This window comes from Magnolia sinica, chromosome 18 (assembly GCF_029962835.1).
Source record: "Magnolia sinica isolate HGM2019 chromosome 18, MsV1, whole genome shotgun sequence".
Classification (NCBI taxonomy): Eukaryota; Viridiplantae; Streptophyta; class Magnoliopsida; order Magnoliales; family Magnoliaceae; genus Magnolia; species Magnolia sinica.
In genome coordinates this window covers 40,335,293-40,407,381 of record NC_080590.1, presented here as the reverse complement: position 1 = coordinate 40,407,381, position 72,089 = coordinate 40,335,293, and the positions used below count along the sequence as shown (strand labels likewise).

The window sequence follows — 72,089 nt, the reverse complement described above, 5'->3', positions numbered from 1 at the left end:
TTCTTTTAGTTCTTTTTGGCTGTATTTGATGCACAATTGTAGTTAGTTGCAAACATTGAGTTTAAACAAGAGAAACAATCAAATCATAATGATGTTTGCAAGTATACATAATGAAACAGAGCCCTTAAATTGCATTCACAGCACTTCCAAATCCAACTTGAAAGTAACGTAATCGTTCTTGGAATAATACCTTAGTGTTAATGCTAAGGAAGGGATTGCAATTTGGTCCACTTCTTGTAACTATTTCTTGCAATTCAGTTCAATAGTGCATCCAAACGCACCCTTTGCATATTTTTCTTTAATAGATGTAAAACATTTAGCCTATGAAGTATTTGGTTCTGGAAAATATTATTGGTTACCACCAAGCTTCTAAAAAGCTCTTGAGACCTGTGTACTTAGCATACCTACCTTAATTACATGTTCATCTGTGCATGTAATATGTATGCTGTAAATCATTACAGTATCCACATATGTGGGCAGTTAAGGGATTCCCCAATGTCTGATTTAGCTTAATTATTATAGGAGATTTTACACAAACAAATTATGTGATCTGCATCGCATGTTGAAGACCGTCTTTTTTTCTTTTTAATTTTATTTTTTCAAGACTTTGCTGGCCGAAATAAATTCACCCAGCAGTTGTCCTTGGTGTTGTTGCCATGTCCATCACCCTCACTCCTTTGCATGGATTGTATGGCACAATGGAACTTGTGCCTGAAGGTGATTGAAAGATGGATTTTGGCTGAAGGATTCTTTTCTAAGAAGAAATCCTTTGTTGAAGGATGATTGAAATGGCATATCTCCTTTGGTGCCTGGTTTGAGAGTGTTTGACTTGTGCCAAGCCTGTGACTATTCTTCTTCTCTAGCCATTTTGGAGCTTTTCGTCCCCAATGAAGGGGTCCAATAAAATTAATGTAGGGACATTTTCACACCTGGCTTGAGTGGGGTGTCCTGTGGGATGTAGGGGCACACTCGGGGTGGGCGGCCCGTATGAGGTGGGGTGGCTCATGTGAGGTGGGCCCCACCTGTGTGAGGCGGGTGGCTTGTTTGAGGCGGTACCCATGTGAAGTGGAGCCCACGAGGGGGGTTCGGCCAAGGTCCTAACCCATGGGATGTGGGGCCTGGGCTATAAGATAAATTGATTAATTCGCCATGCTTTATCAGTTCAAGCTTTAAGAGCAAGTGGTTAATTGTTCTGCATAATATATATATATATATATATATATATATATATATTGTAATGGTATCTGAGCCAGTGGAGACAAAGGGATGATGAAAAATTATCTCTCATGCTTCTATGCAACAGAGGAACAGAATACCCAAAAATCAAAACAAAATATCAGGCATCTTGTACCCCTTGAAACGTGGGTTCCCTAATGCCCAACAGATAATCCTTTCGAATCTTGAAATACTGACTCCACCAAAGCCATCTTGTTGTTGAAAATCCTAGTATTGCATTACATGAAGTCCTTACGAACTCTTCTTCTTCTGTGTTCCATAAACTCCTAACAAACTGGAGAATTCTTCTTCCAGCAATCCAGATTCCCTCCAATGTTTCAAATTTCCTTGATTCATATATCGCGTCGGGAGTTGGAGATTCAAAGAATACAGGAGCAATCCTGTTTCGGAATTGAAGATTTAAAGAATATGGGAGCAATCCAGTTTCCCTCTAATGTTATAATTTACTTCAACTCATATTTTCAATGCTGACTCATGGTGCAAAACTGGATTGACCGAGTCCAAGTCGACTCAAACGAGTTTCCTTATTTTAGATCAAATAGTCATGTCCTGAGCCATATGTGCCCTAGGTCTACATGCGGTGAACCAACAATAGAATGAGATGATTGTTGCCCCCATGGAGAATGAAGCTTAAGAACCTTCATCCATGCATGGATCCAATGCTTACCCACTGATACCACTTGTAAATTCTAGTATTGGTTGACTGATGTCAGCTACCTAATACCTTTCAAATAAAAATTGTCGGCTGCTTAATGGCTCTCTTTGAGAGCCAAAAATTCATAGCACTCCTTTTATGGATCTATCAGATACTTTTATGACGTTTTAAGTTATATCATCTTATCACCCAAGCCAATCACTACAGTTTGAAAAGCATTGAAATTCTGATGTAACCAACCACCAGGGTTTGAAAAAGATTCATGTTCTGATCCTATACTTCATGATCCTCATGTGAAGTGCTTTGAGCTGTTTTTTAATGGATTTGATCAGAAAGCAAATAAGCGTCGGCCTAATTTGAGGCCTCCTGATTTATAATGGGAGAATGTGATAGAGCCCTTACTAATGATTCTAATGATGACATGGCTCCGGTTGGAATTATACTCTCTCTGTGGCTCTGGCAGGGAGGCTGTGGTTAAAAGATTTTGGTATTAGCATCCAATCTTTTTAAATCGCATATGTGATATGCAATCACATATGCCTATGAACATATGCGTCCGCACAATCGCATATGCAACTGCATATTTTTTTTTCAATTTTTTAAATAAAAAATCAAAAAATATGAAAAAAATGTAAAAGGATATAAGAAATTAGGGAGAACTTTCTGAAGTTAATAGATAACTAATTTTACATATTTAAAATATATTTGAGAGAAATAAAATCAATTAAACAATGAATTAAACATCAATTTATCAACATTCAACAATATTGTTAACAAAAAGTAACAACGGAATCAACAAGCTATTTATTTATTATTGTAGAAAATACAAATATAATTTACAAGGTATACACTAATAAAATAATATAATAAATACTAATAGTCTAAATGTCGAATGATATATACATTAATCTATTTGCCATCGTGGCATTTGATCACCACCATCGTGTAACACCCTGATTCTCATTAACTCGAGGACGATCGCTCGAGTATGAGAACCCAAGGGTTACGTCATGAAATAGGATTATCATTCAGCTAATAACCAACACAATTCATAGCTACATGATATAACCATTGTATCAACTAACCAAAGGAGTTCAACATACGAGAATAAAAGTATGAAGTAAAGCAAGATCCCATAGCAGGGGATTTTTAATTACAATTCCCAAAGCAAGCAAAACTAAAATAATGTCTGAAAGCATGAAAGTAAACGGATCCTATGTCATCAGTGGAGCTCTATCGGCTCAACCAGGTCAGCATACTGTCCTTCCTCTCCATACTCCTCATCAACTACACCAGGGGGGTCGCCATAGGCGCCGTCTTACTCTGTCATACTTGTGTCTATTTGGTGCAACCGTACGATTGGGTGAGTGAAAACTCAGTGGGAATTTCCCTCATAGATTCAACCATAACACGTCATTCCAAAATATGTTAACAATTCATATTTGATTCATAGGACAATACAACTAGATGTGCATTTGCATGAATGTATGAATGTATGTTCAAGTCACAGATCTGATTATGCACATCCAGCTGTCAAAATAAAAGACCGCCCGAGGTAGATAAACTACCTGGAAAAGGCCATGAAGTTGAGTGCGCCCAAGGATGACCTGACTCCTGGAATAATACACAGGGTACGCCCGAGGAGTGTTTGATCCCGGAATAGCCTCATGTAAAATAAGAGCGCTCAAAGTGACTCAAATGCACAACTCTGGTCATTCAACTGATCTAACAGTAAATCGAGCAGAATGTGGCTTACATTAAGCACTTGGAAAAGCTCACATGTCATGCGTGAATGTCATGCATCATGATACTTACGTACATTCAATAGAATTTACAAGATTATTCTCACAAACATGATCAAGGTTCAACTGAGGCCCATTAATGGAGTATACCTTACCAAGTTCTCATAACATCCCACCAAAGGTGGCATTTCACACTTAGATCTCATTATACAATATTGATAATAGATGGATACATCATGTCATATGTCGTTACTTGGTAGAATAGAACTCGAAGTTGGACCACTACTACTAACATGACTTGGAGAGTACAATACCAAGTCCTAATCACATGTTTGTCACACATAGAAATTAAGTAACTAGACATTTGCATATTAACTCATTCTCAACATAACCAATTAAGAATGAAAGAAATAGCGTGCTAGTTCAAGACTTGATCATGCGCATTAGTTTCAAATCAAAAATGGTTCTAGCATATGAAATGGATTATGGAGTGAATTTACCATTTAGATAGGAGCCAACTTACTACTTCTTAACATGCTTAATGAAATATACATATAAATAAGCAAGTCTAGATACGGGACCAAGAGTATGATGTTAATTTCTACAAGAACAATAAGATATGAATATTTCCACATGGTTAGTGAAATTATTTCATAGGAAGGAAGACTAACACATGCACAATTAATATTTATACAATTTCAAGCTTTAACACTATCTTAGAATTCAATGCAATGAAGAAGCTATGGGGGATATCCCTCACCTAGAGTGGATGGAGTGGATGCTCTTCTTAACTTGTACTTCCTTGTGAGGTGAGTCTGATTTGTTTTGATCGAAGGAGATGTAAATCAAATTCCATCCTAATTTATGTATGGTTCATAAATAATTTGAGATTGTTTTTACTTACCTGATTTGAGATTGACTATTAGGGAGTATTTCCCAAGAATGTCAGTTTGCAAATGGCACCTGGATAATACATTTCAATGTACTAGTGAGTTAGAACTGAGTTGACCCGGTTGAGGGTTCTCGATCATCGACTAGTTAAGCTTACTTCAAGGGTTTAGTTAATAACCGGGTTAGATCAAATATTCATTGGACCGAATGTTCCCCAACACATTTATCATTGGTTGGAGTTAGATTGTTTTAGATGAAAGAAAACTGACCGAGTCGACTCGCAAATGAGGGTAGATTTGACTCGGTTAATCAAAATGGTTGAGTCAGCCCCGAAGTGGGTAGATCTCAGTTGCCATAAGTTAGGATTTAGGCTAACAGGGAAAATTTGTATTCTAGGTCCCACTGAGTCAGAACTGCTGATTCAGATTCGGTTCCGAGTCACTGACTCAGTGACAACTCGACCCACAACTCACATCCTCAAGACTTTATAGAACTCAGGTCGGATGAGTTCTACTTGAACCGAGTTGTCTCAGTCAGGGGGCTCCTTCATGGGTTCCGTTTGTGTCAATGCCCAATCCCTTGCACTGAACTTGGGTCACTGACTCGGTAGTGCCTCAATGCAAAGGCACAGCAACCCGCTGCATCTGGTGAACTAGAGCCTGACTAGGAGCATCAGTCCCAGTTCCAGGAAGAAAACCGACCACCTCAATGGAGGTAGATTGGTCATTCATATTGGAATAGAGCTGGAATGGGACCGAGTCACCAGTTTGCAACCGAATTGAGTCGACTGTGAAACCAGTCGGCCGGTTGGGTGAAGTTGCTAATGACAGGGAGTAGGTGTGGATGGTTACCTGACCAGGGGCGGCGTCTTGATGCTGATAGGAGGTCTGGATGCAGCGTGCTAAGCCCCGGGTTCGTCGGAACTCAGGAACTCATCTTTCAAGCCCGATTCCGGTCACCATTTTGAGGCGAAACGGCCTATTATAACAGAGAGTTGGGCTGAACATCAACTGGGGTGATAGGAATGTAGGACAGTGGTGAGTTTCGGTTGCCATTACCTGAGTTGGCTGTGGATCTGAGTTACGTGAAACGGGGTCTGTAGCGAAAACTGAGAGGTTTTAATCGGCTTGCTGGAAACTCGTTCCAGTAGCTGACCCGTCCAACCTTTCTTTCTCTCACTCTCTCTCTTTCTTCTTTCTTCTTTCCCTCTCACTATCACCTGCCTCCCTCCCAGTCTGCTTCACAGCAAACAGGCAACTCAACTGAGTCGAGTTGCAACAGTGTATGCAAGCTGCACCCTCTCAAACGATTTCTCCCTCTCTTACTATTTTTCTACCCCGTTTTTCTTGTGATTCGCCCTAATAAAACGGGTATTTATAGTTGTTTCCGCTTCTGGGTCTTTCTACGGTTAATCACAAGGATTAACAAGTTGTTAGTTTAAACAGTTGGGAAATGCATTATCAGGGTCCCACATAACCACTGATCGTATGCACATGCCCAGATAACATCTTTCGATAAGTTGTAGGTGAGATGGGCCACATGATAGACATCTTGGATTGGAGAAAAGATCATTCTATCAGGACCCGTTGTTGACCGTCAAATCGGGGAAGATGACCTGACGATCATGGCAGTTTTGTAATGGCTGGTCGATCTGTCGATTAGACGCGTCCACATGGTCTGGATGTTGCCCAGAAGGCATGTATGGCCCACCCAACAGCGAGAATGGACCGTTGGTTACTACACCAATATAGGAGAGGCGGTGACTCGTGTCCGAGCATCAACTCGTCAAAATCTCGGCGCTGCTATGAGATTTTCATACTGTCCTAACGCGGACGATCAGGATCTACTCCAAAGAAGCTTTTCGAAGTCAGAGGAGGGTGGAGATCGTTCTTACCCGAAACGGAAATTTTCTTCCGCTTTTCCGTCACTTAGGGTACCATTTCTGGAAATCTTAGGTCTGACTCAGCCTTCCTTCGCGGACATGGCCTCTGTCCGACTGTCTGCAATGGTCGGATTAGTCAGAGGTGCGTAGGACGTGGCTGTATCTTCCCTGTCAGCACTTAACTTGTGTGTTGCCTGTTGGTTTGCTGACAGTAGTGGTGTTGCTGATTTTCAATCATTAATCTCGCCATGGTCGAGGCCGGTGAGACCCAGGCTATCAGATGGACGGTGTGGATTTGGCTTATGTATTCGGGAATTGTTAGTTTACAACGTCGAATGGTCGGCTCAGATGAAACGACGCTGGGCGGGAGGAAATTTTTGAATTTCCTTCTTCAATTACGGAAATCATCGGGTCAAAGCTTCTTTGACCCGATGACTCGATCCTGTGCATAGCGTGTGAACGCTATTTGCGTACACACTCGGAACAGATGTGTGGTCCATGAGCTGATCCGACCCAATCCATGCCGATCATCGATCTTGGTGGTTCTCCTAGTATCTATGGCTTAAGGGTTGGTAGGTGCCAATGATGGTTTTCTTGTCTTTCAAAGGTTTGTAGTCGGTAAGTGATGATTTATTGGGGTTTTTGATTACTCGTGATTAATCTGAACCATCAGTTTTTCTTAGAGAGTTGTTCAAATAAATTTTGGCTGTTAGTTTTGCAACATTAGGTGCCTGACCTTAGTTGTAATGACGTACGGGAAGTTTAGTTATTTTAGATTTTTATTTAAGTACTTGGGTTCAGGTGTGAGTTGTTACAATCTTCCTCTAAATAAAAAATAAAAAATTCGTCCTCGAAATTGTACCTGAGTGGGGTTGTTGAAAAGGTGTGGATACTTTTCTTCTATCTCAGCTTGGCGTTCCCACGTTGCTTCCTCAACTCCACGACGAGACCAAAGAACTATCACTAATGGAATGGTTTTGGTGTGTAGAATTTGTTCCTTGTGATCCAAGATGCGAACTGGGACTTCGATGTAGCTAGCGTCATCATTTAACTCGACCTCCTCCCAATTGATAATATGAGATGCGTCTGGTTCATATTTCTTCAGCATGGATATGTGGAAGACATTATGGACGTTGGCAAATTTTGGTGGGAGAGCAAGACGATAGCCAACGACTCCCACCCTGTCCATGATTTCGAAAGGCCTAATGAATTGGGGAGAGAGCTTTCCTTTCTTCCCGAATTGCATGACGCCCCTCATAGGAGAGATTTTTAAGAATACGTGATCACCGACTGTAAATTCCAGATCTCGCCTACGGTGGTCCACGTAACTCTTCTGTCTGCTCTGAGCCATACGTAGGCGTCTTCGGATTATGTCTATCTTCTCTGTCATCTCTTGGACAAGCTCTGGTCCCAGTAAACTCTTTTCTCCGACTTCAGCCCAGCAATGTGGCGCTCGACAAGGTCGTCCGTATAAAGCTTCGAATGGTGCCATACCAACACACTGACGGGGAAGCTACAGCCACGTCCTACGCACCTCTGACGAATCCGACCATTGGAGACTGTTGGACGGAGGCCACGTTCGCGGAGGAAGGCCGAGTCAGACCTACGATTTCCAGAAATGGTACCCTATGTGACGAAAAGGCAGAAGAAAATTTTTGTTTCGAGTAAGAACGATTCCACCCTCCTCTGACTTCGAGAAGCTTCTTTGGAGCAGAGCTTGATCGTCCGCGTTAGGGTAGTATGAAAATCTCATAGTAGCGCCGAGATTTTGAGGAGTTGATGCTCGGACGCGAGTCACCGCCTTTCCTGGATTGGTGCAGTAACCAACGATCTATTCTCACCGTTAGGTAGGCCATACATGCTTCCTGGGCAACATCCAGACCGTGTGGACGCGTTTGATCGACAGATCGACCAGCCATTACAAAACTGCCATGATCGTCGGGTCATCTTCCCCGATCTGACGATCAGCAATGGGTCCTGATAGAATGATCTTTTCTCCAATCCAAGACGTCTATCATGTGGCCCATCTCACCTACAACTTATTAGAAGATGTTGTCTGGGCATATGCATACGATCAGTGGTTATGTGGGACCCTGATAATGCATTTCCCAACTGTTTAAACTAATAGCTTGCTAATCCTTACGATTAACCGTAGAAAGACCAAGAAGCGGAAACAACTATAAATACCCATTTTATTAGGGTGAATCCCAGGAGAAATGGGGTAGAAAAATAGTAAGAGGGAGAAATCGTTTGAGATGGTGCAGCCGAGCGAGTTGCATACACTATTGCAACTTAACTCAGTTGAGTTGCCTGTTTGGTGTGAAGCAGACTGGGAGGGAGGCAGGTGATAGTGAGAGGGAAAGAAGAAAGAAGAAAGAAAGAAAGAGAGAGTGAGAGAAAGAAAGGTTGGACGGGTCAGCTACTGGAACGAGTTTCCAGCCGGCCAATTAAAACCTCTCAGTTTTTGCTGCAGACTCCGTTTCACGTAGCTCAGATCCACAACCAACTCAGGTAATGGCAACCGAAACTCACTCGTCTTACATTCTTATCACCCCAGTTGATATTCAGCCCAACTATCTGTTATAATAGGCCGTTTCGCCTCAAAATGGTGACCGGAATCGGGCCTGGAAGATGAGTTCCTGAGTTCCGACAAACCCGGGGCTAAGCATGTTGCATCCAGACCTCCTATCAGCATCAAGACGTCGCCCGTGGTCAGGTAACCCTCCACACCTACTCTCTGTCATTAGCAACTTCACCCAACCGGCCGACTGGTTTCACAGTCAACTTAACTCGGTTGCAAGCTGGTGACTCGGTCCCATTCTAGCTCTATTCTAATATGAATGACCAATCTACCTCCATTGAGGTGGTCGGTTTTCTTCCTAGAACTGGGACTGATGCTCCTTATCAGGCTCTGGTTCACCAGATGCAGCGGGTTGTTGTGCCTTTGCATTGAGGCACTACCGAGTCAGTGACCCAAGTTCAGTGCAAGGGATTGGGCATGACACAAACCGAACCTATGAAGGAGCCCCTTGACTGAGACAACTCGGTTCAAGTAGAACTCATCCGACCTGAGTTCTATAAAGTCTTGAGGATGTGAGTTGTGGGTCGAGTCGTCATTGAGTCAGTGACTCAGAACCGAATCTGAATCAAAAGGTCTGACTCAGTGGGACCTGGAATACAAATTTTCCCTGTTAGCCTAAATCCCAACTCATGGCAACTGAGATCTGCCCACTTCGGGGCTGACTCAACCATTTTGATTAACCGAGTCAACTCTACCCTCATTTGCGAGTCGACTCAGTCAGTTTTCTTTCATCTAAAACAATCTAACTCCAACCAATGATAGATGTGTTGGGGAACATTCTGTCCAATGAATATTTGATCTAACCCGGTTATTAACTAAACCCTTGAAGTAAGCTTAACTAGTCGATGGTCGAGAGCCCTCAACCAGGTCAACTCGGTTCTAACTCACTAGTACATTGAAATGTATCATCCAGGTGCCATTTGCACACTGACGTTCTTGGGAAATACTCCCTAACAGTCAATCTCAAATCAGGTAAGTAAAAACAATCTCAAATTATTTATGAACCATACATAAATTAGGATGGAATTTGATTTACATCTCCTTGGATCAAAACAAATCAGACTCACCTCACAAGGAAGTACAAGTTAAGAAGAGCATCCACTCCATCCACTCTAGGTGAGGGATATCCCCCATAGCTTCTTCATTGCATTGAATTCTAAGATAGTGTTAAAGCTTGAAATTGTAGAAATATTAATTGTGCATGTGTTAGTCTTGCTTCCTTTGAAATAATTTCACTAACCATGTGAAAATATTCATATCTTATTGTTCTTGTAGAAATTCACATCATATAGAAATTCACATCATACTCTTGGTCCCATATCTAGACTTGCTTAGTTATATGTATATTTCATTAAGCATGTTAAGTAGTAAGCTGGCTCCTATCTAAATGGTAAATTCACTCCATAATCCATTTCATATGCTAGAACCATTTTTGATTTGAAACTAATGCGCATGATCAAGTCTTGAACTAGCACTCTATTTCATTCATTCTTAATTGGTTATGTTGAGAATGAGTAAATATGCAAATGTCTAATTACTTGATTTCTATGTGCGGGACTTGGTATTGTACTCTCCAAGTCATGTTAGTAGTAGTGGTCCAACTTGGAGTTCTATTCTACCAAGTAACGACATATGACATGATGTATCAATTTATTATCAATATTGTATAATGAGATCTAAGTGTGAACTGCCACCTTTGGTGGGATGTTATGAGAACTTGGTAAGGGATACTCCATTTATGGGCCTCAGTTGAACCTTGATCATGTTTGTGAGAATAATCTTGTAAATTCTATTGAATGTACGTGAGTATCATAATGCATGACATTCACGCATGACATGTGAGTTTTTCCGAGTGCTTAATGTAAGCCATATTTTGCTCGATTTACTATTAGATCAGTTGAATGACCAGAGTTGTGCATTTGAGTCACTTTGGGCACTCTTATTTTACATGAGGCTATTCCGGGATCAGACACTCCTCAGGCGTACCCCGTGTATTATTTCAGGAGTTAGGTCATCCTTGGGCGCACTCACCTTCATGGCCTTTTCCAGGTAGTTTATCTACCTCGGGCGGTCTTTTATTTTGACAGTTAGATGTGCATAACCAGATATGTGACTTGAACATACATTCATACATTCATGCAAATGCATATGTAGTTATATTGTCCTATGACTCAAATATGAATTGTTAACATATTTTGGAATGACGTGTTATGGTTGAATCTATGAGGGAAATTCCCACTGAGTTTTCACTCACCCACTTGTGCGGTTGCACCAAATAGACACAGGTATGACGGAGTAAGACGGTGCCTATGGCGACACCCCTGGTGTAGTTGATGAGGAGTATGGAGAGGAAGGATAGTATGCTGACCTGGTTGAGCCAATAGAGCTCCACTGATGACATAGCATCCGTTTACTTTCATGCTTTCAGACATTATTTTAGTTTTGCTTGCTTTGGGAATTGTAATTAAAAATCCCCTGCTGTGGGATCTTGCTGTACTTCATACTTTTATTCTCGTATGTTGAACTCCTTTGGTTAGTTGATACAATGGTTATATCATGTAGCTATGAATTGTGTTGGTTATTAGCTGAATGATAATCCTATTTCATGACGTAACCCTCAGGTTCTCGTACTCGAGTGATCGTCCTCGGGTTATGAGAATCAGGGTGTTACACATCATCATCATCGCTGTCATTTCCTTCCACATATACTTAATCTTCTTCTATTTCTTCGTCATCTGTATGTACTAATATTCCATCAACATCCAATGGTTGATCTTCAGCTTGATCATTTCCTCCTTTTATCTCCTCAATCTCTTCCATTAGCTAACTACTACTGCTCGCCCCCTTTCTTTGCTTTCGAGCGGTAGTACCTTCTCCAAGTGCCGATCCATATGCGGCATCTTCAACTTGGGCCCATGTTAGTTCCTCGCCAATAAAGACCAGGTCCTCTGTCTTTACGAGCCACTCATTATCTGCATCCAACTCTTCTAAGCAGATAGGGTCAAAGAAATTATGCTTTTCTCGTCTAGCCTAAAACCGTTCTTACAACTTCTGATTGTATTGGACGAAGACCAAGTCGTTGAGCTTCTTTTGTTCAAGACGATTTCTTTTCTTAGTGTGAATCTGCATGAAAGAGAATGCATTAGGTATTAACTTAGACTTGGACTTATTTATAAATTATCCCAAAATATAACGTTTTCATTTTTAAAACTTTCTGCCTCGAACGTGCTCGTAAGTCGTAACCACTGGTAGAACACGTGAGTTTAAGAATCCCCATGGCCAGCTTCTTTAGAGCCGAGTCCTTCCTGTTCGGGTCCACTTCATAGGCAACCCACCAGTCAGCTGTGAAAAATAATTTAAGTAGGTTAGACTTTGTAGATTAGAATCATTAGATATTTAGATTGTAAAAAACTATTTATAAGAAACCAAAAGTATAAGACATTCATATTTATTGGGCAATTTCATTGTCTTATGCCTAATAGCTATATCCCTTGAGAATATGCCTTCACTCTTTGTATAGAAGTCCAGTGGAGCTGAGATCTTGTCATGTTCTTTTTTATTTAGAACTATTCTTTTCAACAAGTAAATAAATCCAACCATATGAGTAGTCTGTGCTTCTACCGGACTGGGGGAAGCGAATAAATAAGCTGGGTTAAGGATATAGGCAACCAAATATAATGTAGATAACACTTGGCTGTCCTATCTTCTATCTATAATATCTAAAATGGGCCTGTAATCACCCACCCTATAGTTAAAGTGGTCCATTATTTTATTTATAGTGCTTTTCTCGCATCATAGATGTTAACGCATTGGTGCCTTCTCATCTCCGTCCACCAATCGCGACACAGTGACTAAGGGTTTAAGCGCTTTTAGTGCCATTACCTCTTGTGTCCAAATTTTTTGTGAAAGGGTGGCTAGCTGAACCAGGGTCGTTTTAGCCTTTTTTGACCAAGGCTCATTTTGTCCTATCGGCCAACACTTCAAATCTTCTAAGTTTGGATTTTTTTAAATGTAATATTTGTAGTGCTAAGAAAGCTATAATGAAACAGGTGGCTACAGAATGTAGCAAGTTACACCCAATGTATTTTCTCATTAGATGGAGAAGAAGGGCGTGTTTGTACATAAAGACGGTGATTCTTTTAGCCTGTACAATCACTTTTAAGAATAACGTACTTATATCTTCTAACATAAGATCAACACAATGGGCTGCACAAGGGGTCTAAAATAAACAACGCCTCTTCTCCATAAGAAGATGACCAACAATTACATATGAGGTTGCGCTGTTTGTAATTACTTGGACAACTTATTCCCCTCCTACTTCCTCAACTACAATATCTAGTAATTCAAACAAGTAACCTTCAGTATGAGGATGGCTCGATGCATCCACGGACTTCAATAACATTGTCCCAGCTAGACAATTCGACGGAAGTTTATAAGAATCAACCGGATCTATCGGTCCATCCAACGGCTATAAGTGAACAACAATAGATTTTATACGATTCCTTATATATGGCTATGAAAGATTGTGTATAATCGACCTCAACTTTGAGGCATGTCTCCCTCATTTCATGATATGAAGGAGGTTTAAGCCCAGGTCTAAATTGACCTAATGTTTCAATCATTACTTTGAAGCTCTTCATTTTAACAGTGTTGAAGGCAATACCGGCTTGGTAAAATCACTTGGCGATATATTGAATATTGGTTTTATTTATTTATTTATTAAATCTATTTGTTTATATCAGTTTTCTAATGCTGTTTGGCTGAGCCCTTTGCCTCGACCCCTTTCGTTGATAACATTCTCGGAGTATGTTCTACACCATCTATTCGAGGCTGGTAGTCTAGATTAGACTGTTGATGTAAGGGGTGCTAACTTCATATATATCAACTACATTTATATCCTTGTACGCTTCTTGTTATATAAATTCCTCTTGATGTAGGGCACTATCGCATTTCTTTCTCGATTGTTTATCCATATACTCCATGATTTTTCGTCGGAATTGTAAAGTAATTTTATCACATGCTCTTACATTTGACCCCGATATAAATGCAAGTGTTGCTTGTGCTACGCAATGCCACCAAAACTCACATAAGTCACATACAATGTGAGTCTTTTCCATAGCACTACGATAGTGCCTATACTTCCAACTTGGGACTAGAGAATAAATATGCGAGAGAGAGAGAGAGAGAGAGAGAGAGAGAGAGAGAGAGAGAGAGAGAGAGAGAGAACACTTAGAGAACAAAACAAAAGAAAGAAAAGAAGAGAGAAGGAGTTACACTTAGAAGAGAGAGAAAGAGAGATAGAGAATAGAGACTTTCTTCACTCTAGTCTTTATTCTTGTAGTTGAGAGCTGAGAGTCTCGAGAGTTAAGACTTTCTTCACTCTAGTCTTGGGTCTTGAGTCTTGTATTGGATGTAGTAAGTTGTATGTAACTTGTAGGCTTGTAGCCATGGTATTCAAAATCGATTACGTAACGGTAACGGTCATAATTGTTATTTGTTACGAGGTCAAAACGGCCGTTACAAAAAAAGGGCCGTAACGATCTCGTAACGGTCCAGTAACAACGTTTTTCAAAAAATAAAAAACAGCCATAACGGCCGATACAAGGGCTGTAATGGCCGTTACGGCCACCGTTACCGTTTTGGAACACCTTGCTTGTAGCTTAGCCCACACTTGAAATAAAATGTAAGAGAGAGGGAAACAAATGTAGAATGTTGTATTATGTAGAGAGAGAGAGAGAGAGAGAGAGAGAGAGAGAGAGAGAGAGAGAGAGAGAGATTAAGACCACTTCGAAGCAGTGTTCGAAATATCGGTATCGCGTTACGTATCGCATTCTTAGGATACGGATACGTATCAGTTATCGCATGGGATATCTTAGTCGTATCGTGTAATATATAACTATTGTTGGAAACCAGGGGAAACACTGAGAAATTGGTCAAATTTTTCAATGGAACTTTGGTGATTGTTAAAAAAGACTTCAATACACATTTATAAATTAAAACATTATAAAAAGCAAGTACACATAATAGGTTTTCTTTGTATTGGGGTCCTAATCTATTCGCTGTCTAACTGAATTGATGAAAGTATATTCAATGTCTATTCATATAATTTATAAATGTAATAAGACTTATGGAAACACAAACAATACACTCAAAAGCAAAAGAAGAATCACTAGATTAGGTTACATGCATGTTTGATTTGATGTTTGGATAGATTGCAAACGATTTGCAAGAAATTAGGAAATTTTTTTTTTTAATTTTCTGCAACTCGGCCCATCTCGTCTAAATCTTGAAATCGAAGCTCCCTATCCATGATTTTTCATGCAAAACATAAAAAATTATGGATTTGTAACAAGTTGACACTAATTTAACATGATTTACAGAAAATAAAATGACTGAAATTCAAAATGCTCACCAGATCGAACATGTGGGATATATTGTACTACATGTGCGTTTTGTATTGCACTAGTGGGATACAAGATATATCGTAGGATATATCGGCCGATATCGTCGATATTTAAAACACCACTTGGGAGTAAGAAATGTAAGAGAAGAAGAGAGTAAGAGAGTTCCGGAGTGAGAATATTGCAAATGGAGGAGGTTTTGATGCCTTTTTATAGGCAAAAAGTCTTTTTTTTTTTTTCCTTCTTTTTTGCGAAAAAAGAAGAAGAAGAAGAAGAAGAAGAAGTGCCAACAGTCAGATCTCTGACTGTTGGCCAATATGCGATCGCACATGCTGTATGTGATCGCATATGCGATTGCATATTGTCTCGCATATGCGCATATGCGATTTGCATATGAATATGCGCATATGTGGTCGCATTTAACAACATTGCTAGCATCAGCTAGGAGGGTGGGAGGGAGCTCTCTCCTCTAGAAAGAAACTGTGGTTAAAGCGTTTTGGTACTAGCATCAGTTGGGAGAGAGTCCCCACCCCATAAAGAAAGTGATTGTGGTTAAAGGGTTTTAGTGCTTTAGTGCTAGCATCAGTTACCTTTTGTGAAGCAAATGAAATGTGCTGAAACCTTCTTCTCTTTCATTCATGCAGAGCACTTTTGTTGACAACGTGATGCCCATAGAGCATGCAAGAGACTATGGTCATACCCATTTAGATGAGGTCACTCTCTGAAGCAGATAACCAAATATCCCTTTATGCTTTATAACTATATTGCTCTCAGACAATCAACTGACTATCTGCCCCTTTTACTCATGAGTCTCTGTGCAGATCGTTAATTATGCAGACAGGTTTGAAAATAAAGCGATTCTTCTAATTCACTTTTCAGCTCGCTACCAGTCCGATGTAAGTTTTGTTCAGTTTTTGAATTTCATATTTCTGTCCCTTTTTTTTTTTTTGGCACGGGGGCTTGATAATGTTTCTTTTACGCCATAATTTTGGTCTTACTTGTCTATATTTGTCTATTTGTCAGGAAATTCAGGCAGCTGTTTCTGCATTGCCTCCAATTTTGGTGGATCGTGTTTTCGCACTTACAGAGGGCTTCTGATCTAAATTAAGATTATCGTCCATGCCAAAAAATTTGCATCTTGTGTAGGATTTTCCATATTTTCACAAGCTTGTTTCTTATATCATACATGGTAACAATTTTGATATTCAGTTTTATTCATATGATAGACTGGCAGCTGATACAAAGTGGATCCAAACCCCTCTACATATGCTCCTACATGCTTCAACATAGCACATCTAAGATCCAATTAATCCGTTAGGCAGGTTGCACCGTGTGTGCCTCAGACCCAAGAAGCAGGGCCACTCATTAGGTGGACAAAATTAATGAAACGACTGGATGATTAGTGAGCATTTCTGCCCCTATGTTAGTTTCGTCCATTGGCCTCACCATCTCGTGGGAGTGCACTTAGCATTCGTCCTGATCAAACATTATATAATACCTCTTCAGTTAAATGCTAATACAGGGCTCATGCTTCATGTCTGGGATGTTGATTTTCTGTGTGACCACGAGGATGGGCCATAACCCAAAATTCAAGGTGTTTGCATTGTGTAGCCATCCCATCTGTGGCCTGATAAGGGGACAATTCGCTCAATTTAAAGCAATGGTTCACTTCCAACTGGTTATGGACAACAGCGAGATGGTCAGATTGTCCCCCCACCCTTTCTTCAACCTATCGCTGATCAGTTGCCCCTCCTCATAATGAACAGTTTTCATTCATTATACACGGGTGCCATTTTCATTGTATTGCATTGAACTTCTATGACACAACATGATAGCATCTGTAGATCTTCGAGAAGAAGCATCCTGTCTGCAGCCAAATTACGTCCAGTTCCACTAGTCCAGCCAAATTAGTGTTCATATGCTATTCCCTACCTTGGATCAACGATTCTGCAAAAGTCTCCATCAACGTACAGCCTGCAGATGGGCTGTTGAGCTGAAGTATTTCTTTTGTTGGTTCATGATTTTCCCCTTTGTGGGCCATATTATGGATTGTGCATGTTTCAAAGATTGCACCTATCAAACATTCCTGCTTTTTTTTTTTTTTTTTTTTGAAAGATAACAGAACCAGGGATTGAACCTTCTATCATTCACACGCACTATGTTTCTTCACTTGTCTATTGCTTCACTTTCCCGCCATTGCTTTAGAGGCTAATGATCTGATGGCTAGGATCATTCATTCTCTATATTTCGAATCATGTTCCATCCACGATAAGGGACAACGGATTCGCCAATCCTGAATTTCTAGTCACCATACCACGTGTATCATGGCGATGGCTTTGTCCTACTTTACATGACCGGCAATTCTAATAAAACCTCTTTGCTTTGATGTTTGACTGATTACACTAAAAAGCTTGAATGCACATACACACTGGCCAAGGGGCAGTGAGCCACACATGCATCACATGTGCCAACCTGATAGGTGCATGGGGAATTGAAAGCTAGGTGCGTTGGTGGTGACTTTAACGTTATCAGATTTGTTAACGAAAATCTTATGGGGGTAAGTTAACGAAAAGCTAGGTGCATGAAAGCTTTTTCTTCTTGGACAGGCATCAGCTGGTTGATTTGCCAATGGTTGGAGGATGCTTCACGTGGTCGAATGGTCAAAGTAATGCCATTCTTAGTATATTGGACAGGTTCCTTCTTTCTCCTGATTGAGTTGATAGGTGGCCACTGGTTTACCAGCATGCATTGCAGAAACTTGTCTGACCATTGCCCAATTTTGCTCAATGTGGAGGAGGAAAATTGGGGTCCCAAACCTTTCAGGTTCAAAATTTTCTAGCTTGAGGTGGAAGGCTTGCCTTCTTTGGCGTGATCATAGTGGGATTCTTTTGAAGTTCATGTTTATGCTGGTTTTATCCTGTGCCATGAATTGAAGTGTCTTAAAAGTAAGATTCTGTAATGGAAGAAAGAAGTGTTGGGGATGCAAAAGGCGGAAACTGACTCCATGCTTTGCAAGATTCAAGCTCTTGGTTTAAAGGTGGAAGGGGACGCTTTGACGGAAGAGGAGAAATCCTTATGTTCCAAGTTAGCCTCCGACTATGCTAGCAGGTTAAAAGAGGAGATTAGATGCAGGCAAAGATCTTGTGCTGCATGGCTTAAAGAGGAGGATAAAAATACTGTTTTTTTTCCCCCTTCTTCCATGAAATCAAGTGCGCAGGCAAGAAACAACAAGATTAGCACCATTGTGGTGGACGACATGAGAGTAAAAGAGAGATTTGGTTTGTTCAGAAGTGGTTAAATTCTACCAGCCCCTTCTAAAAAAAAGGAAGAACGGAAAAGGCCTACCTTGTACAACCTTCTCTTCAACTGCCTATCGAATGAGGACTTGTCTTTGCTCGAACATCCCTTCTCGGAGGAGGAAGCTAAATAAGCCGTCTTCTCCTTAGGGAAGGATAAAGCTCTGGGCCCCAATGGCTTCTTGTTCGCTTTCTTCTAAGTTTTCTGGGACACAGTTAAGGAAGACTTGATGAGATTTATGTGCGATTTTTTCTCTAGGGGTCACATCTCTTCGGATATGGGTGCATCCTTTATTACGATTATCCCTAAGATATTTAGCGCGGAAAGGTTAAGGGATTTTTGGCCAATTAGTCTTATCACAACCCCTACAAGATTCTTGCTAAAGTTCTGGCTACAAGATTCTATCGTGTTCTTGGTAGCGTCATCTCTATGCATCAAGGTGCTTTTGTTGAAGGTAAGCAAATATTGGACAATGCCCTCATCGTCCATCAATGCATTGATTCTAGATATAGGGAAGGCTTATAATGGATAGTTTGGAAGTTGGATATCGAGAAAGCCTATGGTCATGTGGATTGAGATTTCTTAATCTATATGCTTGGCAAGATTGGTTGCGGGATTGTTTGGAGGCGGTGGATTAAGGAATGCATTGGTTTAGTTGGGTTCTCAAATTTAGTGAGCGGATCCCTCAAAGGGCATTTCAAGATCTCGAGAGGCATTATACAAGATGACCTGCTATCCCTGTTGTTGTTCGTCATCATAGCAAAAGCATTGGGCAGAATGCTTTCCAAGGGGCAAGAGGTTGGCTTGTTCAAAGGCTTCCAAGTAAGTTAATCGCTCCCCCTAATCTTCCATATTCAATTTGCGGATGATATGATTCTTTTTTGCGAGGTGGACCATGTTAAGGTTGATAATTTGAGTAGAATTCTCCGTTGTTTTGACACGACATTGGGCCAAAATGTTAATTTGGCCAAATGCAAGATGCTTGGTATCCATTTGAATAGCGATGTAGTTGGTCATTTTGCCAGCTTTTTTAGTTGCAAGGCAAGATCCTTCTCCTCGTCTTGTTTCGGGCTTCCCCTTTGTATTGGGAAACTGGCAAAGCATCTTTGGAATAGTGGTAAAAAGGTTCAAGAAGAGATTAATAGTTTAGAAAGGGAGGTATTTCTCTCTTGGTGGGCGGATTACCTTGATTAAAGCACTTTTATCCAATCTTCCTATTTATTTTATGTCAATTTTCAAATGTCCAAAGGTAGTTCTTTCCCACCTTAACAAGCTTTGACGAGATTTACTCAAGGGTGACCCGGCCGAGAAGAAAAAATTTTCACCTATTGGATTGGGGAAAGTGTGTACACCATATGACGAAGGCTGTGCTAATATTCGCTCTTTAGGCTTGATGAGTGATGTCCTCTTAGGCAAATGGTGGCAGAGGTTTGGAACAGAAGTGGGAGCTCTTTGGAGAGAGGTTATTGCCAATAAATATGGTTGCATAGTAGGAGGTTGGTGGATAGAGGTCTCTTCCTTCTACAGAACCTCATCAGTATGGAAAGGCATTGTTAGCATCAAACACAAATTGTCCAACAATGTTGCTTTCTATCTAGGGAATGGGGAGATGATTCGCCTTTGGGAAGATGTTTGGAGGGGCTATATGCTTTTATCCGCCTGTTTCTTGGATATTGCTTCTCTTGCCTTGGATCGAAGCATCATGATTGATAAATGCTATGAGCTTTGTGGTCAAGTGGTTGTCTGGTCTTTGCCTTGTCATCGCCTCCTGTGCGACGAGGAGGTGGACAAGTATGTTGTCCTTTTGGATTGGCTTCATCCTTACATCTCAACGGTTGGTGAGAATGATAGCTTGTTTTGGACTAAAGACAAGTTTGGCCGCTTCACGATGAAATCTTTCTACTTTATGCTTCAGAATAAAGGGGAGAGTGTTGTGCACGCTTCTTTTCTTTGGCATTATGGAGCCCCTCCTAAGATTGGGGCTTTTGGTTGGCTAGCGGGTAGAAATAGAATCCTGATCACCATCGACAATCTTCAAAAACGATCCACGATCATCCCGAACATGTCTTCTTGGTATGGCCTATCGAGAATCAGTCAATCATCTCCTTATCCACTGCTCCTTTGCTAGCCGAGTGTGGATTTCTCTTCTTGCTAGGTTCGGTCTGGTGTAGTCTATGCCTTTTGACATTGGGGGATCTCCTCTTAGCTTAGCACAAGGTGGCCCTTTACAGGAATTCTCATGCGATTTGGAGATTGTCTTCTTGCTGGCTTATGGGCAATTTGGGCAGAGAGAATTGGTAAATGTTTCAATAATGTTTGTTGTAGTGTAGATTAGGTCACTAGTCATGTTTGGGATATTATAATGGAGTGGGATGCGGGAAAGGGTTAGCTATTGTAATTTTCTCTTTCCTTTCTTTCCCTTTCTCTTTTGTTTTTGTTGTTTTCCTTCTTAGCACTTCCTCCGCATTTTTTGCAATGAAAGTTTCAATTATCTTTTAATAAAAAAAAATTCATTTTCATGGTCATATTTTTCAAATTCATTACAAAAGTTATAGCATAAGTTTGATGCTGGTGGTCAGGACCACCAAACGTAACCCTATAGGTGCATTGTAAGCTATTACATAGGTTCAGTACAACCAAGCGTTATCTAATAGTCTAGTACATAGGTTGACTACAGCGAATGGATTCCAATCGATGAGTCTCAAGTGGATATATTGACATTGTTAAGGATATATATGAGGGAGCAGTAACAAATGTGAGGACCACTAGTGGAGGGACAAGTGAGTTCCCAATTATCGTAGGCTCATATTAGGGTCATCATTGAGCCCGTACCTTCTCACACTAGTTATGGATGGGTTAATGAGGCATTTGCAAGAAGAAATCCCTCTGTGTATTATTTTTTGCACATGACATAGTTTTGATAAACAAGATGAGGGAGTGTGTAAACACAAAGCTAGAATTATGGAGGAATGTTGTAAGAATATGAAGGATTTAAAATTAGTTGGACTAGAGTAGAGTATATAGAGTACTTTTTTTTTTTTTTTTTTTTGAGGTTGAAAGAGAACGGAATTTTATTAAGAGTAAGCCTGTAGAATGGCCATTATAGGCCTTTCTTTTTTTCCTCGTAACGGCCATTACAGCCTCGTAACAGTTAACAATTACCACCATTACAACTGTTACACAACCATTTTAGAATACCTTGGCAAAAAACATTTGCTTGGAAGTTTGAACCCCTAACATCTCGCTCTTTAGAATGTTCACTTTCAGTCTAAATACCACTTAGAATCACCTCACAATTTCCCTTAGATTATCCACCTTGCAAACCTCCGTATCATAGAACAAAATAGTGTCATCAACAAACTAGAAAAGGAAATCTAGAAATCTATGTTCTCTACCAATGAGACTTGCGACAAGCCTTTATTCAACATCTTACTAAGAGCCTCTGTGACCATTACAAATGAAAGCTGAGTAGATTCCCTTGCCCAAGCCCTCTTGATGCATTGAAGAAGCCTTTTAGAGCCCGTTGACTGGCACTAAAAATTTAGCCGATCAAACGCACACTTGAATCTACTTTCTTTATTTTCCAATGCAACCCAAACAACCCAACATACATAGTCAATTAAATCGCAATATATGTGGTTGTAAGCTTTCTCAATATCCAACTTGTAGACAACTCTCTTCTTACTCTTTCTATGCCTTGCTTTAATGCATTCATGAGTTATGAGAGTACTATCCAAAATTTGTTTTGAACTTCGGAGATGACCTTTGCAAGCACCATCTGGAACCTGGATGCTAAAACCTTGGCTAAGATCTTATAATGGCCCATAATAAGGTGCATAGGCCTTAATCGCCAAGGCAATCGACACATTCTTTTTTTAGGATGATGGCTATGAATGGAGCACCGTGAAGTAATAATAAGATTGAAAATGAGTAACCACTTTTGATACATTGAGTCAATGATTCATGAGAGTGGAGAGATTGAAATGGATATTCACTATATAATTCAAGTTGGGTGGAAGAAATGGAGATGTACCTCAAGAATTTTATGTGATCATAATGTACCGCTCAAAAATTAAATGGGAGATTTTATAGGATAGTGATAAGACCAGCCATGCTTCATGGAGCAAAATGTTGGACAATTAAAGAACAACGTGTTTGTAGAATGTGTAGGTGAAATGAGGTTCTTGGGCTAGATGAGTGGTAAGACGAGGAATGATAGAATTGTAAATAAATGCATTTGAGGGAACTTAGCAGTAACACCAATATAGTTAATAAGATGAGGGAAAGTAAACTTAGATGGTTTGGTTATGTGCAAAGAAGGCCAAGAGCCTTGTAGGAGTGAATTCATACAAGTTGAAGGCTCTAAAAGAGCAAGGGTATGGTCCAAAAGAACGTGGATGGAGGTAGTAAGAAAAATGCTTGATGACGGATGGTCTAACTAAAGGTTTGATCCTTGATAGATTGGAATGGTGGAATAGGTTTAATGTAGCCTGCCACAATTAATCGGGGATAAGGCTTATATGAAGATGAATTATTTTCATGGTGTGGTCACCTTATGCACTGGTGTGATTTCTCTCACACGTGGTTGTGTGCAGCGGATACAGCTGCAGGGAGACAAATCATCTGTCAATTATGGGTCAATCGGGACGGCCCATCTAATGCGCCTTTAATTGACAGTTGATCCCCTTCTAAATTCCCACTTGTCACACAATATTAGCACTCATTTTACTTCATTTTTCAGAACTTCTATTGAACATTAACTAGTTTTGTTTTCTACCCTTGATTTCAAGGCTGCTGATGAGATTCATGGATCCTTCAATCCATGTGCATTTTTTTATACGATGCCAAATAGATTGATGGTTCTGATTTTAACATTGATCATGTGTACTAAATAGGGATGGCATTGCCATGTTCCATTTTTCCATCTATACCGACCCTTCTCTGGCACTGTAAATGTGCTAGAGATGTGCCACTAATCAAGACCATTCATCAGTATTACTTAATCCTGGATGGGCTATGAATTGGGTTGCTCTGAAGATCCTATCTGTGGTCTTAAAGCTGATGTGTCACTTCAGCTGAACATCCGAACTGTGCAAAAAGTGGGCCGCATCATAAAGGTTACTTGGCATGAAAACCAGGTGGATGCATTCGTCAGGTGTCCGACATCATTTTAGTCAATGTGATACAGCTCAATCTCTGTGTGGTCCACCTGACGGGTGGTTTGTTCCAATACCCATGTCATCTTCATGGTATGGTCCATCCCTTTCATGGCTCGGATGTTCAACTGCAGTGATGCATAGAAGTAAAAACGATGCTGAATTGTATATGATCATTTCTCTTTTTTAAGATCCGAGTCTGTCCCTGAATTTCCATAGAAAATTGTTTTTGCTGATACAAGCTTGAAACCTCTCTTTTAGGAAAAACTCCCTTTTGAGGAAGTGTATTTAAACAGTCCCAAAGACCGATATTTGAGTTGTTACAGAGGTGTGGAAGGGAGCCGTGCCAGGGCGAGGCTGGAAAGGCCGGGTTGTGATCTGAATACTAGGCTCAATGCCTGGACTGGCCCACTGGTTAAGTATCTAGGACCAATCCTGGCCCTCTAAATAAGCCGGGCCTGGTCATGGTGCCATGTGGGCCTCTATGCATATCCAACCCATTACGATATTGCGCCCAAGTTCTGTCGATGAATTCCGGACGCAGCCAGTCCCATGCTAGGTGGCCCACTTTCATCCTAGATGCAGGGGATTATGGCCCTAACATCCTGCTAGATGGCCCACTTACGGCCCTAACAGGGCACTAGTCATTCTCGCATGAGCAGGTTATATGATTATAGATCAGGATTATCCATTCTAATGACCACGTCTTGATTGGGATATAGGCCCATGTTTACATACTCACCCTGCCTGTACTGATGTCGCTACTAGTCGCTGCTCTGTGGGCCCCACCACGATGTGTGTGTTTTATACACTCCATCCATCCATTTTGCCAGCTTATCTTAGGGCATGAGCCCAAAAAATGAGGCAGATCCAAACACACCACAGGAAACTGTGGTGATTAAAGGGTCACCATAAAAAAAAAAAAATCTTAGGGCCACAAAATTTTTGGATAAAGCTGATATTTGTGTTTTCACTTCATCTAGGTCGTGTGACCTAATCAATAGGTTGGATGGCAAGTAAATATTACAGTGGGCCCTGCGAAGATTTTAATGGTAGGCGTTCAATCAATGCTGTTTTCCTGTGGTGTGGTAAAATGGATGGATGCCTTGGATAAAATACATACATTCACGGTGGGGCCCACAGAGCACTGACTAGTACCAGCACTGGCAGGGTGAGTATAATCCTGGGACGATGGGATGGACCCACAAAGCTCCGACCAGTGGACTCAGAACTATGCTCATTTGATTATCTAACTATGAGATTAGTGGACATTTATTGGATATTAAATAATTAAAGTCATCCAATTGTCATATTTCATCAAAACGGGTATTAGGGTTGTTCAACCATCCTGAAGTTGAGACCCACGGACAAAAAAACACCCTAGCTGTGGGGCCCACCATGTTGCACATGTAAAATTCACTCCCATCCATCAAGTGAGTTGGTAGTAGTGTTTGGACCATGTGTAAAGAAAATAAACTCCTGATTAAAATGGGAACTTAAAATTGTCGCCAAAACTGCAAAGCGCGCAACACGAGCCCTGCCTGAGTTTTTATATCATGCTGATTTTCGCCTCTTTTATTCATCCCGGCGTAGAGATACTCCTGATCAACGGGCCTGATGTAAGATGCACGTCGTGGCCCCACATAAACCCCTCCCCCATTGTTCCATGTGGTTTGGTCACATGAGTTGGTGTATTTCGGCCTTGGTCAATATAGAACCTGATTTCTCCATAAGATGATACGGACTCAGATTAAGTACTAACCCCACCAGGACCTACCTAGAGATGGACAGTCCCATCAAGGACTCCATGGGGCCTACTTTGATATATATATGTTTGACAGATCATTTTAGTGCACCAGCCCAACAAGGAGGCAGAGCTAAAGCCTCGGGTGGACCACATCACAGGAAGCAGTGGGGATTGAAACCCTAATGTTGAAAACTTATTGGGGTCATAGAGGTTTTGGATCAAGCTGGTATATATGTTTTCCCTACGTCTAGGTCTATGGGATCTCAAGAACAAGTCAGATGGCAAAAATAGGCCTTACTGTGCGGTTTGGAAGTTTTTAACAATAGGGGTTTTCCCTGCTGGTTCCTATGGTGTGGTTCACTCAAGCCTTTGATCTGCCTCCTTTTTTAACTCATATGCTAAAAAGAATTGGTCAAAATGAATGGAGAAATTTCCATTTGTCAACCCTACCTTTACCCACCGTCTTTTCCAAACGCTCCCAAACTAAACCATTCTGTACGGGCACACTATTTTCAGACGAAAATACCTTGTTTTCGGCATAGATTCTGTAGACATGTGGCTACGGATTATAGATTATAACCGTAGCTATCTGTTGCGTACCGCTACACAGTACACTCTGCGAAGGTTGGGGATCCCAAGGGCTACGCTAGTAATAGCTACGGTTATAATTCGTAGCTATAGGTCCATGCTGAATGCAAAGCTATATTCATCTGAAAAGTGAAAATACTGTGTCCGTACAGAATGGTTTAGTTTAGGAGCGTTTGAAAAGGACGGTGGGTAAAAGGAGGGTTTTACAGTCGGAAATTTCTGGAATAAATGGATGACGTGGATAAAATATATACAGAACGGTGGCCCGTACAGAGACCCCAACAGGATGGTTCGTCTGTAGGTAGGTCCCGGTGGGGTAGTTTCCCATCCGCGTCCACAGATGACACATGCCACTTGTAAAATATATGAGGCACCTCAGTTGGCTGTAAAAGTAGGCAACAGGTGGCTCTGTGACCCTCAACTGGTCCAATAAAAATTTGCTTGCATCAGATGTGGCCCCAACAATGTGGCCATTTCATGCAGGGAATTCTTACTTTTCACAGTGGACCCACTTACGACGCACAAATGTGGCACTTGAATTCCCCAGTGACTTTACCATTTGGGAAATCATTGGTGGCAGGCGCTGTTGGGGTCCACTATCATGTATATGTTTTTATCTCCACGCTGTCCATTCATTGGTCAGCTCATTTTACTGCATCTGCATGAGCCAAAAATGAAGCAGATTCAAAGGTAAGTTGACCACAACACAAGGAAACAGGAGGGATGACGAGACATGCCATTTGATTACCCAGCCCCACCCAGCTTTACCACACCATCCATCCATCCATTTTTTTTCTAGCTCGTTTCAGGAGCCAAGGAAACAGTAAGAATTGAACGCCCGCATGTGAAAGCTTTGAGAGGCACACTGCAAATGTTTATTTGCCATCCAACCTATTCAATAAAGTTACATAACGCTGTTAAAGGTAAAACACAAATATCAGCTTGATCCAAAACTTAAATAGCCCCTAGTAAGTTTTGAAGGATAAGCATTAAATCTCCACTGTTTCGTGTGGTGTTGTCTACTTGGGGCTTAAATCTACCCCATTTTTGGACTTATATTCCTAAAATGAGCTGGCAGAATGGATGGTCCGTGTGGATAAAACACATATATCATGGTGGGTCCACAGAGCTTTGACACATATATCTGGTGTTGGATTTAGTGCCCAACCGCGTCCGATGACATCCACAGTTGAAACGTTATTAGGACCCACGGTACTACTTATTTGCTACCCACAGTTTATAAGAGCAAGCGTTCAGGACCACTTGAGCTTTGGATCTTTGTTTTTGGCGCGAACCGGATGGACGGCGTGGATAGCACGCATACATCCCGTTGGGGCCCATAGCGCCTGCCACCAGGGATATGCAATCCGCTTCCATTGGCGTTCATTCGGAAACGGATTGGCTACTCCCCCTGACACCAGCTCCGTGGCTGGTGGTCGGTGCTCGGTGGGGCCCACCATAATATATGTCTTTCATCCATTTTGTTCGTCAATTTTTAAAGATCATTTTATTTCTTGATCCCAAAAATGAGAGGGATATAAATCTCAGGTGGACCACACCACATGAAAACAATAGTGATTGGATATCAACCATTAAAATACTTCTAAGGCCTAATATACTGTTTATTAGATATCCAATATGTTGATTAGGTCATACAGGCCCAGATGAAGAGAAACAACAAATATCAGCTTGATCCAAAACTTTTATGGCCCCCAAAATGTTTTTAATGGTCAACCCTCATTCAACACTGTTTCCTGTAATGTGGTTCACCTGAGATTTGGATATACCTCATTTTTGGAATCACAACGTAAAATGATCCGTAAAAACAGATGGATGGCATGGATGAAACACATACATCATGGTGGGGCCCATATAGCACCGACCACCACCACCAGCCATTGGCTGGTGTCAGGGGGAGTAGCCAATCCGTTCCCCGTTCATGAGTGCCTGCGTGTCAAGCTTCACGATCTACTGGAGCATCGATCGCAGCTCCCGAACTTGGGCGGTCCGGTAATTCTCCGAACTTTAGTGGCAATTTTCGATTTCAGCAGTAGCTATTTTCAAACAGCATACACCCTTCTGAAAGCGCTCGAAGCAGGCAGCAGCAGGAGCGACGCATGTTGCGTATAAAACCCTCGCTTCTCTCTTCTTCTTCAGCTCGGCTCCATCGCTCTCTGCATGTCTCTTCCGATTCATCTCACTTTCTCCCTTTCAGGAAGGTAGATTCGATGCATTTGAATGGTCTTTTTCTCTTCCTGTTTCGATGACAAGACTTCTCCTCTGTTCCCTTTCTTTTGTGTGTGTGTGTGTTTTGGTGTTGAGGTGGATTTACAAGGTTGTAGAGTACTGTTTTGGTTTTCAGTTTGTGAAATTGGAGGCGATATTTCTATGATCAAGCCGTTGATATGATGGGCCTCATACCCGATTGCCTATTAATGCATTTAGATTCAAAGAACAGAAACTGGGTTTAGAGTACTGTTTGGTTCTTCAGTTTGCGCAATTTGGGCCCATGTTTTTGTGATCCAAACCGTTGATACGATGGGCCTCACTGCCGGTTGCCTATTAACACAATCAGATTCAAAGAACAGAAACTAAGTTGTAGTGTACTGTTTGGGTTTTTAGGTTGTGCAACTGGGGTCAATGTTTCTGGGATCCAAACTGTTGGTATGATGGGCTTCACTGCTGGTTGCTTATTAATGCATTCAGATTCAAAGAACAGAGACTAAGTGCAAAATGGATGTGATAGGGACAATCTATGCTGCAGATCATGATGACCAAATGTCCTTGGTGGACATGTTATATTGCCTTCGTTAATTAATGATGTCATCTTAAACACATGACCATTGGTTGAGCAGAAGATCGCTTCTTCGAGATGTCCTTGACAACTTGAGATTGGATACATGTTGGTTGATTGGGGAGAGTTGTGACCCATGGATCTCAGTACCCTGATGACCATGACTGTTACAAGTACTTGTGACACACCTATGGACATCATGTTATGAGATGTACGGTCATCTTGTTTGCTGGGACTGTCTTCAGTGAGGATGGATAGTCTCCACCATCGGGATGAACTTAGTGTTGATGTGCCTTCTTCCCTCACCCCACATACGAGTGTTTGTGTGCCATGGATATAGGCTGGACAGTCTCCACCATCGGGATCAACTTAGTGTTGGCATGCCTTAAAAGAAAAATAGTATTTTTTTTTTTGAAAGGTTACAAATATCATTAAACCAAAACAAAAACACTAAAAAGAAAAGGAAAAAAAACAACAACAAAAACAAGAACAACAAAGGGCAACACTAAGATAGCGTCAGCCCTTAAGCAAGGAACAAGAAATCCTCTTCCCTTAGGCAGTTAGCGTAAGTGGCCCACTCAACCACCAAGGTCGAAACTTTGAGAGAAACAGAATCGGCCAAGGAGGAACAATTTCTAAAACATCTATCATTTCTCTTGACCCAAACTGACCACCAGATAGCAGGAAGGACCATCCTCCAAATCTAGGTCCTCATCTTCCCAATTCTAAAGCCATGCCATGCTTGGATGAGGAGATCCACCGAGCTAGAGGTGCACCAATTGATTTGGAATCTTCTAGTGAAGACTGCCCATATTTGAGAGACGAAAGGGCAGTGGATTAATAAGTGATCTATGGACTCCGCGTTCTTCATGCAACAAAGACAAACATTGGGGAGGATCATCCCTCTTTTTTCCAAATTGTCAATGGTGAGGATCTTCTTATTGACAACCAGCCAAGCAAACGCTGCAATTTTGGGGGGCGCAGAGGAGGACCAAACCAGAGCTGAAGGGAGGGGAGCTTCAGGGAGCTGAGGGCGCATAATCCTCTTGTAAAAAGGCTAACAGAGAAGGAAGAGGACTTCTCCATATTCCAAATAGTTCTGTCATCCTTGTCAGGACTGGGGGAAGCTTTGTAAATGCGATCTAACAGATTGGCCAGAATTGGAATCTCCCAGTCTTCCAAATTTCTTCTGCACTAGACTACCCACTCCGTCTTCCCACCCATAACAGAGTAACTGTCGGCGATGCTGATATCTTTGTTTGAGGCTATCTGATAGATTGAAGGAAAGGCATCTTTAAGGGGCCTGTTACCAACCCATTGGTCCTTCCAGAATCTGATTCTGTCTTCCCTTTCTAACTCGAAACCGATGCCTTTGAAAACCTCATTTTGAATGCGAAGGATACCTTTCCAGATGTTGGAAGCTCTATATGCTGATGAAGGATTAGTCCACCACCTCCCTGGCGAGCAGCCATATTTGCTCTTGATCAGAGAATTTCATAAGTTGCTGTCTTCTGAGCACAGTCTCCATATCCACTTGCCAAGGAGAGCCTTGTTCATACACCTGAGATCTCTAATACCTGCTCCACCGTCACTCTGATGCCTGTAAACGTGCTTCCAGCCAATCAAGTGCATTCTTTTCTTGTCCTCTTTGCCATGTCATAAAAAATCACGACGCAGCTTGTCGATGGAGGCCAACACTGAATGAGGACTTTTGAATAAGGACATAAAATAAATGGGGAGATTGGAAAGGGCAGATTTGATGAGGGTTAGGCGACCTCTGAGGGAAAGAAAGCGACATTGCCATTTGGCCAGGAACTTATCGAACCTGTTGACGACCTTGTTCCAAGCCGCTTTAGGAGGAGCACCAATACAAAGCGGAAGGCCAACGTAGGAGGTCGGAAATGAACCTACACGACAACCAAAACGTTTCGCAAATGAGAGGGCTTCGCCATCTTCCAGATTGACCCCATATATCTTGGATTTTCCCATATTAACCCGCAGGCCAGATACTGCCTCGAAGCATCGAATGGTTGTGTGCAGGTTGTCCATCTTATCGGAGGAAGCCTCTGAAAAAATCAGGATGTCGTTTGCAAATTGCACGTGGGAAATCGGGCTGCCCAAACCTTCTATTTTGATACCACATAGAATACCTTTTGCCTCGCCTTTTAGAAGCATGCAGGATAGAGCTTCCACCCACTAGGAGAAAAAGGAAGAGCGACAAGGGGTCCCCCTGTCTAAGACCCTCCTGCCTTTGAAAAATCCCTTCGGCGAACCATTGAGCAACATAGAGAAAGACGGCGACCGAATACATTCGGCGATCCAACTACTCCATCTTGCCCCGAACCTCATCCGCTGCATCATATAAAGGAAGAAGTCCCAGACAATGTGATCGTAAGCCTTCTCTACGTCCAGGCTGTAGAAGATACTCTTTAAGCCAGATCTGGAGGCGGAGTGGAGACATTCATTGGCGATGAGGGCACAGTCCACTATTTGTCTGCTGGGAATGAACGCACATTGGTTAGGAGAAATAATCGAACCAATTACCTTCTTTAACCTGGTGGCCAACACCTTTGCCAGGATTTTGTAAGGACTGCCGATGTGGCTGATGGGGCGGAACTCATTGAAGGAAGCTGCTCCCGGGATCTTGGGTATGAGAGCGATGAAGGAGGAGCCGAGATCTTTGGACAATTTGCTTTTGACGTGGAATTCCTCCATAAAAGCCATCACGTCCGATTTAAGCATCTCCCAAAAGTGGCTGAAGAATTGGATCGGGAATCCGTCAGGGCCGGGAGCCTTGTCACCTTGGAGGGCATTGATATCCGCACTAACCTCTTCCGAAGAGAAGGGAGATTCCAAGGATCGAGCTTCCTCAGAGGAGAGGGAATTGACCTGAAGGTTGTCTAGGCGGGGTCTAATCCATTGGTCGTCTTTGAGAAGCCTGCTGAAATGGGAGACTGCCTCTGTTTCAATCGAATTTTGGTCTTCAATACAAGACTCGTTGATCAAAATGCTGCTAATCTTGTTAGCGCTGGAATGCATGTTAGCGAGGCTGTGGAAGAATTTGAGTTTCAGTCCCTTGCATTGGATGGTTGAGCTTCCATTGCAGCATCATTTGATCTTCTCTAATATACTAGAGTTCTCTTTTATCGAGATTAACGTTGGAACATTTTTTGGTTCCATAACTTTCTTACAGGTTTTACTATCATTAGCAAATTAGTTAGTATCAATTAATTGCATGGCTTGAAGACTAATATGAGTTTGACTTGTTTTCGGTGGTCATTAATGCTGGCTGTGCAGTGCTGACCATCCCAGAAGGTATTTACTTGTATTGGTTGAGTCATCCTTTATGGATCTATCACAGTCAATGCACACCGGTTCCACAATGGCCTTAGGTGCCGTTTGTTAAACTGAAAAGTAAGGTCTGAAAATTAATTTTATTACTGAAAACTTAGAGTGCTGAATTTTAATACTTTTAAGTACTGAAAAATCTGTTTGGTAATTTAGTTGAAAAAAGTCATGACATATGAAATTAAGTGCTTTTTCATAAAAATCTGTTTGGTGAGCACAAACCATAAATATCTGAAAATTTGCAATTTGTCATATTTGCCCATACTGTCTCAATTTCCATCTTTTGTAGAGTATGAGACAAAATATGTTATTGGCATGCCAACAAATTTGGCATACCTATTCCCAATTCACATACATCTTTCAAACATAACCTTTGAATTGATGGATCATGCATTGTCTTCTTCTTAATAGAACAATCATTACCCTTTGGTTAGGGTCCTTGAATTGGACCATTAAACATCTCATATTTAATTGAAAAATGCCAATTTGAAGGTTAGGATCATCTAATATTCATTTATTTATTATTATTTGCATGATCCATCTATAGTGGGCCCTGTGTTAATAGCATTGTTGATCATGAAACTGGTGGGCCCACCTATACGAATAAAATCTGAGATATGAACCATACTTAGGTGGAGCATCATATAACTCTCCTTGTCAAGAGATGACTCACAATGCGTGATGACATGGCACACTAGCAAATATTGAGTCATTCATCTCTAGGGTCCCGCCTACAACATGCTTTTGGTCCAATGACCTTGAACAAAAAAACATGCTTTGGTTTGAAAAAAATATTCTTGTCTTGTTGAATAAATTGGCCACACATGTATAGTTTTTTTTTTTTTTTATAGGTGCGCCACGCCACCAAATATTATAATCCGTCATTCAACAATTTCTAGGTTAAGCAATCAACCATCCGATTGATGGCTTTCAATCACCACTTTTCCCGTGTTGTCATCTACATAAGATTTGGATCGGCCCCTTTTTTGGTCTCATACCCTAAAATAAGCTGGCAAAATGGATGGACGACGTGGATAATACACACACATCATGGTGGGGCCCACATAACACTATCATGTACAATCCATATAACCTAAGTGTTCATGCCATCCCTTGGCCATCCAAAAAAATTTGAGATGGCCTACCTTGATGTCTATGTGAAATTTGCATCGTCCCACCATTTTACTAGCTTATTTTAGGGCATGAGCCCAAAAATGAAGCTGATCCAAATCTCAAGTGGACCACACCATAGGAAATAGTGGTAATTGAATACCCCACCTTGATTTTTATATGCCATCCAAACCATTTATAAGGTCATTAGCACTAGGATGAACTGAAAACACAAAAGACTTATTTTGATACAAAACATTTGTGGCTATATGAATGTTTCAACAGTGGTTGTTCAATCCCCACTGTTTCTTCTCATGTGGCCCACTTGAGTTTTGGATTTGCCTCTTTTTTTGTTGCATGTCCTAAAATGAGCTAGCAAAAAGTATAGATGGAGTGGATTTCTCACAAATATTACAGTGGACCCAACTTATCTTCCTAGCGTAGGAACTTCCAGAGAAATGCTTTTGGCAAGAAATCCACCTCCGCAATCGTTGCCCACAATCCATGTCAGTAGCAACCTTGGCACAGTATTGTCGGCACCACCATGATGTATGTGTTAGATTCACACCGTCTATCCATTTTTTAGATCATTTTAGGTCATGAGCCCAAAAATGAGACAAATTCAAAGCTCAAGTGTACCAAACCATAGAAAACAGTGGGGATTGAATGCCTGACATTGAAAACTTCTTGGGCCACAAAAGTTTTGGATCAAGCAAATATTTTTGTTTTCCTTTCATCTAGGTCTGTGTGACCTTATGAACAGATTTGATGGCAAATAAATATCATGGTGGCCCTAAGAAGGTTTCAATGGTCCTCACAGCTTTTTGTCGTGTGGTCCACTTGAGCTTTGGGGCTGCCTATTTTTTGGTTCATGCTGTAAAATGATTTAGCAAAATGGATGGATGGTGTGGATATAACACATGCATCATGATGGGGGCCAAAGAACTTTGCCACGTCAACACGCCTTCCACCCTACGCAGTCAGCCCCACGAAAGCCCAAGGGTAAAATTGCCATTTACAAAAACTTTTAACTCAAAATCACTTACTGCATTTCGCATTAAGCAGGAAGAGGGAAGCTTAAAAAAATCTGTATTTTTTCAGTGAAAATCGGAAGTAAGCACCTAGTTTTTTTTTTTTTGTTTGTTTACGAACAATCTGAATCAGGGAAATGACTGAAAATAGCCCATTTTAGTGATAGGGTCTGAAAATAAGTTTTACCAAACAGGCCCTTAGTTGTATGTATGACAACCATTTTGGATGGAGACAGAAACATTACATTAATAAGCTGTCAGAATTATTAATCTCCCAAAAACAAAAAAAAAGCCGTCAACATTATGGGTGAATTTATTGAAAGAATTGGTGCATGAATATTTCATAAATTTTCTCTTTTCTCTTTCATCCATGTTTCTTGAGATTTATTTCTGAAATTTTGTAAGTGGATTCCACATGGTTCAGCAGGGTCATATGAGCCAACTTGGTTTTGTTCACGGTCGAGTCAGCCACTGATTACAAAACTCAAAACTCAAAAGCTTGGTTGAGTGTGGTCCGTGGCATTAATCTTTCCACTTCCATTGCTCATAGTTACTAGAAATCTTAATAACCTAGGGTTGGGATTTCCACTTCCATTGCTCATAGTTACTAGAAATCTTAACAGCCTTGGGTTGGGATTTCTTTTTTGTCTCTTCCATTTAATGGAAGATTCTTCGTAGTTCCATAGTTTTTTTTTTTGAAAGATGAGATTATATTAACAAGGAAACAAAGGAACAACACAAAAGAGAGTAGAAAGAAAAACAAGAAAAGAAAACCCGGACCAATAGACAAGTTCCTAGAATTCAAACCCCACAACAGAGTTCCCAGAACTCAAAACCCAATTCCAAACAAATTCAAGGAGCCCACTCCTTAATCCACTGAACCGTTTGACAAAGGACCCCGCCAGGAGGAGTGGATATATCCTCAAAACATTGACTATTCCTTTCAAGCCAGAGGCCCTAACTAGCAGCCAGAAAACCAATCTTCCATCTCTCTTTTCCTAGCTTTCCTCCTCCCCCAACTTCCTAAGATCGAAGGTGATCATGAATGTGAGCCAACACAACCCAAGCCACATTAGCCTGCTGAAGAATGCCATTCAAGATGAGAGAGGAGAAAGGGTAGTGGATGAATGTATGGTCAACAGACTTTGCATTTGCCATACAAAGGGAGCAAACATTCGGAAGAATGAGGCCTCTCTTCTAGAGATTATCGATGGTCGGGACGCGGTTTCTTGCAGCCAACCAAAGAAAGCCAAGGTGGTGTAGAAGGTCTTGACAGAGAACACTGTAGGTCCAGACCTATAGTGTAGGAGGAGCTTCAGGGGAAGCCAAGGTGGTGTAGAAGGTCTAGACAGAGAACATCCCAGACATGGTAGGGGAACAGGCAATGGAACATTCAGCCTTTGGGTTAATAACAAATTCCTGCAACCAGGAAAGGAGGGATATCAACTTCTCTATTTCATTGTCTCCGAAATTCCTACGAAACTTAGGGGACCAAGATCCACCTGAGCCATTCAAGGAATAACATGCAGCCATAGAGGCATGAAGGGAGGAAGAGATACGGGCCAAGGCAGGGAAGGAAGATGCAATGGATGGGAGATCACACCAGGGGTCCAACCAGAATAAGACATTATTACCATTTCCCACGAAGAACGTGATGCATTGGAACACTAAAGCACCTACCCTATGGATCTCTTTCCATATATTAGACATTCTATAGGTGGATGAGTTTTTTTTTTTTTTTTTTAATATATTATTTATTATTTATTTATTTATTTTTAATCTCCAACCACCTTGATCAACCCCATACTTGGCTCTGATAACAACTTTCCACAAGGCCTCACCCGAAGCAAATCGCCAAGTCCACTTGCCAAGAAGGGAAGAATTAACTAAATCTTCGCTGTATACCTGCACCGCCTTCCCATGTAGGCTTACAGACCTCATCCCACCTAAGCAGAGGAAACTTTCTGGAGAGGGACCCTCCTTGCCACGGGAAATTCCTCCGCAGCTTGTCGATCTTGGTCAACACCGAATTAGGACAACAAAACAAATACAAAATAAGCAGAGAAATTGGATAGGCAGTCTTTAATGACAGAGAATCTCCCACCCAAAGAAAGAAGGTTGCATTTCCATGGGAAAGTTTCCTCTCCATCCTTTCAAGGACAATATCCCAAAGATGCAGGGCAGGGTTGCCAATACAAAGAGGAAGCTCCATATAGGTGGAGGGAAGAGTTCCCACTCAACAGCCAAAAGCAGAGGCGAGCAACGCCACTTTAGGCTTTTCGAGGTGAATTCCGAAAAATTCACTTTTGGCTATGTTAATCTTAAGCCCTGACACCACTTTAAATCAGCATATAGTCATGGCTAAGTAGTCCACAAAGGAATAAATTAAGTGGCACCAAGGCTCAAGAGCAGTCTGCCTCAAAGAGGGGGGTAAAAATACAAAATTCTTCCATGGAATAGCTAGCGCCCGAGCAATGTGTAACTCAATTTCTTCTACAGTGGTTGAGGGTGTGAGATTAACTCAAAAAAATCATATCTCAGATGTTGTGGACTTCTATTCTCGTTTACTGTCGGATGAAAATTTGGATAGACCTTTGGTGGACAACCTTTCCTTTGGCCAAATCTCTTCTAAGGACAGAGAGACTCTGGAAAGACCCTTCTTCCTGGAAGAGGGACATAGCCGGGGGTCCCGACTGTTAGACCAAGGAAATATAATGTTGCTCATAGGAAGGTTAACCAAATTGTGCTTACGAATCCATTTGGAAAACCTCCACATACTAGCCGAGACCCTGTCTTCGTTAAGTTTCTCATCAACAAAACGGGTGGCATTAAAGGCCCCCGCAATATACCAAGGGAGCTGCCATCTGTCCCAAATAGATGACAGCTCCGCCTAGAAGGAGGCACGGAGAGGGAGACGGTTGGGGCCATATATATTAGAGAAAATCAAACGGAAGCCCGAAGAGGATTCAGAAAATACTAAGTTAACAGAGAACTTACCTGACCAACTTTCTTCCTTTCTCTGGGTTGCAAGATCCCACATAACAAGAATGCACCTCGTAGAACTTGAAGCATTGAGAGTTTCCCACTCCACCCCCTTATGACTCCAGATAGATATAACTAACTTTCTGTCCACCGATCGAAGCTTAGATTCTTGTAAAATAATCAAACGGGCCTTCGATTTGTTACATGTTTACTTCACTATTGATAGCTTGAGAGGGCAACCCAATCCTCGAACATTCTATGAAAGGATCTTGATGGGGAAACGATCCTGCCCTTTCTCCCCCTTCTGTCAGTTCGAGGAATAGCATCTTCCCCAACGTCAAGTTATGCTCCCAAATTAGTTAGTTCTCTATTACTTTTAATCAAATTGGGAGTGCCCTTTGAGGAACTGAATAAAGAGATAACAATCCCTCTTTTTGGGGTCCTTACTCATGGCTTGGTGGTAGACTCACAAGAGTTTCAACACGAGGTCATGGGTTCTAGTACCCACCGTGGTGAAATCCCACTGTGGTATGAGTGCGTGGGTGTGTGTGGGGTGTGGGTGCATGTGTAAAAGAAAAAAAAACCCTATTTCTGCCATCAAACAAAAGAGAGCTATGTAATCTTCATCCCTTTCCCCAAAGACAATTCCAAGAAGCCTTCCAATATGACGAATGGCGTCCTTTACCCAACTTTTCTCTTTAATGAGGGCCAAAAGATTATCTATATGGTTTTGGGAGAGGCCTGGATGGTTGGGAGGACATGGAGGGAGAGAGCCACCATTAAATTTGAAAGAAGCCCTAATAGGGGAAACTACCAAGGCTTTTGACAATAAACCCTGATGATACTATCCCAACTCTAGAGTTCGAGAATCATTCCTACCTTCCGGTGAACCTAGAGAGTAAAAAACCAATGGACAAGAAACTATAGCCAGCGGACCGACCTTTTGCAAGCCAGATGAATCAGAGTTCTGAAGGCCTTTGTAGATTTCTGGAATCACCAAGGGAGGAGAGGAGGGGATATGAAACATCTTTGGAGTGTAAGGGGATGCATGAGATTGATGAGATTGTAGATGAGGAGAAGAGGAAGCATTACAGTCATCTACTTGAGGTGATTGTTGGAAAAAGCGGAATGAGTGCGGTGACGTGGCATCATCCAGATCGTTATTGGAAATATCTTCTGACACAGAGGAAGACATGTCAGATTGCGGAGCAGTGGATTGGGAGTTTTTGAGATCAGATTCAGATTGCCCCTGCCCTAACACGTGGAAGCCTGTAACGACAGTTAGCGGCTTCTTTGAATCCGTAACATCATGCAGGGGGTATTTGTCAGCCCTATTGGAGGAGCCCACCGTTTGAAGAGGTGGTTCCAGATTATCAACACCTGTCTCCTCGTGCCCCTCACCATTGCTTTTCTTAGAAGATGAAGGGAGGATAGTAGGAGACATGGCCTTCACATTTAAATCTGCCTGCGGACGGATCTGAAGAGATCTCTCAAGCGAGGAATTCGAGACAAGCCTCAGGAACGCGATGCTCTCCTCATCCCAATCCAAGACCAGAGAACGATCCTCAAGCGTCATTGGGGGTAAAATCTCGTGCGACGATAAATTCCCGTTCCGAAGGTTCGGTTCAAATGATTCAGCTGCGGGTAGGACTAGCATCGAATGGGGAATATCCATTGTCCAATAATCCGCGACCTCGGCCACCGGAGCGTCCGTGGGCTGAGGACAAAATTTAGGCTGGAAACAAGGGCGGGAAATCGTAGTTCTATAGTTAAATGCCTCAAATTTCAAGAGTTTCTGATGGATTTGATTTAGCAGCAGTTTTAATGAAAATGTCTCTGTTTCTTCATCTACATTCTTGTTAGACTACCTGGATTAAATAGTTGGTTTTCATTGTCGTTATCCACTCTGCTATTATGGGAAATTTCGGCTAGTTGTTTATTTCAATGATTTTAATTTTGTACTCGTTTAGCATAATTGTTGCATGATTAGCAGTAGTTTCTTGTCTAGTCTGCAACACACTCTTATTTTTCTTATCTTAGCAGCTTGGTTGTAGATTTTTCCGAATGGGTCACATAAAAGCCATGGCTTCACATGTTGTTGGATATCCTCGTATGGGGCCAAAGAGAGAGCTTAAATTTGCTCTCGAATCATTTTGGGATGGAAAGAGTACTGCTGAAGAGCTGCAGAAGGTTGCCAAGGATCTGAGGATCTCAATCTGGAAACAAATGGCTGATGCAGGAACCAAATTCATTCCTAGCAACACCTTTTCATACTATGATCAGGTCTTAGATACTACGGCCATGCTTGGGGCGGTTCCGCCAAGATATGGATGGGCTGGAGGAGAGATTGGCTTTGATGTCTACTTCTCCATGGCCAGAGGGAATGCAACTCTTCCTGCTATGGAAATGACCAAATGGTTTGATACCAACTAGTAAGTCCATCTCATTTTCTTTTACTAACAACCTCGTCACTCTTGTGCCATCTGATGACTGAAGTTTCCATTACCAGTGACTTATATGTGTCTTTGTGTCTTGTGACTGTTGATGTACACTGACCTTCTTTGAGATTCCAAATAGGTATATCGTGGAGTTTGGGAAATTTACTGTTGCACCGATCTCCTCTTCAATAAGATTCCTGTGATCCTACTGAGCTCATCTGGACTTACTGGGGCCTGCCTAGAGTCACTCACTGACTTTACTTTGTTAGTGGGCAAGGATAAAGTGCTTGTGATTGACAATCTTTGGAAAAAAGAACATGATGCTCACAAGTCACAAATATGTGCATCATGTGCCTTTACGATGCTGAATCGGCTGACCATTTATTATTAGATGGATCTATGTGACTGCTATATGGGGGTGATTTCTTGATCTTTTCAATTGCTGCTGGATGATGCCCTTTTCCAATGGCCAGAATGGCATGGGGATGGTGTTGGGCCTAAAGGGAGCTTTTGTGGAGACATTCACATCTAGTAGTATGTGGTTGATTTGGGCTGAGCATAATAATTGTTGCTTCAGCAGCTGTCTCCTTAGTTCTGATGAGTTGTTTAGGAAAGCCAAGCAGGACGTGGTGGCTTGGGCCTTGTCTCTTAAGCCATTTGTTGGATGCTCTTTTGAATATTTGATTCTTTGTGATCTGCTTAGATGAATTTTGCTGGGCGTTGATTTCTCATCTTCATCCTTTTTTTTCTTCTTCTTTTAGATAGCCCCTCTCTCTCTCTCTCTAAAAACTGTTGCATTGATGTGCTTTTATCATAAAGAACAGTTACCCTTCTGCACAAATGCTATCGTTAATGCATGACGAATGTGTATATCTGAACCAGCCATTACATAGTGCCTGAACTGGGACCTGACCTTAAATTCTCCTATGCTTCTCACAAGGTGGTGTCCGAATACAAGGAAGCTAAGGAGGTAGATTATGTGCAATTACTTCTTTTTTCTACCAGGCTACTAACATATGACAGCATTTTTCGGTCAAATTCTACACACTTCAGTGATATGTTCTATGGCCATTCTGCAGATTGGAGTTGAGACTGTCCCAGTTCTTGTTGGTCCTGTTTCATACCTGTTGCTGTCAAAGCCGGCAAAGGGTGTGGAGAAATCATTTTCTCCTCTGTCTTTGCTTGGGAAGATCATTCCAGTTTACAAGTTAGCTCTCTCCTCAAAGTAGCCGTGGTGTTTTGAGTGAAGGCAATAAATTTGTTAGATTTAGGCAATTGATTCTTTTTCTTGTTTTCTACTGATCAATGCAGAGAGGTTTTGGCTGACTTGAAAGCAGCTGGGGCTACTTGGGTGCAGTTTGATGAGCCAACGCTTGTGCTGGATTTGGACTTTCATCAACTGAAAGCATTTACAGATGCTTATTTACAGATGGAAGAGTCCTTATCTGGTCTGAAGGTTATTGTTGAGACCTACTTTGCTGATGTGCCGGCCGGAGCATATAAGTCTGTTGGCATTTTATATCCAATATTATTAGTTCATCATGATCTGCTTGATTTAGCCTTTCTTCACCATCTTGTTTGACCTGACCCAGTTCACTGACCTGGTTGTAGGACTATCACGTCATTGAAGGGCATCTCGGCTATTGGGTTTGATCTGGTTCGTGGAGAGAAGACCCTTGAATTGATCGAGAGTTTGGGTTTTCCTTCCAGCAAGTATCTGTTTGCTGGAGTTGTTGACGGTCGTAACATTTGGGCTAATGATCTCACAGCATCTCTTAAGACATTGAAAGCTCTTGAGAGCAAGGTTGGCAAAGGTATACACATTTCATGAGTTCTAGATTTGTTAGAGATAAGCTGTCTATGATTTTGAAATCACTGAATATGTTGTTAACAAAATCAGTAAAATCATCTGTCACAATCTATGTTTACTTATTTTAGCATGGAAATGGTTTCTTAAGTTTGTTCCATCAAGTTGATGCCGTTTTTTCAGAATATCAGTTTTTATTTCTAATTTCTTTGGCCGTAGCTGCCTAATTCCTACATATTTTGGGTTTTGTTTTTCATGTCTTTGTAACTGTGACTTTTCTAGTCTATCAAAATTGATACCTAAACTTTGCATGGTGCTTGTCAATTGCAGAAAAGCTTGTAGTTTCCACTTCCTGTTCCCTTCTGCACACTGCTGTTGATCTAGTCAATGAAATAAAACTGGATAGCGAAATCAAATCTTGGCTGGCCTTTGCTGCACAGAAAATACTTGAGGTGAATGCCTTGGCGAATGCATTGAATGGTCAGAAGGATGAGGTATGAATAATTCCTTAGACTGTCCTTTAGTGCTTGCAGTCATTGTTGATTCCACAACTGTTGTCATATACTACATTTTCAGGCCTTCTTTTCTGCCAATGTGGCTGCCCAAGCTTCCAGAAAATCATCTCCTCAGGTGAATGATGAGGCAGTTAAGAAGGCTGTAAGTATTGGCGATATCATCTACCCTTTCTTTCTTCTTTTATTTTATTTTCTTCCCATTCTGTCTTTGCTAATTTTTTATAAGTATTTTCTGCTCTCAATGTCATAAACTTCAGGCATCTGCTTTGAGGGGCTCTGACCATCGCCGTGCTACACCAGTGACCACTAGACTTGACGCACAGCAGAAAAAGCTGAACCTTCCCATTCTTCCAACCACGACGATTGGATCTTTCCCACAAACTATGGATCTCAGGAGAGTCCGCCGTGAATACAAAGCTAACAAGTGAGTTTTCGCTTAGAATGAAAATTTATCTTTAGTTATTTAAATATGGAATTCTTTCATACATTTATAGAATTCGAGCTGGGTAGAAGAAATGGAGATGCACCCCTAGAGTTTTATGTGATCGTCGTGTACCACTCCAACTGAAGGGGAAATTTTATAGAATGGCTATAAGACCAGCCATGCTTTATGAGACAGAATGTTGGACAGTTAAGGAACAACATGTTTATTTTTTAGAAACATGACAACTTTATTAAAAATGGCAAAGCCGAAAGAAAAAGAACAGCAAACAACAAAAAAATTACAAACAAAGAGAACAAAAAATTTTCAGAGGCTGCAGCCCAACCCAAAGAACTACATTAGCAAGGGCCGAAGAGAAAACACTCTTGGAGGAACCACATTGATCTCAGAAACATCTGTTATTCCTTTCGGCCCAAATAGCCCACAAACCAGCAAAAAGGAACAGTCTCTACCTCTTCTTTGAGGCTGCCACTAGGCCTCCATGCCATTGAACAAACAGGTCAGCTATCGACTCTGGGAGTACCCAACTGACTTCAAAGTGCTCCAGTACACTGTTCCAGAACTCCCTTGAGAAGGGGCAATGAATAAATAAATGATTCACTGTTTCTTCCTCTCTCCAACAGAGATAACATGCATTGACAATGACAAGACCCCTTCTCCGCAGGTTATCGATAGTTAGGGTTCTATTCCACCCCACAAGCCAAGCAAAGGCCGACACTTTAGATGGAGCACCATAGGACCAAATCGGAAAAGTACGAGCCTTTGCATAAACTTAGACATAACCTGATAATCGACAAAATAGAGATTGGACTGAAAATTTTCCAGATTTCGAGAATGTCCAATATATCGAATCATCCTCATCCGTTAGAATGACTCCCGAGATATGATGAAGCAACTCCAACAATTCGCCCACTTCCTCCTCCCAAAGATCTCTTTTGCAATGAGGCACCCAAATACCTGATTGAAAATCAAAGCAAGATGCTACTGAAGCATCTAGATCTGAGGCTACCTCTACTAACCTTGGGAATCGAGTAAAAATGGTTCGTTTCCTATCCAATTGTCTTTCCAGAATCTAACCTTGGACTCATTTCCCACTTGAAAACCCGCCCCACTAATGACCTGACCCAAGGGGTCATAATAGATCTCCACACTGACGGCCCTTTGTATAGAGGAATACTCTTCGACCACCACCCCAACCCCTCAACCCCATATTTTCGAACCAATACTTCTTTCCACAAACCCCCATACTTTGCCCCGAACCTCCAAATCCACTTTCCCAAAAGAGCCTGATTCATAAATTCCAGTTCCCGAATGCCCACTCCCCCTTCCTCCTTTGGGCGACATATATCAGCCCACTTTGTGAGATGAATTTCTGTTTAGACTCCCCACCCTGCCATAAAAAGGTCCTTTGAAGTTGATCCAAAATTGAGAGCACTCCTTTAGGACACTTGAATAAGGGCAAAAATTAAAGAGGGAGATTAGAGAACACCATTTTAATGAGAAGAATTCTTCCACCCAAGGATAAGGATTTGCTCTTCCACGAAGTTAAATCTTCTTTGAAATCTTTCAACAACTAGATGCTATTGTGGCTTATTTAATCTTCCAATGCACAATGGAAGGCCTAAATAAGATGAAGGGAAAGATCCCACCTTACAACCAAGCAAATGAGCAAAAGATTCCACTTTCTCCCTCGATAGGTTGATACCTAGCAATTCCGATATATGAAGATTTACCGGAAGACCCAAAATTGTTTCGAAGCAAAATATTGCCTTATTGAGATTATCAACTTGATCAACCTCCGCATTACAAAAAAGAATAGTATCGTCCGCAAACTAAAGATTTGACACCTGAAAGTCCCCTCCGCCCACTTTGAATCTGCAAAATAAACTTTCTTGAACCCCCTCAGATAACATCATGCTAAGTGCTTCCGCCATCACAATGAAAAGAAAGGGGGATAGAGGATCTCCTTGCCTTAGACCCCTAGAGGATTTAAAATAACCTTGTGGAGAGCCATTGATTAGGATTGAAAACTTAGCTGAGCCCAAACATTCCTTAATCCAGCTCCTCCAATTAACTCTGCAGCCCATACGATCCAACAAGTAGTCTAGAAATGCTCATTCCACATGATCATAAGCATTCTCCAAATCTGGCTTACACACAACTCCCCTACTACTTTCCTTGTACTGCAAATTGACAACTTCATTAGCGATAAGTGAACTTTCCAAAATCTGCCTACCTTCAATAAAAGCCCCCTGCTCTTTGTAGGATGGCTGAAATGAGGATGTTGAGATGGATGAGTGGCAAGACAAGGAAGGATAGAATTAGAAAAGAATGCATTCAAGGGAGCTTAGGAGTAGCACCAATAGGTAATAAGATGAGGGAAACTAGACATGGATGATTTGATTGTGTGCAACGGAGACAATGAACTGCATCAATTAGGAGTGAGTGGGTACAAATTGGAGGCTCTAAAAGGGCAAGAAGAAGGCCTAAAAAGATGTGGGTGGAGGTAGTAAGAAAAGACTGACCTATGGTCTAATAAGCTGTGGCCCTTGATAGTGGAATGGCGGATCAGGATTCATGTAGCTGACCCCAATTAGTTGCTATAAGGCTTAGATGATGATGGTGATTTACAAAGTTTTGTTGTTGCTGAGTCTCCTAAAGAAGGACCACTTTTTCCCTCCCCAACCATCTCGTTTATTTTATTTCGCTTCCCACTCTATTATTCTTATCAAAATATCATGAGGACCAATCATATTGATCAATTTCAGAATTATTTATATTCTTTGTTTTAAAAAATAAATCAGATCCTAGTCCTAGCTTCTATAATAATGCAGGATCTCAGAGGAAGAATATGTGAAGGCTATCAAAGAGGAAATCAATAAGGTTGTCAAGTTACAAGAAGAACTGGGTATTGACGTTCTTGTGCATGGAGAGCCCGAGGTAAGAATAACTTAATAAACTGCAATCAGATGATTCAGTTGAGTTTCCTCACCTGATTTTACATGATGACATGTGACTGGTCGGAATGTTACAGAGGAATGACATGGTGGAATACTTTGGTGAGCAGTTGAAAGGCTTTGCCTTCACTATTAATGGGTGGGTTCAGTCATATGGTTCACGCTGTGTAAAACCACCAATCATCTATGGCGATGTAAGCCGCCCCAACCCCATGACTGTTTTCTGGTCCACAGCTGCACAGAGCATGACTGCCCGTCCAATGAAGGGAATGCTGACTGGGCCTGTCACGATTCTCAATTGGTCATTTGTGAGGAATGACCAACCTAGGTTGGTTGCCTTCTCCGCTTATAGTCTATGTTGTTAATTCTCGGACTGTTCCTTTGTGTTCTTCTAGGAGATTCTTATTACTTGTCTTCAGGTTTGAAACTTGTTACCAGATTGCATTGGCTATAAAAGACGAGGTTGAAGATCTGGAATCAGCTGGGATTCAGGTCAGTGTCTTTATAGAATTTGGGTTTGGATCTCTATCTTGCCATTATTGGTAAGGGATATATCATATATGCAATGGATAAAGAATAAAAAATGTATCAAAATTAGATAACTTAGAGAACCGCCTTTGCTCAAATTTTGGGAAGCAATTGAAATTCGACAATCCCGTGGTCGAACTATCCAAGCTCTTGCAGCAAGTATGGTAATTAAGCTGGGTGCTTTCATTAATGTAAGACATCGAAATAACCCCAAATTGCATTTTACCCATTGCAAGTGTCGAGTCAAACAAATTTCATTATCATCTGTGTAAATTGTCAGAATTGACTAGGGGGATAACTGGTCTGGCCTGCCAGTTTCTGATGCTGGTCAGATAGGGTTTTTGCTCAGGTCTGTAATAGAGGCCCGTGGGTCTGGTATGCCCTAATTTAGAAGCCCAATTGATAAACAGGTCTTGCTGGGGCAACTTAAATTTCTGTAAACTCAGAACTGACAGTAAATTTTCTATGAATATCCAGGTGATCCAGATTGATGAAGCTGCACTGCGTGAAGGCCTGCCATTGCGCAACTCAGATCAGGCCTTCTACCTGGACTGGGCTGTCCATTCATTCAGGATAACAAACTGTGGCGTCAAGGACACCACTCAGGTTCCTTCTCTTTCTCCACCTTTGATCTCCACTACATAACTAGGACCTGCAACCATATAAAACTAGCCCATGTGGTTTGCACCTTTTCCATGTCGAGATGGAAATCAGGACAGCTTTAATCTGTTTTTCCCTTGTTTTGAGGGAGTTAATGTAGTAGTTATCCATTGCTCCAAGGATGCTGTAAGTTTCTCTCCTAGTTGCACAAGGACACAGGATGGCCCACTATCTGGCCCATTTGGTACAACGTACTTTTCATGGGTCACTGAGAGAAATCATAGCGATTGGACAGTTCTAACCATACAGTCACTGCTTATGGCACAGATGGTCAAGGTTCAACCTCTAAGCCTGATCCCAACTAGTTGGTGTTGGCAATACACCCTAGCATGAGTTTGGAATGTCATATCGTTTGGATTCATGTTTGAAGTTATGGTATAAGTTTGACACTGACTTCCAACATGACACAACCCTCCTTTATTGGGGATAGGGAACGGCAATGAGAGCATAAAACTCCCACGCAATGTTTGTAATATTAGTATCGTTACATGTATCGCTGGCTGGGGGTAAGGCAACATGTATCGATATTGTTGATACCCAGAAGTGTATTGTTGACTGAGGGAAACATGGGGAAAATGGTGGGATTTTTTAGTGGAACTTGAGGAGATGCTAAAATTACATACATGTGCATAAGTGGAGAAAGGCCATGTTAGCAACTCTTTGGACCATTTGGGGGGAGAGACAATCGTTGCTTTAGAAACGTGGTTGGGCTTGTTTCAGTAGCAAGCAGCAAGGTGTTCTCTCTTTTAAGGGACTGGGACCCTGGCTACAGTTGTATATGGGTGTTTTCTTCCCACTTCCTTGCTGTATTTTTTCATCTTTCCTTTTAATATAAAATTTTCACCTCAAAAAAAAAAAAAAAAAGGATAAAAAAAATTGCAAAAAAAAAATCCATATTTTTTTTGAAAGATGAAACTTTCATTAAAAGGCCACAGCCAAAATATAAAAAGAATGGAAAAAACGAAACGGAGAGACCCGATACTACAACCAACCCTTAGGGAAAGAAAAAGACCTATCTATGCCGAAAACCCAATCCATTACTAAAGATTTTACCCTCCTGAAAACCAAAAACCCTCATTCACTGTTGTTCTTAAACACACGCATGTTTCTTTCTAACTATAAAGCCCACAAAACCACTAGAGAGATCATTCTCGAAATCCTTTTCTTTGATGTCCCTGAACCCCCTCTACGCCATGAAAGGAGAAAGACGTCTATCGAATCCGGGAGCACCCAAGAAACCCCAAAAAGTTGGAAAAAAGAGACCACACCTCTTTGGCAAAAGAAAAATGGAGAAAAAGGTGATTAATCGTTTCCGCATCACGCAAACAAAGCAAACAGGCATCCGGAAGAACCATATTCCTCTTACGAAGATTGTCAATTGTGAGCACCTTGTTCCTGCCGACTAGTCATCCCAAAACTGCTATCTTCAACGGAGTACCATATTGCCAAACAAAAGTTGTTGATGCAATTTCTTCGTCCCCTTGCATCTTCGTCTCCCCCCCCCCACCCCCCCCTCGCATAGGAACCTATAAAAGGATTTAACTAAAAAAATTTCTGATTTATCCTTTAACCATCTTAAAGAATCCGTTCTAGTAGCAACCAGATACACCTTACCCAACCACTGCAAGAGCAAAGAAAATTCTTGAATTTCTTCCCCCAAATTCCTTGTACACCGAGGAGACCAAATTACTTTGTCTCCTCTCCATTAAAAACAACTACTAACCTTGACATTTACATCATTTGCTAACCCCACTAATCTAGGGAACCTAACCCTCAAAGGAGTATCACCTAATCATATATCCTCCAAAAACCAAATATTTTCCCCATTCCCCAACTCTAAACCTATCCCTCCCAAACCTTTTGTTTTAAAGGTGCCATTGACCTCCATAAAGATGAAGCCATAAAGAGCAAAGAAGATTTGGTCCACCACCCTGACTCATCTAGGCCATATTTCTTTTCAATCATAACCCTCCAACGAGCTCCCCCTTTAGACCTAAATATCCCTGGCAACACTATATTCATCTCCTCTAACCTTCTAAAACACACCCCTCCTCGATCACACGGTTTACACACCTCCCACTTTAAAAGATGAAACTTATGATTCTCTTCTGAACCTTTCCACGCAAAATCTCTTCGGCGCTTTTCCAAGACATTTAAAACCGACTTTGGACACTTGAAGAGAAACATAAAATAGACTAGAAGGTTAGACATAGAGGCTTGAATCAAAGTGAATCTCCCGCCCTTAGATAGATATGATAATATCCATTTAAACATCTTCCTCTCACAACACTCTATAACTGAATCCCACGTCTTACCTGTTTGCTAATACATAAAGGAAGCCCAAGATACGTGGTCGGAAAAAATCCCTCCCTACATCTGAAAATGGAAGCAGAAAACATGATTTCTTCTTTTGAAAGGCCCACTCCAAGAATCTCGCTTTTGCTAATGTTCACCTTCAAACTGGAAACTACCTTGAAACTGACAATAATCGACCAGAAATTTTGCACTTTGAACTCATCTACCTTACAAAACAAAATTGTATCATCTGCATGCTAAAGATGAGAAATCTGAAAATTTGATCTATCCACCCCCAAACCTTCCACCAAGCCCATCTCTTCTCCTCTCTCTCTAACATTTTACTTAGAGCCTCCATCACTGAAATGAAAGGTTAAGGAGATAACGGATCACCTTGTCGAAGCCCTCTAGAAGCAAAGAAGTAACCCTTAGGCAAACCACTAACCAGAATCAAGAATTTTGCCAACGTAACACGCTTGGATCCAAGCTCACTGTTTAACCCCACAACCCAATCTCCTCAACATGTAATCAAGAAATACCCAATCCACATGATCATATGCTTTTTCGATATCGAGTTTGCAAACAACTCCTCTTTCCCCTCCTGTTACGGGAATCTATGCAATCATTTGCTAATAAGGGCCCATCAACAATCTGTCTCCCATCGACAAAAGCTCCTTGAGATGCCAAAATAATCTCCCCCAACACCAAACGAAATCTAGAAGCCAACACCTTTGCCAAGATTTTATAAGGACCACCAAGCAAACTAATAGGATGAAAATCGTGAAGGCTTTTGGCCCCTTCCTTCTTAGGAATTAAGGCAATGAACAAAACCCTTGTTTTTGTTGCTATAAAATCCTTTTCAAAAAATTCGTTCATAAATTGAAGCTCATCCCCTCTAAACAACTCCCAAAATTTCTGAGAAAAGGCTAACGGAAAACCATATGGGCTCGGGGCTTTATCACCACCCAGCTCTGCCACTGCTTTCTTCACTTCTCCGGAAAAGAGTTGCTCCAAAAAGACCGTCTTATTTGTCGAAATACAATAAAAAATTAAATCATCAAGTGGGGGCCGATTCCAACCATCTTTTGATAAAGGATTCTTGTAAAACTGTACTATAGCCCACACATTTTCTCCTTCCCCTCTAGTCTCACTCCATTTTCCGATAAAACTTTAATCTTGTTTGAGTGCACTCTAGCACTAGCAACTGCATGAAAAAAAGCCCTCGATCTTTGATGCCATTTAATCTCTTCCTTCTGAAGTCTTGCATCTTACTTCGCATCGAAAACTTCCCGCCATAATCTCTCCTCCTCCGACAATTGCCCCGATTCCTCTTTGACATCCAATCTATGAATTTCCTAAAGCCGAAGAAGGGATTCCTCCCCCCCGACCTTACCACACCTCTTTCTTTCTTTTTGGCAAAGGGAAAAACCTGCCCACCATTCCACTATCTTCTCCATGAAGCCTTCCACTTCTAACCAAGAGAGCTCAAATCTGAAGGGAATAGGACCACAATTTTCTTCATCAATCTCTAACAAAAAGATGCATATATAATAAGTTCCTATTTAATGGGGGCTTAAAAGCATGCGATGTCGTAAGAAATCAGTGTAATAGTAACTAAAATGAGTTTATATAATACAAATGCAGATACGAAACAATAACTAAAACAACTAAAGACCAAAGGAACTAAAAAACATCGCTCTGACCCTCTCTCATATCCACATGGAATTACGAGGTGGCTTAAAGTTTTCATCTCCATCCATCCATCCATCCATTGACCCATGCATGAATTCATACGCGCATAAAATGACACACACACACACACACACACACACACACACAAACACATGCATGATCCACACACACACACACACCATTTTTCTTTACCAAACTCAAAGCACTCCCCATCCATATGCACATGGGTTCCACAAATCTATCTATATAAGCACTTAATCCAAATTTGTGATCTCCTTTTGGGCGATTACTTAACAGCTGAATGCTTCTCGGTATGTAGATCCATACTCACATGTGCTATTCCAACTTTAACGACATCATCCATTCCATCATTGGCATGGATTCTGATGTCATCACGATTGAGAACTCAAGGTCAGATGAGAAACTCCTTTCAGTTTTCCGGGAAGGCGTGAAGTATCATGCAGGCATTGGACCCGGGGTCTACGACATCCACTCACCCCGTATCCCGATGACGGAAGAAATTGCTGATCGGATAAAAAAGATGCTGGCTGTCCTTGACATGAATGTTCTCTGGGTGAACCCTGACTGCGGTCTGAAGACCAGGAAGTACACCGAAGTTAAACCGGCCTTGACCAACATGGTGGCTGCAGCAAAGCTGCTCCGATCTCAGTTGGCTGAGTGCCAAGTGAGACAGTTGTGAATAGAGAATGAAAATCATTAGGAAAATAGATTTTTTGATCACTGTACGATACATTTTCGTTTGCATAGAGAATTGTTTTTGGCTCAGCCGTGTATTCAGTTTGATGTGGCCCAGCTTGCTTTATTTATTTTTATTTTTTATTTAATTTTATTTTGCAAGGGAAGAGTACGACCTGCATATGCCTGGCTCTGCACTCAACAATTCCCTTTATCTGGCATATATGTAACTCAAATTAAACTAGCCAATTTGTGGGACTCATCTGTGGGTAGGTTATACTCCCCAAATCAGATGTTTGGATGATCCAAACCTCTGATTGGTAGTCATTTGCATTGAATCTGTACAGTTAACTATTCTTTTAGCCGTTCAATAGATGTCCACTGACCAGCAGATATCAAGTGTAGCTTTGGTCCATGGCGGTGGCGCAGATGATTTGGATATTTTAATTTGAGTTTTGTGTATATTAGACTGACGATTTCTGATCTCATAGAACTATCGGTGGTACCAAAATATCAGATTGTTTTAATAATCTAAGGGCTCGTTTGGCAGCATGAATTGGGAGTGAATTAGAATCAAAATCACATTAAGCATGGAATTCAGAATCTTCCGTTGTGTTTGGTAGTACGTGTTTACATGTAAACACCATTTTCAGTGTCTTGACATAGACTAATAGACCTAGACTACGTGGAGACACTACGTGTTTAGCATATGCAGAATTTGTACTCACACACACAAAGAGACTAGTGTCTGATCTTTCCTTGACGTTACATATTATGTCATTAATGGGATGGTACGGATTCTTATTAAGCCCTTTATGAGATAAATTATCGCATGCCATGTGGCCATGATCAACATGTCCATTAAATGAGGTAGCATGCCTGGCACGTATATAAAAGACTTGCCGAGCAAGTGCATCCTATCTTACGACTGGATATAATCTCATTTGTGAGGCTCTCTCACAATCCTTCCAAAATAGCAGATTTCCGGAGCGACTCGGAGAACCATCTACGATTTAGAAGATTCCGAAAACTAAAAGGTCGAATTGACATCGAGCCAATCCAGATACAGTTCTAGACCCAAATTGTAAAAGGAACGGTTGAACAGAATAAAGAGAATGGGAGATGATGTCTGTTTAAAGGACATATCAGTGTCAAGGGAAAATCCCTCCAAAACTCCAAACCATCACTACTTTGATGGTTAAAAAAGTAAAAGGTGGTTTGATTCGTATTGTCCAACGCTTCAAAGTTGACAAGGTGGGTCTTTAACAGAGATGTTGACTGTCACGACCCTAAATCTAGTGTTGGTAATCTATGATTACTATACACCAAATTTTGGTTGACAACCTCTGTAGAACTCTAATTTTGGGACTTCCAACTATCACATACTAAGTCCCATAAGCGGGGCTCTACAAGGAGGATTTCTGAAAGTAAAGACGACAAACACGTATCATTTCTCAAAATTTCATCATATTCAACATATATTACCGTGTACAACTGAGCACATCAAGGCTAAACCAAAATATAAATCATGTCATATTTATTATACCTGATGTACATATTTAGGGTATTACAAAAAATATATATACTGATATATATAAAACAAAAAGGACAACTGGAGTTTGTAGCCTCTACTCCTGCAGCTCCTTACTCTCGCCTGTAAAAAAAAGAAGAAAGGAAAGCTTGAGCTACTAAGCCTAGTGAGTGCGTGTGTGCAGTGAAAATGCATGTTTCATGTCATGCTCATATAATGCACAGGAATGCACAAGCTTTCTGGATCGATAACAATAAAATAAAGATACAATGCATTATGCCACTTTTTATATTCCAAATCATTTTTATATACAGAGGTGGGACTTTTACCCACTTGTAACATACATACTCTTTCAATGTTTCCACAACTTTCCACATTTCTCAATTGGATCACCAAAGTCTGAAACAGGGGTAAGACTCGCATATGATTGCTACTCACTTGTATAGACTTTTCCACCGTGGTCAACTACAGAAGTGGGACTACATAGTTCACGGGCTGAACTAGTCTAACCCACTTGTGTTGAACCTTACTATCTACCTAACAGCGAGAAGTCACAAGTCGCCTGACAAAACGATAGCAGACAATTTACGAGCTCGTCACACACAACTTATCTTTGCTTGCCCATAAGCAGGTCAGGTTAAACCTCTCAATCAATCGTCACATGTCGGTGGGAGTCGCTGCCTACTTTGGTATTTCGACATTCCAGCGCTCTGTTCTTCTACCCGGTCTAGGCATTGGTTGCTCCCAATGGTACCAATCGGGGTTTAGGGATTTTCACCCACGGACCCTCTAATCATGTCCTGTTGAATTACACATTTTTGGTGTGGTGTCCAACTCATGTCATAACAAAGTATGTTTTATCGCATTTACAATCACCGTATGCATGTATGCATGAGTCCACACACAATCACAATATATCATGTTTTTCAAGACAAACAAAGGATGACCTTCCTCATGTGGTCTCCTCATGAATTTTAAGTTTCTCATATGGGTCTCATATAATGCATCCTGTATCTAGACGGTTCACATACTAATCATAGACACATGATACATCAACTATGAACCATGTGTATGATATGCATGACTTAGCCAATCTAAATCCAAGCCGGAATTCATTTCGCTATAAGACTTCATGCCACAAGCATGCTTTTTCTCAAGAATTAATTACATCAAAAGGAGAAAGGATAATTCTTTTAAACGTTTTGTCAAACAGGTAGTGGGCGGACTTTGTAAGGGACAGCGAGAAACCAATGGCAATTCATATGAATTTAAACAAAAGTAACTCATCTCTATCATCCAACCTTCCATTAATAATCTCACTAATTAAATCAGAAAAATCTATCAATAACCTTCAGAAAATTCGGCAATAACCTAACCCTAGATTAGTAAATTCAGCAATCACCTAACTCTAAATGAAAATCCAACGATAACCTAACCCTAAAATAGAAAATCCAGCAATAATCTAACCTTAAAACAGAAATTGTAGTAACCACCTAACTCTAAATGAAAATTCAGCGATAACGTCACCCTAAAATAGAAAATCCAGCAATAATCTAACTTTAAAACAGAAATTCCAGCAATCACCTAACCTTAAATGAAAATTCAGCGATAACCTAACCCTAAAACAGAAAATCTAGTAATAATTTAACCTTAAAACAGAAATTCTAGCACTCACCTAACCCTAAATGAAAATCCAGCAAGAACCTAACCCTAAAATAGAAAATCCAGCAATAATTTATCTTAAAACAGAAATTCTAGCAATAGAGTTTTCAAGGAAACCCCAACGTACACATATGCGTGCTCCTAATCTATGCACTCACCTGTAACTATCAGAGGTTTGGTTCTCAACCTCAACTTCTATTTCTTTTTTTTTCTTCTTCTTCTTCTCAACTTCACACTCAACATGAAAGAGAGTGCTGGAAATGGGATGTTACAAGAGGATTTTCATATTTATGGACTTGAAAATGGTTTTAAATTGCCTTTTGTCTAAAAAGGAGGGTTATGGGATGTTTTATGATGATTTTGAGAAGTTTAAGCTTATGGTAGTAATAAACAAAATGTTATTTAAGTGATTTGAACTAACGTATTCCAAGGAGTTTAAAAAACATCGAGGTCATTTGAGTATATTTTCTCAAAATATTCATGTGCATATCTATGCATAACTTACAATCCGAGTGTCCTATTGACATGCCGTTTTCACCAGTAACTCTGTAACTTGACTACGGCCACAACGGTTAGGCTCTCGGACCTAACGGATTTTGAAAACTCAATAGTGGGGCTCCGCCAAATAAAATAAGGATGTAATTGTCATTTCTTAGATTGTTTAATTTTAAGTCCGTATCTTAAAATTCGGACATCGGATTGAAATACGGCTTGTGACTCGATAACAAAACAACATTATGATCAAGTCAAAACATTCTCAGGGCTAATGGACCTACAGCCAATGGCTATCTAGTGTACGAACCAGATTTCGAGGCCTCGGGTCTTACCACTCTTCCCTCCTTAAAAAAATTTCATCCTCGAAATTTTAAAACATATCCGGTTATAACAGTACAATACAACAATAACCATATCATATTTATATGTACCTAGGAATCAAATAGATGAGGGTAACGACTGCGTATCTCTACTTCCAGTTCTCAGGTTGCTTCTTCTACAGAATGATAGCCCCATTAGACTTTAACTAAGGGGATGACTTTAGTACAAAGAACTTGTTCTTTTCTATCCACAATACAAATTGGTTGCTTGATATAGGATGCATCTTCCCAAACTGCTAAGGCTTGCCAATCAATAATAGGTGCTATTATCTTCGAATCACATTTACGGAGCATCGAGACGTGAAAAATATTATGAACTCTAGATAATTGGGGTGGCAAAGTGAGATGATAAGCTACGGTGTCAACTCGTTCAACAATATCAAAGGGCCCTATAAACCTCGGGGCTAACTTTCCCTTAACACCAAATCGTACTACACCTTTCACTAGTGAAACTCAGAGATATATACGGTCTCTCTCGACAAACTCTAAGGGTCTACGTCAGCGATCTGCAAAACTCTTCTGCTGACTTTGAACTGTAAGCATACGTTGTTGAATAAGATCAATCTTTTCAGACATTTTTCGGACAATATCAGGACCTAAAAGACATTGCTCACCAATCTTCAACTAGGACGCAAACCATCCTCAAATTTTCTCGCCTTCAAATCATCATTGGCTACTAAACGTGAAACAAAACGAGATAATTCTATAAAACGAGCCTCATAGTCAGCAACAGACATCTCACCCTGAACCAAAGAATCAAATTCATGTGCTTTCTGATGACGAACAGCTACGGGGAAAAACTTACGATCGAACTGGTCTTTAAACGCTTCCCATGTCCACACAAATTTTGGATCTACTGAACGAACAACTGACTTCCACTATTGTTCTGCCTCTCTGTTCAATTAATAAGTCATTAAGGTAACACATTGCTTGGAAGTACAACCCATAACTTGAAAAAGTTTCTCTATTTATAACACAACAACATATAGTAAATACATTATATGATTTATGCAGATATTTCGGAGATCATGCTTTGATACCATTTTCTGTCATGACCCTAAATTTAGTGTTAGTAATCCATGATTACTATACACCAAAATTTGTTTGACAGCCTCCGTAGAACTCTGATTTTGGGACTTTCAACTATCACATACTAAGTCCCATAAGCGGGGCTCCATAAGGAGGATTTCTGAAAGTAAAGATGACAAACACGTATCATTTCTCAAAATTTCATCATATTCATCATATATTACCGTGTACAACTGAGCACGTCAAGGCAAAACCAAAACATAAACTATGTCATATTTACTATACCTGATGTACATATTCAGGGTACTACAAAAAATATATACACTGATATATATAAAACAAAAGGGACAACTGGAGTTTGTAGTCTCTACTCCTGCAGCTCCTTACTCTCGCCTGTAAAAAAAAAAAAAGAAAGGAAAGCTTGAGCTACTAAGCCCAGTGAGTGCGTGTGTGCAGTGAAAATGCATGTTTCATGTCATGCTCATATAATGCACAGGCTTTCTGGATCGATAACAATAAAATAAAGATACAATGCATTATACCACTTTTTATGTTCCAAATCATTTTTATATACAGAGGTGGGACTTTTACCCATTTATAACATACATACTCTTTCAACGTTTCCACAATTTTTTACATTTTCCAATTGGATCACCAAAGTTTGAAACAGAGGTGGGACTCGCATATGATTGCTACTCACTTGTATAGACTTTTCCACCGTGGTCAACTACAGAGGTAGGACTACATAGTTCACGGGCCGAACTAGTCTAACCCACTTGTGTAGAACCTTTCTATCTGCCTAACAGTGAGAAGTCATAAGTCGCCTGGCAAAACGATAGCGGACAATTTACGAGCTCGTCACATACAACCTATCTTTGCTTGCCCATAAGCAGGTTAGGTCAAACCTCTCAACCAATCGACACGTGTCAGTGGGAGTCGCTGCCTACTTTGGTATTTCGGCATTCCAGCGCTCTGTTCTTCCACCCGGTCTGGGCATTGGTTGCTCCTAATGGTACCAATCGGGGTTTAGGGACTTTCACCCACGGACCCTCTAATCATGTCTTGTTGAATTACATATTTTCGGTGTAGTGTCCAACTCATGTCATAACAAAATATGTTTTATCACATTTACAATCGCCGTATGCATGTATGCATGAGTTCACACACAAACACAATATATTAAGTTTTTCAAGACAAACAAAGGATGACCTTCCTCATGCGGTCTCCTCATGAATTTTAAGTTTCTCATAGGGGTCTCATATAATGCATCTTGTATTTAGACGATTTACATACTAATCATAGACACATCATCGGTCGCAACACAACCCACTATGATCAACATACCATGATATGAATCATGCACTCTCAATCATACGATGATACATCAACTATGAACCATGCGTATGATATGCATATGACTTAGCCAATCTAAATCCAAGCCAGAATTCATTCTGCTATAAGACTTCATACCACAAGTATGCTTTTTCTCAAGAATTAACTATATCGGAAGGATAATTCTTTTAAATGTTTTGTCAAACAGGTAGTGGGCGGACTTTGTAAGGGTCAGCGAGAAACCGATGGCAATTCGTATGAATTTAAACAAAACTAACTTATATCTATCATCCAACCTTCCATTAATAATCTCACTAATTAAATCAGAAAAATTCAGCAATAACCTTCAGAAAATCCGGCAATAACCTAACCCTAGATTAGTAAATTCAGAAATCACCTAACCCTAAATAAAAATTCAGCGCTAACCTAACCCTAAAACAGAAAATTCAATAATAATCTAACCTTAAAACAGAAATTCCAACAATCACCCAACCCTAAATGAAATTTTAGCGATAACCTAACCCTAAAACAGAAAATCCAGTAATAATCTAACTGTAAAACAAAAATTCTAGCAATCACCTAACCCTAAATGAAAATTCAACGATAACCTAACTCTAAAATAGAAAATCCAGCAATAATCTAACCTTAAAACAGAAATTACAGCACTCACATAACTCTAAATGAAATTCTAGCAAGAACTTAACCCTAAAACAGAAAATCCAGCAATAATTTAACCTTAAAACAGAAATTCCAGCAATAGGGTTTTCAAGGAAACCCCGACGTACACATGCGTGCTCCTAATCTATGCATTTACCTATAACTATCAGAGGTTTGGTTCTCAACCTCAGCTTTTATTTCCTTTTTCTTCTTCTTCTTCTTCTTAACTTCACACTCAACAAGAAAGAGAGTGTTGGAAATGAGATGTTACAAGAGGATTTTCATATTTATGGACTTGAAAATGGTTTTAAATTGGCTTTTGTCTAAAAATGAGGGTTATGGGATGTTTTGTGATGATTTTGAGAAGTTTAAGCTTATGGTAGCAATAAACAAAATGTTATTTAAGTGATTTGAACTAACGTATTCCAAGGAGTTTAAAATATCGAGGTCATGTGAGTATATTTTCTCAAAATATACATGTGCATATCTATGCATAACTTACAATCCGGGTGTCCTATTGACATGCCGTTTTTGCCAGTAACTCCGTAACTTGACTACGGCCACAACAGTTAGGCTCTCGGACCTAACGGATTTTGAAAACTCGATGGTGGGGCTCCGCCAGATAAAATAAGAACGTAATTGTCATTTCTCAGATTGTTTAATTTTAAGTCCGTATCTTAAAATTCGGACATCGGATTGAAATACGGCTTGCGACTCGATAACAGAACAGCATTATGATCAAGGAAAAACATTCTAGGGGCCAATGGACCTACAGCCAAAGACTATCCAGTGTACAAACCAGATTTCGGGGCCTCGGGTCGTACATTGACTGGCTATGCTCAGTCCAGATCTAGCTCTTGAAGTTCCCAAACTTTGGTTTGGTTGTCTTCATTAGAGAAACTTTAGTGATCACATGCCAAATCTTTAGTGGGCCACGAAGATCTTCATAAAGGATGAGCTACAGAAGAAGAATCGAGAAGCCAACGAGTTCGGAGTCATTTCTTTCCAAAGCAAGTCCTAGTTTGCTAAGGAAAAGAATACGTATTCGGAAAGCCCGCACGAAGGACCCATAAGCCCAGCGAGGGGTTGTCACCGCCTCAAGAAAGCTATAAAAGGAGCATAAGAAGAAGAGCTCAAGGCCCTACGCCAAACACATCTACCCTCTTTTACATCTATCTAGTTTGCTACTACCCGACAGCTCCCACCACAGTATATTTATCTTAGGAATATGCTAAATATCTGCGACCTTAAGTTGCCAGATCACCATGTTCATCTGAGTTCCGATTCAGTTGTTCACACTCCAGTCATATCCTAATGACAACCTGCCTTGATCATCTATTTTGATAATCACATCGGGTACTTTTGTTTCTTGCTTTTATTTATATACGATTGTAGAGTACGATGGTTGTAACAGGTCCAAGATATTAATAAAATTGATTGTGTTTAGTCTATCTTATATTCCTTTTTATGCAAATCTTTCATTCTGATTAAGAAATATCACACTAAGGTGCTGGTGTACTAAAGTCCTTAAGCCAGTCGATTCTGCATCTGTCGGCACAAGTTGAGAAGAACACATCCGTGAGGGCTAACCCCTACCCTTGCACAAATTGGCTGAGTATGGAGCGCATCAATCGGTGGTTGAGAGGACCTGGATCCCGATCCAGTCTCCTTAATCTGTCCATCTTGGCACTGGGGCACCAAAAATTCAGTCAAGAAAAGAAAACCTTGAGTCAAGCAGACTTTAGCAAGCTTGCACAATCATATACGCACATATACATCTGATCTAGGTCCATGATCACACGAGCGGCCTTGATTGGTTGAATTGAGGGCAATACCCTTTCTTGGCATGCCTGGTGGGACCCAGTGAGTGTGTGTATTTCTCAATAAAAAAGAGATGCCACCAAAATTGAAAAATTGTAACACTCCGAATTTTCACAATTTTGAATTACCAAAAATCCTTAAAATTTTCCTTTTTTAATAACTAGCCACGTCATCACTTACTGACCCTTGACACTCAAGATGGGCTCATACGGGGCTGGTACCGATAAAGAACCGTACAAATAAGATTGATCCACTATATAAAACTAATGAATCCAATCGATCACTTAAACATCAAGTTTAGCCCCATAATTTGTTCACATATGGCCCAAATCTAACCAACCTGGCAATGACTAATCAAACAACCGTAACTAAATTAAAGATCTACTTAAAGCTGAGTCAGCTATGGCCTGGACCTTAATTAATAAACCAAATCAACCCGGTTACTCTTTTAGCCTAAAATGACACCTGAAAACAGACGATTTGCGCCGTCCAGTCGGCACTTGTAAAATGCAACTCTCCCAAGTATTGGCCAAAAATCTGAATTTTAAAACAAATGGCCCCACCACTTAGGATAATAAATTAGGACATTTTAGCCGTCGGATTCCACCCAAATTTGCACCATAGGTTGAAGATATTTCCCTGCGCTTGTCCGCCAACTCTAACCCCCGATCGAGAAATGGTGACCGTTGATTGCAAATCGGACCCTTGTAATAAAACCCCACATTCGTTTGCCGTCAAACTTTGTACAATCCTTCATCGGACCATGGGGCACTTATCCCATGATTTAGATGGGCTAGTGGGCCATCAAGGCAGCCTCGAAGCCATAGTGGGCCCCAAATGGTCACTTGAGGGAGAAAATAACACCTAGGGCCAACTGAAATAAAAATCAGGGTATACAACCCATTTTAGCCCTCTCTCCCTCATTTCTACAACCATTTCCAATAGCTGGGAGGGAGGGAGGGAGAAAGAGAGAGAGAAAGAGAGAGAGAGAGAGAGAGAGAGAGAGAGAGAGAGAGAGAGTGCATGTGCAAGGGAGCTAGGGAATTGAAATTCCCGCACCCCTACCACCGCCGCACGCCGGAAACCTCAGCCCTACTGCCGTAGAGACGAGGTGTGGCTGATCTAAGGTAACAATCTCAACTTCTCCTCCATTTCTCTTAAGCTAGGGTTGCATGCATGTGTCTTGACATGCAATTCCTTGGCGTAGGGCTTAGACACATCGAATTTACAAACCCAACGCCGTTAGAGCAAAAGCTTCCAGTCGACAATAGGTGCAGACCATTACCTTTAGGTGGCCGATTATCGTGTCTAGCGTAGATCTTAGTGAATGTGAGCGGTGTACGTGCTTGCATGTTATTGAATTTTTGGAACTTCTTGATTTGGAACATAGACATAGGTTTTTCCTAAAATTGGGAGATGGATTTAGGTCCCGAGAACTCCCTGATGTGTGAATGTCGGTTTGTTGGTCTATTAGGAATCACATGTGTAATTTCATAAATATAGTGCTGATTTGGTATCTTGAACTTCATCACATGCAATTGCTAGGCGTAGATTGGATGCATTGTTTGTCTTCCTGTTGATTTGCTAAAATTGTTGTGCTTGGCTTTCGCTACCTTGCTAAATTGTACGATTCATGTTGGCACATGCAAATTAAATTGTTATGAATGGGTGTATGGCTGTCCATCTTTGCTAAATGGCTAGAATATGTTAATCCTGATCTCCAATTGCTGCTAAAATTGTAATGTTGACTCTTCACATAAGGATGTTTTGGAGGAGTTTAACATGTTGCTTTCCATATGTCTAGAATGCTGAAATATGCTTGTCACTTGTGAAATTGTCCCTGAAATTGTTGAATATATGTTATCTACCTGTGCACATGTCCCCTTATGGATTGACCGATCAACCGAAATCCCTTGGGGCAACCTTTTCGTTGGGTCAGCCCATGGGCAAGTTTGGCCCGACTAGTCAAACTGCCACTTGTCGGCCATAGTTGGACTACACGAGACGTCGTTCTCAGGCCGTACAGTTTGTGGTTCGTCTTGTGGGGGCATATTGCCCACTGATTAACCATCCTTGGATGTTAACCATGATTGTACACGCCTGATTGAACCTGAGGTACCTTGTGACCCTTGCGCCCACTGTTAATCATGATTTGTGGCCCATAAAACTCATGAGCCAGGGATGGTGGTATGGGACACTATGCCCATGCTGTCAGCCTATGCTGGGGTGATGAGCCTCCCCGTGATGACCAGTGAACACTAAGACTTGTGAGCTAGGGACGGTGGTATGGGACACTGTGCCTGTGCTGTTGGCCTACGCTGGGGTGACGACCTCCCCGTAGTGACCGCGAGTAGGACTTTGAAGTCCCAATTATTTTCGTATGAGCTTAAGAGCTATGAGATTGACAAACCCACGAGGGCTAAGGATCGCAAGAGTCATACGGTTACGACCATTAGAGTCGCGCGATCAGATTAGGGCAATATTTTTCGACAAGGGTATCTCGATTTTCCCAACCTGTAGGATGAATGAACCTAATTAATTAACTTGGCTAACAGTTACATGACATTGCATTATTTACTTTGACGATTCGACAGTCGAGGTCGTACTGAGGGAGTGTTGGTCATCCGCGATCGTTAGATGTTATCGCTCAATGGAGTGTTGGTGGTGAGAGGCATACATCACATCATTAAATCATGTATTGCATTAACCAGAGTATCTAGGATTCTATGATGTATGCTGTTCACTAAATTTACTCATGTATGATAATTTGTGTAACTTATTGTTAATGGTATCATTGAGTTAGCTACTTACTCCCATTCTGGGACGGTGTTTTAAAACACCAACCATAACCTGTCATAGATGCAGGAATGATGGAGTAGGATACGTTAGAGGACACCAGCATGGACGATGAGGAGGAGCGAGCGTACTACAAGACTTTTGGTGGATCTTCCTAGACTGAGTTTGGTGATTGCAGGGATTGGGCCAGGGCCTTAGTCATTTTGAGACATATGTATGGGTGAGACTAGTTCCCGGTTTGGATATTTTTGGATTTGTGGTTTTGCTATTTTTATATTTAGTGGCACTTGATACCGCTTTATAACTTACTTATGCTCTATGCTTTGTTAAACTCTCCATTGCTTATGAGATCATCCAAATGTAATTAAAAATCTGAAGCCCATTAGGGCACACGTGGCACCCAGGAAATTGGGAGCCGAGTTCCTACTCGGCCCCTGAAATTTGGGGCGTTACAAAAATGCTAGTTTTATGGCCTATGCTGCGGAAGAGCAAGAAGACCCGACTCAGCATTATGAGCCTATCATCAACGTTGACGCAGGAACATCCTCCCAACATGCCCCATTGATTTTGTTGTATTCCTCGATTAGTTCATGAAGCGTACACAATAAATCACTAGGGATGCTTGGTCATGATTTGAGATAAGCGAGAGAACTGCTTAGAGTTATCTCCGAAGACTCAAAGTTTTTGATAGACGTTCTCCCATTCTTCATCCCGATGGACATGAGATAGAGCAACTTGCTGAGCTCCCGAGCAGAGCTAGCCAAGGTGAGCCACTAGGCCGTCCTCTACTACCTTCGTTGGTGGCAAAGGAAGAACATGACGACCACAATTATGACTAGTCGAAAAATCTTGGCTGGCAAAGTTGCCGCCCTTTTGGGAGTATGTCCTGGTCGGCTTTAGTAACCTTGTTGGCTATACGAATGCTTTACCAATATTATATGGTCTGATGACCGACCCATTCGGGGGGTGATCACGCCTAGATGTTGCGTATTTATCCTCTCAATTGCATTAGTTTACATGCATTCAAGTGTAAAATTGATATACTAATGAGTGTTTTCTGCATGTGAGGTAATCCGAGAACCAAGAATGAACATGTGTTTAAAATGGAAGAATTAAAGCTCAAAAGAATTAGGATGGAAGAATTGAATAATTTGAAGATGAATTTAAAGACTTAAAGATCCAAAGATTAAGGAAAACAAGCACTAAAAATAAAGAAATTGATTATAGAACAAGTACAACCAAAAGTGAAAAAAGTTAAGACAATGAAGTCTTGAAATTTCAGGGCCAGAAAGACAAAGTCCTGAAACTGCAGTGTCAAATCGACAAATCATGTTGATCGATCAATAGAGTTATCGATCGATTGACAGATCCATCGATCGATCGATAGACGAAGTCCAATCAATCGAAACTCCTCTGATTTATTCAGATTGCTTGCTGAATAAATTTCACCAACTTTGATTGATCGGCAGAGCCACTAATCGATCGAAAAGTAACAATTTTTTTAATTCTGGTCATTGAAAGTTATTGGGATCCAAATAGATCAATGCATCTATCGACAGTGGCAGTGACTGCACAAGTTCACAATTTTTCAATGGCGGTGTGAAAGTGCAAACATTTAATCTATTTTAATGGTTATTTTTGACTTTCTTAGGTATCTTATAAGGTTTTGGAGAGAGAAAGCCCAGGTGGAACGCCGATAATGTTATTCCGTTTTGATTTCTTCATGGGTTCTATTAGATTTTTTGTTTTTGAGTTAGCTATGTCTGGCTAATCTCTTAGCTAAGGCTAAGGGTTCTAGTTTATGGATTCATACTTTTGCATTTGAATGATGATTAGTTAATTGAAATAGATTTCAATTTACTTTAAAGCTTTTGTGTTATTTTATCTTTAATTCATTGTCGACTCTGGTTACTAAGGATGCTTGAAAGTGCAATTACAAGCTTGGTTAGAGAATGAATCAATTTGTAAAATTCCTTAATATATTGTAAACTTTGGGCATAATAGATGCTTTGAATTCCTTGTGATTGATGTCGGAGTGCTTCATGAGGGAAACGCTCAATTGAAATCATACATTGTTGGATTTTAAGGTTGATTTAATTATTTGATCTTTCGATTAGAACAAATTGGAATTCAGTTCTAGTTGAGTTATAGAAGATGAATCAATGATCTATGCATCAAGATGGCTAGAAGTGAATCCATGGATCCTTAATGCTTTATTTTGATTGTTATTACCCTCAACCTATTCGTTGGATTTCTGAAGTTCATAACCTTAGCTTTAGAATAGTTTTAGTTGGATTCTCACATTCCCTGTGAATCGATCTCGGTCTCACCGAATTATTACTACATCACAACCGTACACTTGGAGTTGTCAACCCTTGGGTTTGATCAGAGGGTAACCCCATAATGGATTAGTTAACTATAATGGACCCAGGGGGTTTCTTACCCCCGAAGACAACCCATGGTAATGCAGGCGTCGTACCAAGGGCAACACAGTGCACACGTGCTCATAAGTCAACCTTCAGCCGTTCTATTGAGGGTTAAATATTGCATATTATCCCTCATTTATATCTTGATTTTATGAACATGATAATACTTAATTTTCTATTTTACTCATGTTTGTGTTGCAAGGTGAATTTAAGTACTTGGATTGAAAAGGATGCTAAAAGCATGAATTTGATGGTCAAGAATCACTAAGGCAAGGGATGGATCTTAGGAGACCAAGATTGAAGAATTTAGATGCCAAAGATCAAAGAAAACTAAGTGACGAATGAAGAGAATCAAAGATTTGAAGTGAAGAAAAGGAATTTTGAAATCGTCCTAAAAAAACATATTCTGAAACTTTGGGTCATTTTGTGAAATTGTGCAGAGTGAAGTTTGTTTTGAAAAATTGCGGAGAGTGAAGTCTATTTTAGCGAACTGTGTAAATTTGAGGCAGTTTCTAAAGTTTTCCAGCTAAGTGCAAAAGTTGAAGTTCCACAACTATAAATAGGACTCCCTAGGATGTTCCTAGGCATCTTGTAGGGTTTAAGGAGTGGAGCAAAAGGGTGGAGAAGCTGTCGCTAAGAGTTTTTCTTCTTCTTCCTTAGTTATTTTCATGCTTTCTTCTAGGGTTTTAGATCCAATCATGTTTATGGTTGGCTAAACCTCTTATTTAGGGCTAAGAGGTGAAGCTTGTAGCATGATGGGATGTTTTTATTGCTTTGATTCATGTTTATGTTAAACTCTATGGATTCTAATTTGATATTTAAGGAATACTTTCAATTTTTAATGGTTTATTATGACTCAAATTACAGTAGATCTGCAATAGCTTTGAGTATCTTCTTTTCTTGATTTGAGATTGTGAAATTAGTAAGTTCTGCTATTCACTATCGTCCCTTGGGCATGGTAGGGTGATGGAATCCTTCCTAATCTTCACAATTCTTCTACTTTGAGATTATGAGATTGGTAAATCCTGTTGTTTGCCATTGTCTCCTGGGCATGGTTTGGTGATGGAATCCCTGCCAATTATCATAGTTCTCCTTCATTGAGAATTAGGTCAATGGAAGTTTAGATTTGGTTTTATTGATATATTTTCCAATTGGATAGGATATGACTCCAATTCTAATTGTGTTACTTGAATCAAGAAAGAAGGCCTCCTGATCATTACAATTGGATCCTTGGCACCTTAGTTCCCATCTTTAAATTCTTAGTTTTAATTACTTAATTCACAATTACTCTCTCAATCACTTTAGAATTAGTTTTACATCTTCTTCTAGTTCTACTTCTAGTTAATTTCAGAAAGGCACAAGATCAATCCTTGTGGATTTGACCTCGGTCTTATCGAGATTATTACTACATCACGACCCTACACTTGGGGTTGTGAACAAGTTGTTGGCACCGTTGCCGGGGATTGATGGTTGCATTTTCTAGATTTAATTAGTTTTGGAATTAGGTTAAGATTAGGATTTTTCTACTTTCTATTTTTAGGTTAGGTTTTTTCAGAATTATTTTAGAAACTAACTTAGCTTTCTATTTCTAGGTTTAAAAACTTTCCTTTTTTTTTTTAGAAACTAATTTACTTTCTAATTCTAAGATAGAAGCTTTCCTAATTTGTTTTTAAAAAGTAATTTCCTTTCCTTTTTCTGTTTTTAGAAACTAACTTACTTTATATTTTTAGAAACTTTCCTTTTTCTTTTTTAGAAACTAAGTTGCTATCTTAGTTCTTTTTTAAAAACTAATTCACTTTCCTTTTTCTTGTGCAGGATCCTAAAATAGAAACTTCTAACTTGGTAACTTCTTTCTAATTCTCTTTCTTTCTAATTCTAGATTTACAAAGTTTCCTAATTTGTTTTAAAAGCTAATTTTTCTTTCTATTTCCAGATTTAGAAACTTTCTTAATTTTTTTTAGAAACTAACTTTTCGTTCTATTTCTAGATTTAGAAACTTTCCTAATTTATTTTTAGAAACTAAGTTTTTTTAAGAAACTAATTTGTTTTGAGGACTAATTTTTTATTTTGTTTTTAGGTTAGGTTTTTTTTTTTTAAAAAAATAAAAAATTATTTTTATAAACTAACATTGTTTTCTATTTTGTAGGATCCTAACATAGAACTCTCCAAACCGGTAAACTCCTTCTAACTTCTCCTCTACTTACTTTCCATATTGCTGTATGATTTTTCTTTTATTCTATTTTAGGATTAGATTCAGAATTAGGGTTTCACCATGTATATGCAATAGTCAGAACGTCAATATGCTGAGCTAATTTTAGAGAATGCGAGAAATTGTGAAGGGCTGTTAGATAATTATGTTAGGAAACAACCTATGTCTCAAAATTTTTCTGAAACCATCATCGAGAACCAACCAGAATACAATGCTTCACCGGTTAAGAAGTCCTTACGCGATCATAGGTAGGAGAATAATTACACCCCATAGATTAAGAAAACAGTACGTGATTGTTGGGGTTATCATAATTATGGGAGTGAGAACTATTATCACCCATCAGACAAGAAGAAAACAATGAGAAATTATATTATGGGTGATAATATGTACCAACAACCATCAGACTCTCCCGCTTATGACCCGTACGATTATGATCAGTGGAAACATCAATATTAGAGAGATGAACCAATAATTGATTATAGTGACTATTCTCTTAGATCCCCTACCTTTGAAATTCAACCAGAAACAATCCAAGAGGATTCACATTTAAATTTCCTGGACTATTAAGAACAGTTCAACCAACTTGTCGCAGGCATGATGAAATCATTAAAAGGGATTGAATTGTGCCTCGATAAGGTTGAAGAGGCTAGGTTATCACAATCTTAATCCAATCTAGAAACACAATGCAAGGAAAGTGATCCTAACTCGCTTGTGGAGGTACTGAAATTAATGATGAAGAGTTTGGATTGTGTTAACGAGCATATGACTTAATTTTTCGAAGAGTCGATCTCGATGACTGTCCAAAGGAATGATCAAGAGACATGGGTGTCTTTCAAATATAATGATACCCACACGCTCCAGTTATATGACACACTTGACTTCAATGAGGAGGAAGAGGCTAGTTTATTCAAGCCTTAACTCAACCGAGGAAAACAGTGTGAGGAAAGTGATCTCATCCCACTTGTGAACTGTACTGAATTGGAAGATGATAAGTATTGAGATCAGAATCATGAGTTTATAGCCCAAATTCCCCTGGAATCGATCTCAAGTTTGGCCCAAGTAAATGATTAAGAGGTATAGGAAGTTGTCAACCATAATGATCTCCTCCACTCATCTGACATGTCTGATTTAAATATAGAGGATGAGCCCCTTTCAACTGACCCTTCCAACTCTTTTGAGGCGTATTTAGACTACTTCCCTGATTTGGATGATGATTTGATTAGGGAGATGGATGACTCACTTGATATGGCTCCGATATGTGAAACTACTCAATAGAGACCACCAATTGAGCAGTCATCCCTTGATAATAAAAAGCCTCTATTGATTACTATCAATTAACAGAGTTTTCACATCAGTGCGCCTACTGATCCACAATCTGTCTATATAGGATAAGGCAAGATACATCTGGTGATGATGTATTCTTACTAAGATGAAGGGCAAGAGAGCATGCTTCATTCAATTCTCAAAGATAATGAAGGAGTAACTGGGCATATCATTGCAGACCTTAATGTGGAAAATGAGTCTCTCTCAACCGAGTATCTCAACTCTCTGAAAGATCGCTTGACATATTTTATAGATTCAAATGATCCCATGATAAAAGAAATAATGGATGCCTTGCAAAATAATACCTCGGTGGTTGTTACTGACCGAGAGAACCTTTATTCTGAAGCCCTTCCTTCCACAAATATTGAATGTTTACCATTAAAGGAGGAGGAGCTGAAAGTTGAACCAAAGCCTGAAACGTTAGAATATATTGAGACTACATCACGTACTGAGAATTTCTCTCAATTTTATCCACTTGTAGTCTCTGATTCACTATGTTGTGCTAACTATGAAACTTTCTCTGTCTCAGGTGAATCATATGTACTTTGGACACCTTAGGGGATTAAAAGGAAACTTTATGTTGAGGTCCATAAATTTCTCTGAAAAATCATGTTCCAGGGTATCCATGCCTATTGCAAAAAGGGATTTTGGATGATCTTGTTATGAAACGTACTAAGAAATTTATCAAGATACTGGCTGGGGGAGGAACCTTATGGCATGACTAAGTAGCTTTCCCCTATTTTCCTAGTTAGGTTTATTGCTTTGAAAGAATTTAGGATTAGGTTAGTTTGCTTTTTGCCATTTAAGATAGTTTGCTTTTTGCTGTTTAGAAAAGTTTACTTTCTGATGGTTTAATTCTTGTGCTAACCCATCTTTACATTGAGATATTTTGAAAAAAAAAACCTCAGAATTCTTTCTTTAGGTACTACCTTTCCACCACTTCCATTTTCTTTTCGTTGCCTAATTTGGATTGAATGCTTATTTCTTTTACATTGAGGACAATGTAGATTTTAGATTGGGGGTGTGGATTAGGCAGGCTAATTGGTGGTTTTCTTAGTCTTTGGGCAAAGTTGTGAAAAATTGAGAAAAGTTTCTGAAATTTCTGCAAATTTAAGTGATCTTGAAGTTAATCCATGAATTAGAATTACAAGATACTTAAAGTTGATGCCTTATGTCTCTTAGATTTTAGTCACTTGAGAGATCTCAAAAATTAAGTCAAGTCATTGATCATCGATTAGAAGTTTTAAACATTGATTGATTCATGATTTCACATGTCACATCTAGCTTACACATTAAAGTGTCAGTTTGATATTGAATTGTTAACTTAATGATTATTAAGCATGAAAGGAACTAACCTGAGAAATTTGTCCATCATGTTCAATGGGGAGAATTGAAAATAAAGAAAAAGAAAATACCTAGTTAAAAAAATAAAATAGTTGTTGTCGAAAAGGGCTACCTATTAAAGATCTTTAAAAAGGTTGACATAGCATGAAAGCCATTGATGAAAAAATCAAAAGCTGAAGGAATAAAAGAGGGAACTAAAAGATGAACTGTAAGGGAAGTTTCAGTTTAGGTTTTAGTTGTCCTGAATGCTCTTTTAATTATCAATGTTATAATGAAAGTGACGAATTGAACCTTTGATTGTGATAAGTCTAGACTTCATTATACACCCATGGAACTTAATGTTTGGAATTGTTCTAATTGGAGGATTAATGCTTTGAACTTAATTATGAAACTTACCGAGTGCTAGAGTTTAGGAGAAGGCAATGCACAATATTGATATATTTTAGAATTCTATTATCTAGATTATTTTTTAAAAACCACTTGAGCTTATATAAATTATCTTGTGGTTCTCGAAATATTTTTGACATACTTTGCTTAGGACTAGGAAAATGCTGGTTGGGGATTATGTTGAGGGTCAAATATTACATATTATCTCCCATTTATATCTTGATTTTATGAACATGATAATGTTTAATGTTCTATTTTGCTTATGTTTGTATTGCGAGGTGAATTTAATAGCTTGGATTGAAAAGGGTGTTAAAAGCATGGATTTGATGCTCAAGAATCACCTAGGCAAGGGATGGATCTTAGGAGACCAATATTGAAGAATTCACATGCCAAAGATCCAAGAAAACTAAGTGAGAAATGAAAAGATTCAAAGATTTGAAGTGAAGAAAAGAAATCCTGAAATTGTCATGAAAAAGCATATTCTGAAACTCTGGGTCATTTTATGAAATTGTGCAGAGTGAAGTTTATTTTAAAAAACTGCGCAGAGTAAAATCTATTTTATCAAACTGTGTACATTTGAGGCAGTTTCTAGAGTTTTCTAACTAGGTGCGAAAGTTGGAGTTTCTAGAGTTTTCTTCTAGGGTTTAAGGAGTGGAGCGAAAGGGTGGAGAAGCCGTCGCCAAGAGTTTTTCTTCTTCTTCCTTAGTTGTTTTCATGCTTTTTTCTAGGGTTTTAGATCTAATCATGTCTATGGTTGGCTAAACATCTTAGCTAGAGCTAAAAGGTGAAGCTTGTAGCACGATGGGATGTTTCTATTGCTTTGATTCATGTTTATGTCGAACTCCATGGATTCTAATTTGGTATTTAAGGAATACTTTCAATTTTTAATGGTTTATTGTGACTCAAATTACAGTAGATATGCAATAGCTTTGAGTATCTTCTTTTCCTGATTTGAGATTGTGAAATTAGTAAGTCCTGCTATTCACCATCGTCCCATGGGCATGGTAGGGTGATGGAATCCTTCATAATCTTCACAATTCTTCTGCTTTGAGATTATGGGATTGGTAAATCCTATTGTTTGCCATTGTCTCCTGGGCATGGTTTAGTGATAGAATCCCTGCCAATTATCATAGTTCTCCTTCATTGGGAATTAGGTCAATGAAAGTTTAGATTTGGTTTTATTGATATATTTTTCAATTGGATAGGATATGACTCCAATTCTAATT

At 40.2% G+C, this 72,089-nt stretch overlaps 2 protein-coding genes across 3 annotated transcripts in view; both read left to right on the top strand.

The window, feature by feature from the left end:
- The window catches only part of LOC131233221 (nuclear ribonuclease Z), a 23,974-nt gene extending 7,323 nt beyond the window's left edge, over positions 1 to 16,651 (top strand). Inside the window, exons 6-8 of one of the 2 annotated variants that reach the window (XM_058229864.1) lie at positions 16,033 to 16,101; positions 16,210 to 16,284; positions 16,412 to 16,651. In XM_058229864.1, the coding sequence (XP_058085847.1) occupies positions 16,033 to 16,101; positions 16,210 to 16,284; positions 16,412 to 16,486 (219 nt within the window). In that variant the 3' untranslated portion in view covers positions 16,487 to 16,651. Of the gene's footprint in view, positions 1 to 16,032; positions 16,102 to 16,198; positions 16,285 to 16,411 lie in introns of both variants that reach the window. The other variant, XM_058229865.1, reaches the window with a different exon arrangement.
- Positions 16,652 to 28,121: 11,470 nt separating this feature from the next.
- LOC131233863 (5-methyltetrahydropteroyltriglutamate--homocysteine methyltransferase 2-like) lies at positions 28,122 to 51,561 on the top strand. Its single transcript, XM_058230688.1, has 14 exons — positions 28,122 to 28,395; positions 39,485 to 39,873; positions 40,762 to 40,849; positions 40,959 to 41,086; positions 41,191 to 41,382; positions 41,491 to 41,693; positions 42,017 to 42,180; positions 42,263 to 42,343; positions 42,459 to 42,625; positions 45,478 to 45,583; positions 45,678 to 45,928; positions 46,020 to 46,092; positions 46,606 to 46,734; positions 51,095 to 51,561. Exons 1-14 carry the CDS (start codon positions 28,294 to 28,296, stop codon positions 51,473 to 51,475), a joined length of 2,454 nt encoding a protein of 817 aa, XP_058086671.1. The 5' UTR covers positions 28,122 to 28,293; the 3' UTR covers positions 51,476 to 51,561.
- The last annotated feature ends 20,528 nt before the right edge of the window (positions 51,562 to 72,089 follow it).

What these genes read in the sequence shown, in the direction of transcription:
- LOC131233863 (XM_058230688.1), top strand. Translation starts at nt 28,294, where the DNA reads ATGTTGCGTATAAAACCCTCGCTTCTCTCTTCTTCTTCAGCTCGGCTC. An exon ending in AAATGGTTTGATACCAACTA is followed by an intron (nt 39,874 to 40,761) that starts GTAAGTCCATCT and finishes TATCTGAACCAG; the next exon opens with CCATTACATAGTGCCTGAAC. An exon ending in CGTGAATACAAAGCTAACAA is followed by an intron (nt 42,626 to 45,477) that starts GTGAGTTTTCGC and finishes ATAATAATGCAG; the next exon opens with GATCTCAGAGGAAGAATATG.